Source organism: Leuresthes tenuis, unplaced genomic scaffold (genome assembly GCF_036924035.1).
Source record: "Leuresthes tenuis unplaced genomic scaffold, fLeuTen1.0.hap1 SCAF_18, whole genome shotgun sequence".
NCBI classification, from domain to species: Eukaryota; Metazoa; Chordata; class Actinopteri; order Atheriniformes; family Atherinopsidae; genus Leuresthes; species Leuresthes tenuis.
Window position 1 is genome coordinate 17332551 of NW_027325372.1, and position 72089 is coordinate 17404639.

Genomic DNA, 72089 nt, shown 5'->3' on the forward strand with positions numbered 1-72089 from the left:
ACATTTTGCGAATATTTTCAACTGGTAAGCCTCTGACTACCATACTGCAGTGAGTATGATTATTTAGGAGATACAAACACCAAATGAAAGCATATGCAGCACCAATGCCTGATAAAATAGTTGCTTGGTTTAGTTAGTTGGTGTGCTAGTTGGTTTAGCTAGTTGGTCAGAGTTAAACGACAGACAACACCATCCCGGGAGTATAATCCTTAGGTAAATTTGATTAAAAATGATTGCAATCACCACCTCCAAAAAGGCACTCTAGTTGTTATACTTGAATACAGGCGATGTGTTCCGTCCATAAATAGGCTTTATTTATCAATTAAAGCGTACCCGTAGGGAGGCAGGTTCATCAAGGTAGGAGACAACTTAGATCACACCCACAAGCACACAGTTATGCAACCCAAAACTCGGAGGTGCAAGACAACACACTGGAAGGAGACGCTGCCAACAGAAGGGCCCCAAACCACCACCTCTGGAAGCTCTCGACTTCTGAAAAGAAAAGACACTCAGTGCTAATATGAGGAGTGCCTTAACACTAAGCACTGGGGATAAACACCTGAGAAAAGACCTCCCGCAGCAGTGAAACAGAAATAGATAGATACATGTAAACAAAAACAATATAGTCACTAAATTAGGATAAATCACATAAACCCAAACCAATCTGTTCAATATAAACTGTTTGAGGGCCAGGAAAGAATACATTTCTGTCTCTCAGAGGGTTTGAATCAGACGTGACGCTTATCCAACTATCTGCGTTATAAACCTGGGAACGATCCAGATGAGATCGACAGGAGGAAACCACAAAAGAACCTCCAAGCATGACAGAGACTACCATCCAGCTTTTATATGTTACAAGCCGGGACCCAGTTGGCTATCAGGCTCAACAATCAACAGGAAACCCAAAATGCCTTTCCTGCCACACTAACATTAGTTTTAGGGCTGATAAAACAGTGTATGTTCCTACTACCTGGATTTGTTGGTGGACCACCCCTTTCCACTTTGTAGGCCAGAGGGTAACCACTGAGGTTGAGATGTGAGCAATTCTGCCAACATGGTACGGAAATGATCAACATCTGGTTCTAAAAATCACCTTACATGTTGGTGGTAGATTTTTTTTCTTAAAAAAGGGAGAAAATGTCTCAGACCTTTGGCTCCATATGCATTCCACTGCTCTTATTCAGATAATGTCCCTGAGGACTTCTCAGGGAGTCTTCTCAACAGTCCAGGAAGATTCTGATCAGTATGTTTTCCAAAAGTCCACCCTTGCTTTAAGTACAGATGAAGATAATATTAACAAGCAAAAAAAAAGAATAATGTGAATAGTAATCCTTTTGAATGTTTTATCAAGAAACTTGAGTTTTTCAAGACAACAATTATGTGTTTTAAGCACCAGAAAGCATAATGTTTTAAGAATTATTCCGTAAGTACTGAATGTGTTGACCTTCCATATGTAAGTGAGGACCTTCGACAGTGATGAATGTCCAGAGGAAATAATTTTGAATTCACCCTGCAGTCCTTTAGCCAATGAGGGATAATCAGCTTTTCCCACTGAAACTGCCTCAAGGCCAAAAGAAGAACCTAATTTGAATTGTGTTTTGAATAATGTTAATGTCATCGTGAACTTAATGCTAGAAAGAAAGATGTGAAAGTTAGGATTGTGGACACACCTGTTATCTTTAAAGCATTTATATTGCGTCCAAGATGGTTTGTGGGATTTTTGCTCGAATGAAAGGTGCCCTAACAACTCTGATGGACTTTTTTGCCACTTTTTGTTTGTTCCTAAACATACATAGTAGTTAGCAGTTTGCCTAATCATCCACAAACAATCCTTACCCTATAGCCTAAACTTTAAACTATTTCTCACACCCCAAGTACACACCATCTACCTCCGCTTGTCCTGCTAGTCCCATGTCCACACATCGTATTCAGTGTCGCATTACACTTGAAAACTCATAATTGGCAAAGAAATCCTCTGATAAACAGACCATCTGTGCATGGTGAATTGGTGAAAAAACAGTGTGTTTTTATTTTAATGAAGATCTGTCATTGCCGTCAGTATTGATAAGTGTGCATGCCTCTTTTTACAAACTGCCATTTATTTGGCACAACTGTGCCACTGGGGCCAGCTAAAGAATAATTGAATGAGATAGAAATAATGAATTAATATAAATGCATTGAAATGTTCTTCTGTGGGGGAAAAAAAGGACTAACAGCTTGATTGTCCGTACAAAATTGACTGAAGAGACTCTGCGGGTTATGGCAATTAATACCAACAGTTAAACTGCTTTCACAAAATTATTTCTATTTTAGATTTAGATTATTGCAGCTGTAAGCTAAGCCAGTGATGCCCCTGATTTATCTCCCCTCGCACATCCGTGATGCTAATGAGAAACAAGCTGGATAAATCTAATTTGGACTTCAGTCATGGTCGAAAGTTTGGCCAGTGACAGTTGAGAAACAACATGTAATAGCTGAAATGGTGGGCTTAGAGGCATAAATGAGTCCTGACAACTAATTAGCCTCTAATTATATGCTGAGATAGATTAGACTGATAAACAGTCATGTCGACATGTCTTTCAAGTGTAATACATGTAGGAAAATGGCATTTGGTCACGAGTTTAATTTATACCGCAACAAAATGATAATCCTGAAGTATAATTGACAAAAAAAATCTCAATTCTGTTAAGACAAAAGAAAAGAAGCTAGATCATGAGCATCAGCACTATTTACTTGTCCCAATTTTCAATGTTGTTTATCTTCATTTCACCTGTAGCATACATGACGATGCAATATCTTTTTTATTTTCTTTCAGATTTTGAGATCCAGGCTACTTTATCCAGGTGCCATATGTTTCTAAAAATGTCAGATGCTTCAAGATTTCTAAGCACTACTGTGGGCGCCATCAGGAGCTCAATCAGAGTTCACAGAAGTGAAACAGTCCTGACAGACACACGTTATTACCCATGTAAGCAGCTGACAAGACCATGCTGCATAAATGGCATATTGTGATTAATGATATGCTATTATTTCTTTTAAAAATTACTTAGAACTTCCTGGTTAACATTTGCTGACATGCTGATACTGACATGTTTTTGTCAGCTGTGGCCAAATGTGCAGCTGTTTACTGTTGTATCCTAAACGCTAAGGAAACAAACCAAACTTAATTCTTCTCACCCGTTTATTTGTTCTCATTCTTGGGATGCAAAATAAGTTCCATCTACCACGTTGAATGTGCCTGACAATAGAAGTTCCTGCCTGCACGAACATGCTTATGTTACAATGGACGGGATGCTTAACTCTCCAACTACTTAAAACGCTGCATTCACTTGCACTTCGGCATCTGACTTTTGGCTCGGTAATCATCAGTTTACTCTTGATATTTGTCTGATTTCTAAATAAAGTAAAGTTAACAAGAAATGCAGCAACACCATTTTAGATCAAGGGTTAGGTTTGTGTCGGAGCAATGAAACAAACTGATGGACAGAATCTAAAAAAAAAAAAATCAAAATCTGAATGTGATTTTTCCGACCGTGCATGCATGCAATTTTAAAGCAATTGTGGCCTAATTTGGTGAAACAAGTCACAGAGGTTTACATCAAATAAAACTGACAGCTTTACAAAATCTTCACAAATTATTATTTTTTTCTTTACATTCATTTGGGAGCTTTATATAAAAAAACTGTAGACACATGTAAGATTCAAGTCTAAGGATGGCTGCTTTGACAGTGTTGGAAGACCTTGCTAATGCAGTAGAGAATGAGGATTTAGAGATCTCTCTGATGTTTTTGGCAACAGATCATAGTCGGTTCATCTGCTACTTAAGGATTCCAAGGCTGTTTAAAAAAACAGCCGACATTTCATGCCCCTTCTGTTTGCCTGTGTCTGTCCTGATCATCAACTGCTGTATAACCCAGTACACGGTTTTTGTGTTCATCTGTTACAGATGAAGCAGCAGTTTCTGATGTTTTTATTGGCTTTTTATTTGTGATGCAGTCTTTTTATAATTTGGCTGAATTTAATTGTTAAAAGACAAAGAAGTAGAAGGAAAGCTGACAGACAGACAGTGACGTTCTGAGTAATTTTCTGCTTGTAAATCACATAATTTGGAATTCACATGCATTTTCATACAAACCACCTACCTAATCATTGTTTTAGACCTTGCACCGTACATCCCTTCATGTTAATGGTATGTTCTGATGGTCATTTCCTCTTTTTGCGGGATAATGCACCCTGCCACACTGCAGAATATGCTCGGGAATGTTTTGAGGAACATCAGAAAGAGTTCAAAATGTTAACTTGGCTTCCATATACTTCAGAATTCTGTCCAGTTGAGCATTTACAACTCTGCATAACGGTGGTGCACTTTGGAGCTTAAAAGACCAAGACCAGTGGATTTAATGCTGTTGCTGATGGGTGTGTACTGCTTATGCGAACGTGACTGACATGGCAGTGTGGACATGCAGATGGAAGGAGGAGGGCAGGGAGCAGAGATGAGGGGAGCGTGGAGTGAGTGTTTGTATCTCAGGAGCACTACAGGAAATGAAAAATGAAAATGAAACGTGGGGAGGGGGGATTGAGTATGAGTAGCACTTGTCAAAGGAGGCAGCTGCCATTTCTGACAAGAAATTAATAATGTATTTTTGCAAATTTGCCATGTTTCCCTGGGTGGGAGGCTTGGACAAATGCTGGAAGGGAAGAAGAATACTGAACAACTGCAGGAGAGAAGATGGACATACACACATATCGTGCTAGTTCTTGTATTTGTGTATATGTATAGAGAGGTCCTCATCCTAATTAATTCATTTACAGAAATTCCATATTTCATCCCTGTTAAGGACACACTCTGCATCACTCAGCTATAAGAGCTGATGCACTTTTTGTGAGCAATTAAAACTTGGCAAAATTCAACTTGGTTTCCGAGAATGATGGGTTTTAGGAAACAAAGAGAAATTGGTTAAGGGAAGATGAGTGAACGTTTTCCTTCGCTGAATGGCAACATCTTGCAAATGATACCTCTAGAGAAGATGCGTCTCCTACATTTGCATTATAATTCATTCATCAGAAAAGGAAAGAATATAGGAATGTTGAAAACCAAGGAAGCAGGTTCAACACAAGATCGCAGTTGGGTTTACTGTGCCTTCATTAACTTTAAAATGCATCTCGCAGCCATCACCTACATGCAGACAGCAGTAAAATACAGCAAATCAGTTGAATAATAGATGCTTGAATAAATGGGACTGTGCATGTGAGCCGTGCAGCACACAGCTGCTGCCTAGTTATTACTGAGGCTTCACACTCCTCTCTATGTCAGTTGGATATTGCTTTTTCGAGTGTGGAAGGTCAGCTCGTTTGCTTTACTAATATCCTCAGGTCCTCTTTTCATCTTCTAAGGTGTTCTCTTGCTCCTCTGACTGCATTCTGGGCATGTATGTGCTGTGTGTAAGGGCTCATAAGGCCTCTGTGTTTGTAGCAGTTTTATGGGTTGCTTCGTCGCAGCTCCACATCTCTTGTGCTCACCAGCTTCACCGCAGTGTTGTATTAAAGCACAGTGTGGGCGCCACTGACAACAGTGCACCCGCAACCATTGAGGGCTCTTACATGGTTATTTTTTTAGTCTGTTTCTTTTTCTGATTCCTCTCACTCTGTCTCTCACTTTTAGTTCGATATGATCCATCCCACAGCCGATGGGCTGCATCTAAAATATGAAATCTTACTGGTGTGCTTTTGGGTGTAGCTCTCTTTCCCTTTCAGCTAATTCTTCTAATAAGTCTGGTCTCTGTGACTGAATGAAAAAGCAGTATGAGAGGAGATGGAAAGCGCAAACAAGATGGACGAGAGAGGTAACAGCATCTTATCACTCCTCCACTAAATAGACTCATCTATTAATTATTGACACAGCTGCCTTGTTCCAACATTTTATAGTCTGTTGTGTGTCATAAGGGATGACTTAATCTGCAAGGCAAAAGAGATCAAGGACAGGACGGAGTGTGACTTCCACTTTGATATCACCATCAACAGAGTCATGCAAAGAAAAAGTGCAGAGCTCATCCATCACATGAGAAACCTTTTATGTCTCACAGTGTATAACCTTCCCGCATAATTATCTGGTTTGGGTGAATAAGCCTTGAGTGATATCTTTTTTTTTTTTGTTTTGTTTATACCAAAGCAATGAGACTGAATTATATCTGAAATATAGATTTTGAAGCGAGTGTTTGAAAAACAGATTAGGGAAAACGGCATCACTTGCAAGGTTTGCATATTTGAATAAAGGAGATAATCTCATCACTAAATATTTCAGTAGAGAAGAACAAAGATGGGTGCAGACACAGTATGGGCACAAACACGCAAAAGAGTTTAATCTTCGTCATTTTGGTTATTTTTTCTACTTTTCATAATATTGATATTTACAGCTCCTTAAGCAGATATTCATAACAAGTATTAATAGTAAAAGGTAGCGAAAAGTTAGAAAATAAATCAATGATGAGTAATAAATGGGTAATACTGCACCAAGAAATAATGCCGTAATATTTACCCAACAGCTCAAAGCAGTTTTAATATACAAACGTGTTAATTGCTGCCATAAAGATGTGTTTTCACCCTGAAACATCACAGTACAGATGGTACGTGCAGTCGTATGTAGAATGAATGGTATAACAATGAAAGAATTGAATGTGAAACCAAACTTCAGAGGTGCAGATTTCAACCCAACACATTCTGTTCAAGCGTTCCATGAGAAATACATATGTGGGCATATTTCCACGATGCTGAGTTATGAAAAACCCAAATGAACTGATCAGTGTGTGAGATCACTCTGGATGTAGAATAAACGCAGTCATAGAAATGAACAAAATGAAGCGCAAGCATAGCGTCACAATCCTGAAGCAATGTGGCCTTGCTCTTGTCTGTATCTGACAGAGTGAGTGTGAGGATAGGAGGACAGCTGAGTAAGAAGGGTGACTGGGAGTTTGAGCAGATGTTGTACATCTGGACTCATCAGACCTTCTTCTATTGCTTCAGAGTTCAATCTTAAAGCAAATTGAAGCATTTTTTTCCCGATTAGCCTCACTGATAAGTGGTTTTCTTAAGGTTTGTCTGAAGGTTTTACACAGCTGTTTAGCCCTAATCCCTTGAGTTCCCTTGGCATTGTGCGTGTGGAAATGCTCTTAGTTTGACTATTAAACAAAACCATGAGTTTTTTTCACGATTTGATTTCACCAAACATTTAGGTGCTGATCACGATCATTCAAGATTTATTTCCGATCGCATTTCTTCCTCGAAGACGATTGTCCCCCACTATCCTTTCCTTCCAGTTTTAAATAATGCGTTAACCCAAATTTTGTAGTTTCAGCAATCTCCTTAGATGTTTTCTTTGCTTGGTGCGTGCCAATAATTTTTTCTCTTCTGAAACAGATTAACATCTTTTCCACAACCACAGGATGTGTCTTCTGAAATGGTTGTTTAAGATATGAGAAGTTACTCACTGCATCAGTTAGAGTTAAATAATTTGTTGCAATCTGAAACATAATCATCCATGCAGTAATTATCCAATGGGAGGCTCTTACCTATTTGCTTGGTTAAATCCAGGTGGTGACTTTTTTTTTGATGGGCAGTGTATGTACAGTACTTATATATATATATATATAACTACAAATATACACCAAAAGAAAGTAATCACTCTGGCCTAAGTGGAATATATCTCTGCTGAGACACCTCCACTATTGTTTTTTTTTTCTTCGAAAACCCACTTTAAAATCCAATTCCCTTCGATCAACCCAGAAAAATATGCGGTCAAAGGTGAGATTTAAATTCTACAAAACGTTGTTCTTTAGTAGAAGAGCTCTTTTTGTGTGTATGAACATAAACACACATTTTCAGCTTTTACATGAGCAGTCTAGATTTATGCAGGCAGGTTTTTCTACACCACAAACAGAGACATTTCCATACATGGCCTTGATTCAGGTCTATGTATAACTGCTCCATGCACATATGGAGCCTATTAGTAAAAAAATATATAAATCTGTCACAGGTTCAAGCACAGAGCCAGCTGAACTGAAATTGTGCTCTCTGGATGTGTTTGTTGATGGAATTGTGTGGGACTGCTTCAGCCAGCGCGAAGAAGCGAGGGTATTTGTTACTTTGATCCTTCCTATTAAAACCCGTCAGAAGTACAGCAATTCTGAAGGTAATTTTGTACATTTTCCAGCTCAGTTGCATCTGCTGTATATTATAAACTGTTGAAGTGCGAAGAGATGTGAATTAGATGTATGTTTGCATTTCTTAATGTGCCAGTCATATAGATCAATTAAAAGCCAGGGCAGCTGGTTTGTGCCTGACCCTGTAATTCGGAAGGAGTATTGTGCTACAGTCAATATAACTTTAAAGCCCTTTTTACAGTAATCAAGAAACCTGTAGCACCTGCTAACATCTGGCCTTTGAATACAGTGGGAAAGAGGAATCAACATCCGGTTTAATTAAGTTTGCAGTAGTCACGGGTATTTATCAGCTCCTGCTCCCATTGACATTCATGAGAGAAGAACATCTGGGTGCACACGTTACTTTTTAACGAGAGTATGGCAGTTAGCGGTAGCAAGAGTGGTAGAACTTGTGTTTTCTTTACAGAAAATAATTTTTTCTTTTCTTACCGTGTTGCCTGACACGGAGGCTCTGAAACTGACAGAAACCACTCATAAACAAAAAAAAAAGAATGACAACTTTACCAGTTTTACCTGTCTGAAAGACATAAGGTATGCAGTAGCTCACTCTATGCACAGCTGTGTGGTGCTGACGTCTGTGAATCGGTCAAAAAATGGATTTTCCACGAAATGCACATGCACAGAAGCTCTCTAGTTAATCTAGCTAAGATAGTATTGTCCAGTTTTATTTGAAAATTCAAAATATATGACTTCAAATTTGATAGGTTAAAGATGTTTGATTAATACTTTGGCAACCAAATCAAGCTCTCAGTAACATAAGCTTTTCAGCACGGAAACTTGTGAAGAGAACGGACTCAGAAGTTCGCTGACTTAATGTGTGTGGAAATGAGAATTCTCGTTCTCAATTTCACATAATTAAATGTTACTCTCCTTTTGAAAAATGTCATTCAGTACACATGCATGCACAGTTAAGTTGATCTATGGACTTCCACAATTACACTACTGTAAATTTCCTCAACATCAAAAAGAAGTGGGCTGGTCATGTGAATAAAATGATTGGGCTGAAAATTGCACTCACTTCCACCCTGAAGGAATGAATCCCAGCTTACATTAAACACGTTAAAATAACTTATTCCAACTTTTAGAATAAATGCTCACAAGTTTGTCCGACAAAAATCTTGCAAAATCGATCTTGTCCGAAACACACCCAGATGAGGTTGTAGCTTGATTTAACCGTTTGTATACACTCAACTAGACTCAAATAGGTCTCTAGACACTGTAGAGACCTATTTATTCTCTACTTATTTTAGAGGAAGCAGTAGCATGCAGAGACAGTGCACACAGACACAGGTAGAACATAATTAAACTACACATAGAAAACCCCAGCTAATGTTTGAACCCCTACAGTTCTTGCTATGAGGCAACAATGCTAACTACTAATCCACTGTAGTGTGATGTAAGACAATATTTAGAAAAAAAATCTCCTATTGATTAGAATCTGATGTGAGAAATGACAGGCAAGCAAATCCATCCTCTTAAATGAATGCAGCTCCTATATGGGACTGCATGAATAACGTGCGTGGGAATTTGTATTGATACAGTATAATACTATTCTTTAAGTAGATAAAACAAATGCCTGGGGATTGAAGATAGTTTTGGTGAATAATTTGTATCTAATCTGTAAGAATATTGGTTTTAAATAAAAGGTGGGTGTTACCCAAAATAACCTGAGAACCGTACTACTGGAGATAAAAGGTGTCAACTAAAAGGTCAGCTGTATTAATGCCTCTTCTCTTGAATCTTTACCCTGGCTCCATTAGCAGATTTAGCAGATTTAATTCCACCTCTCGAGCATCGAGTGTATCCCGAGGTCATGTGTGGTTTTTCCCGTGGAAATATATGACCGATTGCTTGCACGTGTTTTCCAGAGGGGGAGGAGAAGTAGTCATGGGTGATTGGTTTGGTAATTTAAAACGAGGATTGCTCTGACGAACAGAGTAAGTTTGAAATGTCATCTGTCACATTCTCTGATTGCAAGCTACTCTAGCTTTTCAACACACATTCCTAACCTCTTTTTCTCTGTTTCACACTAGCAGAAGTTCAGTAAAGACAACTTTCAGTTCTGAAGCACATTTATGGAGAAATTACTTCAAAAGTACTACTCGAAAGATTCATTCCCATACCAGAGAAGAACTATTCTTTTCTGACAAAGGAGACGGCACAAGCATCTTTTAGGATTTACTTTTAAGATGTATGGATTTTAGTGCTCCTGAGTGTTCTTTGACATTCCTTTTTTTAGGACAATGCAAAGTGGACCATGCATCTTTGTTAAATGTGGAGCAAATTGAAAAATCGGAGACCATTCCCTTTTGAACACCCATCCCATATAAAAGAAATTGTAGATACTGTCTTAGCAGCTGCTGTAGCAGATGAGGTAATGTATAGAGACCTTGTGCACTATAGTGGTCATTTGAGCGTAACTTGTTTACATTCTGAGACATTTAATGAAATTTGGTTTGCGATAAAAATGAAGAAGTGACCATATTTGTTTCTTACTGGACTAATCCCAGTAACAGGGGTGCCTCTGATCTATACTCAGGCTACTTCATGTGTACATTTTTGCACCTCCATTTAAAAACTGGAGAAGTTATATCTGTTTTTGCTGGGGAGAAAAACGACTTTACATCCATAAAAGCATTCATCTCATTACATTTGCGGATATACATGACTATTTTTTATTACCTTGACTTCCTCTGTCACAGGTGCTCAGCTGTATCGCTCCAGTAATACCTGAAAATATACCTTTATCGTCAGGGCCTTCTCTGGTATTAAGTTACTATCTTATTGAGTGAGTAGTTCTTTGTTATTTCATCATTCATCATCATTTATTTATTTCTACTATTCTTTCTGTAGAAATTTGAACTTTATCATTTGAGTCAATTGAAAGTAAAGTCTAAGTTGAAGTTAATCTATTATTACTGGATAAAGAAGATGATGCATAGAAAATATGTTCAAAAATGTATAACAGGTCTTTCATCGTTTTGAGCTTTCAGCGAGCATCAGTTTTTCCAGTTCTTTTGGTCGAGCCATGACGCCAACAATCCCCACTTCTTTGAAAATGAACTTCAAAGCTTTCCTGAACTCTCTGACAAGACCTCAGATCAGTGTCACTCTAGTCATCATTCAGAACACTGCATCTTTTCACCTCAAACTTGGATTGCAAATGCACCGTGTGCATGATAAAAATGTGCTTTGCTTTCTGTGCCGCATGACATTTCCACCCATGCGATGTCAAACTTGGCTCACTTGAATTTCACCCACAAGATGTTTTCTTTTTCGCCTTTAACATTTGTTTGTTTATTTTTGGTGGTGCTAACTTGTCTGCCTTTTACAAACAACTTTCTTGAATGACCTCATTTTTGGCTTTTTGGATATAAAACCAGTAAAAATGCATTCAAATTACATGCTGTTTTGACACCGCTCGCTGCATAATTTGTTTTGTTTCCAGAAATACTTTTCTCAGTGTTGGAAAAATGCTGTTCATGACAGGACATCACCTGTGTTCATGTTTTTGTTGGGTCTCTGCTGATTCTCAGATGCTTAACACGGTCTTTGCATCCACTGAGAGACCCACATTTGTTGGTCGAAACCTTGCAAGGAACAGTTTCCTGGTATTGATAGTGTCTTATCTTCGGGTGGTTCTTTTCATGTCTCAATAAGATTGTTTTGTGCTGTCATAAGAGATTTTCATCACTGGTATGCAGGACCTACTGCAGAAACATAATCCTTCACCAGCTTTCCATCTATCAAAAAAGAATAGTTTTCATATTACCACATCAGAGGCATATGAGTTATGACTTACGCCTGATTCTCTGTGTTAAAGTGGGTCTACATTTTGTCCGTTTGCCCAATCATAGCATTCAAGATACATATGTTTGTAATCCTCTGTCCTTTCGGTAAATGACTATTTACTGTTATGTGTTTGTCCCCAGTCATCATTGTAGCTGCTTTCAAACATGAAACACTGTTACTGATTGTTAACCTATGAACAAGTGACAATGTCTCGAATGGGGGTTTAGTGACAATCACACTGTATTAATAGTTAGGCTTAGGAACCAAAACAACTTTGTTCGGTTTAGGCAACACACCTTTCTGGTGAGGCACCGAACCTAATTGGTTGGATAGAGAAAAAGATCCCGAGGGAGTGATTTGCACTCCACTGGACCTCCACAGTCATATCGGTACCTCTGCAACTAATGTGAAGAGTGCTCAGTGGTGGCATTCGGTTAATGGCGAATATGTGTTGGTGTCCTCTGTCTGCTACATAGGCCATTTAGTTCCAGGTTCTAAACCTGAATGAATATGCATTTATTCTGAAAGCAGATTATTATTATTACTATTAATTTATGTATTTTTGTTGGTGGTCATAGTAGCTGCTTGTAGTATGGGTCGTGATCCAGTTATGATACAGATGTCTTATAATTGGTGCCAAGTTTCAAACTAAGGGTTGAATTGTTTGTAAGAAGGGAGCTGATACTGATAGAACAGAACAGTAATTAGGACAACACTAGCTCTGTTAGCCAGATCTCAGGATTGTGCTGTGTGATTGTTTAAAGAGGGTAATGCCACTGTGAGCTCTAGCGAATAAGGCCACACTAAAGGTCAAGGGGCGGTGTACATAAAGAAAGCTATCATGCAGTCTGAGTCAAGCTAACCTTTGCTTCTCTTTATTGATTCAGCTCACTGAAGAATCTGCATTGATTGGGACTGTGGACCTCCTGGAATCAGTGACTTTTTTGTTAATCCAGCTGGGAAACATCATGCATACCATGGCAGAATACAATTTCATTGTTTTAGTGACTATGTGAGCCAACATTTGTAATTTCAATATTCTTTTTCGCTTGTAAAATATGCTATTAAGTGCCCTCACCATGACATAAATGGCCTGTAGACACCAGTCAGTTAAAACATGCTTTGACACCAAAAACTGTGGTAATTACTTAACTGTGCAGTTTGTTTCCCAGTGCATTCCTTCTTATGAGCTATTTAAAGGGGACAGAAGATAGCAGATGAGGACATGCTTCTCCTGTGGGAGAATGTGGCGCAATCATGTGTTTTGGGACAGATAGAAGACTGACAAAGCAAATAGTTACCTGCACTGATGGGCACCAGCCTATACATGTCTTGGTTTAATGCAGCTTGTGTCCCAATGGATTTAAGAAAAACTTGGTATCTCATGTTAGCAGCTCTTTCTTTTTTATGTTGCCTCTCACCAGAAACAAAACAAAACATCCCTTGTGTTGGTTTTTCTTCTTTAACCCATTTGCACTATAGTGTAATGTTAAATATTTAGGATGATATCCTCATTTGATCAACACCACTATAAAAGGGTTTTGTGTTGTGACTATATGCATTTGTATTACTTTTTAAGTCTTTCTAGCTGTTTTGGTCACATTTTATCTTTTTTTCTGTTGTACTATATTTTTTTGTCGAAAGGTTTTTCCTTTATTCTCTTTTTTCCTTCTGAACCACTAAAATTACAACCAACCACCATTGTATGCAATTTGATACGTGGACACACCAGGTTTTCTGCCCCTCTTTCAAAGCACTAGTGAAGTATGTGGCAATTTATTAGATTAATGCCATTAGTTCTACTTAATATAAAGTGTTAGGAGGACATTCGAGAGTAATCTGTTATCCAATTTCACAGGCAGTCTAAAACCAGGTCTTGGGATCTCTTGTGTCTCAATCTGCTCCTCCCTCTCACTCTAATCTCTTCTCTTCCAGCTAGAGTGCAGGGAACAGGGGAGCTCCACTGCCACTACAAGGGGGAGCTAATCTGGGCATGGGCCGCCCAGGATTGCTGGACCTCTGGTCCTGGGCCAGCGGTCTTGGCTAGCTCCCTTCTTTAGTTGGTCGGCCAGCTTCGCTGGAAGCTTGCTTCGGTAGAAAGCATGGTGATGTAGTGGTGGATGGAAGGGTCAAGAGGGGAGATGAATGGTAACAGAGAAACAGTAAATGAGCAGTGAGGGAACGCAGCTTGATGATTGAGATTAATGAATGTATTGGTGCTAAATAAAAAGTAAAGGATGCTTTTATAAGGGATTCAGGAGAGAGTTCTGGGTTTGCCCGTACATAGGAGAGGGGAGAAGGAAGGGCTTACAGAAAAGATAAGTTGAATATCAAAATTACATTGCAATTAATAGAAATCATTTGACCAGAAGGAGAGATCTGTACAGACTCAAAACTAACATGATTTATAGTATGTGTTAGAAGTATAAATTTGGACATAAAATAGTTCCATTGAGCAAAGTCTTTTGGGACACAGGTCAGATCAGCATATAGTCTTCAGAGTGAGACGTACAAACACAAATAAACCCAGTCACCAGAGTGAAACATCCCCATTTTTAACCGTTCTTCACCAAAAAAAATCCATGAAGATGAATAAATGACACTTCCGCAAAAATGGAAACAAGTCCAGTCTCCTTTGATATAACTGTCAGGAACAATGCAGGAAGCCAGGACCCAGATGCAGACTTCAAAGGTAACAAGGTTTATTAACAAAAAGAGGGGAGCAAGAACAAAAGGCGCAGCAGAGCCGGTTATCAAAAGTACTTAACTGTGAAACAAAACAAGACTATGAATGAATAACTATGAAACTATGGGGCTATAACAAGACTATGAACAAACTGTGGCAATGGAACTATAGTGGCAAAAACCTGACTTCTCAAAACGTGAAAGGGAAAGTGAGGATTCAGAAATGAGGGGAACCAGGAAGCTATATGTTGTGGGGAGGTGATTGGTGATGATGTGCAGCTGTGGAACAGAAAACAGGTGACATGAGTGAAGCTAAGTGACAGGGGGAGAAAACGTGACCAGAAACATAACAAAGGACCTGAAAACATGAAGATCATACATAAAACGTGACAGAACCTGAAACATAACAATAATCAAAACATAAACCGTGGCAATAACATAATATTTTAAAAACGTTACAAGACCAAAAAGGGAAAAAAGACAGCTGTCCGAATAAGTACACACATTTTCCATCAGTTTTGAGGCATAAAGTCACAGGTGAGCTGAGCTTGTACAAACGTGAACAATTACTTTTTATAGATTACATTCTGCATGTTATTTATTCCTTGAACATAGTATTTGTGCATGTTTGTCATTTGATAACAGAAGCTTCATTTCACAAAATCTTTAGACAAACGTGTGTAATAACTTGGTTTTTAAAGTTCCTGAACGTCTTATGAAAAATGTATGGAGTGGCCTTTGCTCAGTTGGCAGAGTGGTTGTCTCAGTCGAGTACATTCTTATGATAAGAAGAGCTGCATGAGTGTTTGAATGAGTGAATTTGTTCAACCTATATCAGATTTGAAAAGGTGCTTCGTAAGTATGGACCATTTACAATTACCATTTGACAGACTCGTCTCCTTCATTTGTTGTCATACAAATCTTCAAACATCAAGATGGCATGTTTGAAGAAATGGATTCCAGAGTCTGACATCTGATGGGTTGTAGCTAAACAATCCCCAAGATAATGAAAGAATGTCGTGCTTTACGAGCTAACTCTCACTCAGACTGAGAGCTCCACCCTCTGTCATGCTTGTTGTGCTTTTGAAAACGCACAGGATTATACATTTCGAAATATACATTATCACACAGCCCTTTTACCAGTGCCAATTCAAAGTGCAAATATCCCTGTGTAAGCATGCTTTGCTTGCCAGTGTCGGTAACAGTGAGAATCAACAGAAGATATTTGCTCTTGGAATGATGCATAACAAGAAAGAGAGTGGACTGTCAGTGCTATTCACAAAGTTCAAGAGTGGTGTTTACCCCTGCAGTGCAAAGCTCTAGTTGTCAGTTGAAATTGGGAGATGCACTGATTTCAGGCCCGGAAATAGTAAAATATCCATTGACAGCACCCCCAGCTAATAGCCTTAAAAAACAACAACAACACAAGTATATCATAGTGTATTCTTAGACTAATTAAATCAAAGGCTGTCATTTGTAAGTACCAGCATTTTGAGCTATGAATTAGCTTTTCTTATCAGTTTGAAGGCTCAACTTCTTAGACGTTAGTGGTATGAAATTAAGAGAACGTCTTGATCTGTATCTGTGAAGTGTGTCATTACACTCTCGCATTATGAAATGTACTCATTTTCCCATTTTTTGAATGGGCTCCTACTTTGCTTTCAACTTGCCGCTGAACTGATTCTGAACCAGCTTAATGGAGCACACATGTGGAGTCAAGTGTCCTTTGAAGTCTATAGTCTTATCTTTTTCTGTAGTTTGCATGAAATCTGGCAATATGTGATGTATTATCATTCAGCTCTAAGATGAACCCATGATCAGATGGTATGTTGTATGCTGCTGCAGAATTCAGCGCTGCCTTCGTGCAAATCGCAAACTTGGTATCCATGACGTTATAAAGTTTGATAAGACCATCCTCCAATCTTTAGTAGTCCACTGCCGGAGCTTCATGTTTCATGCAAGTTCGTTTTAATTTTTCTGGCTTTTTAATGATGGTTTTCTGCTTTTTTAGATGTGTCAACCTGCAGCTTGATGCCTTCCTTTCACAACTGAAATTTACTTACATTTGCAACTTCTAGGCTGACTTCAAAACTTTTATATGATGTAGGAAACTGCACTCACTAACACACGGGCTTTTTTGCATCTTTTCTATAAGAAGTCCCAAAACTTTGAAGAGTTATAATGGTCTTTCACAGCTGAGTGCATATTTCTTGAAGTATAAAACCACTGTGATAAGTTCAAATGTCTTTCAGCTTCAGCCTACCATGACATCTACAGTTGTGCATGTTCCTGCTGCTCCATTGGCTGAACGGGGTCTTTCACATTGTGCTAATCACCTTCCCATAGGGCTATGTGAAGTTATGTAGCATGTTCATTTCTGTTTTAGAACCTAACTGCTGCAGATTTATTGATAAATTCCATTCCATTCCTTTGATTTACAGCTTTGTTTTAGGACTTGCTGCTTTCTCTCTAAGTTTCCTCTTTATGAGCACTGCTTTTACCCTTGTTTGCAGCATAGGGAGGACAATGCTAAATTTTAAAGTCTTCCTCCTTCTGAATACATATTCCTACCAGCCTGGTTTCACAGAAATATCATATCTTCTTAGGACTGCATTATATAGTGGAGGCAAGATGGGTGTTACCCTGGAAATAGACAAGTTTCTCTTCCACTGACTGCAGTGAGGAAAAAATTGCGCAGGTAACCCACCTGCCTTGAAGAGCTCCTTTGCAAATGTAAATCTGTCCAGTTTTCCCTGTGGCAATTAAGCTCAATCTCAACACATTTCCTGTGTTTCCAACTTGAATTTGGTGGTAGGAAAACATCTACGATAGTACCTTAGACAGTTACCAACTTTTGAGGGCTTATTATAGATTTTCTCAAAAGGTTAGTGGAGATATAAAGAGTCATGGCATGAAAAATAACCCAGGAGAAATGGGAATTCTAGAGATCTAAACAGAAAGTGAAACATTGGCTGGATAGAGCACCAAACAGAGAGACAAAGAAAAGAAGAGGCACATAGAGAGGTGACAGGTGGAAGAATAGTCGGAAGGACTCAGACAGATAAGGGAAGTTTCTGCACTGGAATGAGAGGACAGAACAAGATACAAGAGAGAAGTGAAGATAGTGAGGTGTAGGGTGGGGGTAGACATAACGGAAAGAGAATACAAACAGGGTCCCCCGCTGGCTGCGTATCTTTGTGATAGCAGAGCAAGAGCAAAGGCGTTCAAGCACACAAGAGAAAGCAAAAGGATAGACTCCCTTTTCAAGGATGAGTTATGGGAATAACTCTTTAATTTTTAATGCAAACCAAAGCCTCAAAGATTAAATGTTTACTCTCAGCTTCAATAGGGGAAGCAAGATTCTATCCCTGCTTTCTAAAGAACAACTAATTATATCCACCTCAAAGGAGAGGTGCAAAATGAACAAGCTTTTCAACAGCACAAGTATGTGTCTGTTTTTATGAAACCAGTCTTATACACACACACCCACACTCACACACACTCGCGCGCGCCTTAGACCAGCTTTAAGCATGTCTCTGTGAGGAGGCATTGTAGATTATGGCAGAAGCTGGAACTGAGAGCCTGGACTGACTGGGCAGCTGGCAAAGCTTTAAAATCCCTACAGGTGCTTGGGCAGATGCCTTTGTGTAGGTATGTGTGTATGCATGCGAGACAGAACGGGCAGAGTGTGAGGCAGCATGCATTTCCTGTATTATAATGAGATTGCAGCAGGCGGTCTGTAGCGAGTCAGGCTCTAACATTCTGCTGTGTGCACACACGCTCTTTCATCATAATGTAGACTAATACGGTAATAAGGACAAGCACATCTCAAGGAAAAATGTTAGTCAAGCAGAGCAAGGAGGACATGTCCCTTGAGCGTTTGAATGTAAGTGCCATATTAAAAAAAAAAATCAACTTATTTTTTCGTATGCATATTTTCTATTTAACTATAGGGGATTTCACCGCTTGAATAGTGTTTATTCTTCTTTCAGTCAAGAGTAAGAAGCACATCATAGTGCCCCAAGATCAGGCAACCTTATTAATATCAGTGTTCTCCATTACAGCTGTCAGTAAAGATGCTGTTACTCCTCTGCATCAGACTACATGTAGAACACCAACCTACACATGCACAACCAGCATGGAAATACAGTTTCATGGATTTGCCTTGTGTGAGCCTGTAAATATAATTTAATCAAAAAAATAGCACACAGTAAATGTTTTAGTGTAATAAACTCACCTGTTTTACTTAATATACTGTATGATATCACATTGTGCACCTATAGTAATCATGTGATATAAAATCATTGGTTCACCAAAATTCATGAAACTGTATCTTTGTCAGATTAATGAATGTTGCAGGTACATTGTCCATATGGGTTACCGTAGTTTGGGCTGTTGTTTGCACTTTATAAATCTGAAATTGAAGTAGATTTTAGAGCAGTTCTACATCTACATCAAACTTTTAGAGCAGTTCTACTGTCTGCAATTTTTAAAATGGGCCTAATCACAGCTTGACTATGGAAGGGCCTTAGTTGAATAAGACAGACCTCCAGAGATCATACAAAGCCCACAGCTTGGATGAATATTTAACACAAAAGACAACACGTGCGTGAATGCATGGCCAAACATGTAACAATATTTTCACGTGTGCATTTGCAGTGAAAACTATTCTGGTCCTTACCAGGCCTTCAATAAAACCTCAAAGGAACAACAACACATGACAATGTTCCACAGCATTGTAATGGGATTTTATAAAGAGTTTATAAAGTTTATAAAGCGCCAATTTTTAACATACTGTATGTCATCATAAGTAACCTTAAAGAGATTGTAAGCAAGATTGATAAAGGTCTAATTAAATGCAATTATAACCCTATTAAGGGAATCCAATTTAATCCAAAACTGCTTTAATCCAACCCGACAGATCGTATTTCAAAATGGTTGAGGTCTGGACTTTGACTAGACCCTTGCAATATCTTGATCTTATTTCATTTTCAGCCATTGTTTGTAGATTTACTGCTGTGCTGGGGATCTTTTGGCCCTTTTCCATTACATGGTATGAAGTAGCATGGCTTTTTAAAAAAAATGAATGCAGTACTGTGTACATACTACTTGTTGCACTCACTTGCTATCATTACTCTTCCCGGTGCAAAAATGACTCAATAATCAAGTGTCCGCTAAAACAAACAATCCACCTTGAGGTGGATTTGCTGGGATGTCCACTCTAGGCAAGACTGGCCTAAATGTTTTCCTGTGAATATTCTTTGTTGCTTCTTTGAAATGTCCTGAACCCCTCTCAGAATGATCGGCAGCAGATTGCTTCACTTACATCTCTGCTGATGTCATTTCTCTTTAACACTGTTAGTTCAATGTGTAGAAAAATCTAATCTTACCGTACCACTTATAAACACTGTCGTGTAAGAGGTTATGCAAGTTATATTTGTTTGTGTAAATAGCTAAGCTATCTACGGCAGCCATTTTAATGTACATTTTCTTATACCTACAAAGTAATTGACTTCGATGTCAAGTACAGTACATGCCTTTGAATAAAGTCTAACAACAGTTTATATTGCCTTCAGTCACAGTTAAACATATTAAGAAGAAAGCCAAGGACAGCTCTGATAGAAAAACAGACTCACATGCTAGATATTTTCTATTTGACATTTTTCATGGGAGCCATGCATTTCTCACCTCTGATTTAATGAAAATAATTTGAGCTGGACTCTTAAGGTAACTGATTGAGTCCTTCATAACGTGTCTGTCTTTAAGTTGAAATGTTTTGGTGTTATTGTGCATGTAAGGCTGTCATTTTTGCTCTAACACTAATTTTTCCGACCCTTCATCCCGAGAGCCGACTTCTGTGCTTTCATGAGGCCCCATGAGGTGACGGCTGACCAGTTGTGAAAACCGTCTTAATTCAGAATACATTTTGGAGCAGTTCTCTTGCTTTTAAACAAATCTCTATTTCATTGAAACTGGTCTATAAAATTCATCTGCTGTGTACTGTCTGTCAAACTAATTCAGCTCCAAAAAAGAAGCTCTCTCACTTTGATCATTTTAGTGGCTAAATCTTACCCAGCTGTACATGAACAACAGCAGGTTTGGACTATTAGTAGAAGTGACCTCAAGGCAATGCTTCCATTTGCCCAGCTTTATATGTTGTAACATTAAAATAGTGTCTTACAAGTTATTATCGCTGATGTAAACACTTGATGGGTATGAAGAAGAGTTTCATACAACCGATGTTTGAAACCAAAGGCAGGTTCCTAAACTGCAGATAAAAAAAGGATGCACAAGTACGATTATCTTTCAACACCTCAGATTTCGTTCTTCAGTGAGAGCTGTCATTTGAATGGGAATCTGTGCTGAAATGAAATGAGTATGTACACATTCAATTAGCTCCAGCCAAGTCAGACTTTGTTTTACAATTATTTATTGGAATTCTAAAGCTATGTTGCTGCCATCTTATTTATTTATTTTTACTATAACCAATGCTGACATAATTTTAGAGTATGTAATAGATGCAGCTACAAACCTGCCTCAAACTCTAATCCACATATTCCTCGTCTAACATTTTAGCTCCCACCTGAACAGTATTCATTCTTAATATTCATAATTGTTTTGACATTTTCTCAGGCTGTACGGCAGAGGCATCATTTACACTACTGTCCCTATTCTTTTCACTGGAAGGTGCACATCGGGCTGCAACTGTGTCCACTAATAAAGGGCAATGTCAGTGAAAAGGCTGTCTGTGAAATCATGAATAATGTAACACTAGTCTTATTATCTGTTCATGTTTCATTTCAGCTGTTGATAAAAGCATTTTCTTGTCAGATATGTGTATCATTAATATGATGATGAATATAATATTAAATATAATGATGAATTGGTACGTCTTGAACTTTTTGGTTGCATTACCTGCTTGTTGCTGGGCAAAGGAAAGAAATGCGTCTATACAGTCCTTGCTGCCCACTATGGAAGACATTTACCTGCTTTCTTATCGTACTGTTGTCATATTGGCTATCACTGAGGTCAGTGTACTGTAATTTTCTTTTCACAGATTTCACAGAAAGAGGCACAGAGACAGGCCAGTGTGTCAGCATTATTCCTTATATGCCCAAGTCAACAAAGACTAAAGAATTCAAATGGACATGAATATGCCTCACTTTGCTCCAAATAAATCTAATTATCATACAGTCAAACATGCGGTATTGGTCTTCGTTAGTGTGAAGGTGAACTTCAGAAAGAAAAAGGAAATAAAAAAAACCCCAAAACTGTGATGATGACCTTTAGCTACAGTAAGAGGTCAGAGGCCCATTCTGATTTTCCTCAAAAAGTGTCATATGTTGCCTTAAACAGCCTAATTACCATTCAAAAACAACTTTAATAGTCAATGACCTTTTATAGTTCACCGCCACAAAGCATAAATGTAAAAACAACCTTTTTCAGGTGACTATTTTGATCGAAGCCAGCACCTGAATCCAACGATTTTGCTTTAAAGCGATGATAGCAATCTAAGCTTACATGTGACAAATGTTGATAGAACTGTCACTTCCTCTAACAACATTGGTGACAACCATAACATCTGGGTCATTCATGTCAGTCTGACGAAAAAGCAGGGCTGAGCAAATGTTTGCTGCAAAAAAATGATATTTTTTGTGGGCAGGTGTGGCTGCAAGGTGCCATCGGTGTCGGGAATTTCATGAACAGACTGCAGATGGTGTGGAATTTCACAAGATCACAAGCTAAGATATGTAGGAGTAAGGAAGTGGCCGTGTGCTTTTGCTTATATAAATTTGAATAAACTTCTGTCCTGGATATATAATTTGCCTTTCAGCTGCTGGAAAAGATGTGTGGTAATCACAGCGTATTGAGTAATCACCAACTGACAATTGAGCATGCGACACGCCTGCATGGTCTTCATTTGTGTACTTCAATCACATACCATCCTCTCGGGGAAAAAAAACCCCAAGAACCTTTCTAAATACTAAATGCAGCTGTGAGAAAATTGCTTTGGAAAATATATTGTAATAAACAAAACATCATGAAATAAGTAATGAAGTCCTAAATATTTCCTCTGGGACTTGAGACTTTGAACTACAGGAACCGCAGGCCAAAGAAAGTACCAAGAAGTGACTTTACCCCCCAAATCAGCCCCATCTGGAGACGGTAGGAACCTGTTATTTTTAAGATAAGACTTGCTGTGCTCAGCATTTCGGATTAATCAAGCACTCCTGTTGTCTTAAAAATCACAAGCTCCCCTTTTGTCTCAATCATCCCAGTATCAGTGACTCAAGAAAACCTGTGTCATTAAGGCTGTACTTCAGGAATAGTTTTTAGTTTTTAAAAAGCAAATTCAGCTGTTCATGCCCCGTTCAGTTGGCTCAGCAGAGATCAGCCAACAGAAGCAGTGATTGTGAGAGCTTGAGACATGATCACAAGCGGAAGCAACACTAGAAGCAAAACAGTGATTTAGAGGAATAAAAAAAAAACAAAAATCTGGGTCATTTCTTTTCTTGACTGCTCATTTTTAAGCGCCATCTAGAGGTGGCCAAGACACATAATGAAAAGGACACATCTTCCGTAGGTCTCAAGCCACAGATGTACGTTGTTCAGATGCAACAACTAAGAAATGTATTTGCAAGAGAAATCCTGAGGTCTTAAATGAGTTAGAGTTAACTTTTGGGTTGACACAGACTAAAATAACAAACATAATAAGAAAAAGTAATCATGGTGGTGATGAGACATCCAAAAGAAATAAAAAGAAAATACAATAACTTACCATCCGGAATAACATAAACAGGAGAAAAAGAGAATTAAAAGAAAATGCCAGCTCGTCCCTGGACAATCCTTAATTATCAGTGCATCAAGCAGGACTTAACATTACAAACTGCACGGCTGGTTTGGAGGAGAGGGAGATGATAAAGTCCTCTGGAGTGTCTCAGATCTTTATGTTTGAGCTGCCAACTATGACTCAAGCTGCTGATCTTTGACCCAGTCACAGTCTGGCGCATGCACACTACAAATTGCATACACAGACATAGACAGGTAACAGCTCAGCACAGTAGCTGTGACCTAAAGCATATGTCACCAAGACAACACAGGAATAGCTTCAGCAGGTCTATACAGTATGTGGAACTAAACCCAGTAGAGCATCTCTGGAGAGACCTGAAAATGTCTGTGCATCTATATCATTGTCAACCAGAATGGATGGGGAATCTATCCTGGTTTATATTGCTGCTAAGATGAATTGGAAGAACTTCCAAGGATGGGTGCTGGATCATTACCCCTCAGTACCGAAGAAATTAGAGATTTCATTATTACGAAATGCAGATGTATAGTTGGATCTTCCAGTCTTTTATTTTTGATGAATTAATGAAGCAATCTGCAAACTTGTTTTGTCTTTGCAGAGTTCATACTCTGGATGCACTGGGCTTCTTCAGCAATAATTTCAGCATGTGTCTGGAGGAGCTGCTCCGTGGAACTGGAGCCCTTCAAAAGTCGTGGTGGAGGAAACAGTTCAGAGGAGGAAGCTCATCTTGTCAGTAGTTGTGGACCCTCCTGACTGACACACCTGCTCAGTGAGCTCAGCCGGAGAAATGAAGTGCACAGTTGCATCATCAGCTTCCTGGAAAGCAATGCAGCCCATTAAAGACCTGACATTTTCATCATAAGGGCTGAACAAGTAGCTCCCAATACAGTATGTGACAATCAATATGTTGTGATACAACTGTAATTCTTACAATTTTTCATGTGCTACACTACACTGTGCTTAACAGTATAATCATTAGCCTTTTGCCTATGATTGCAATCATTGTGATACCAAAGCAAGCCTTATAAACGACACCAAACTAATCCATTTACATGATTATGTTAGTCGCTTTATATCTTTATAATAATGCCACCCTTGACAACTCAATCAAAGTCCTCGATCTTCACTCTTGTTTCCTCTCCCTTTCCCTGTCTACTTAGCCATGTTTGAGGATGTGTGTTTGATTTCACGCTGGCACAAATGGAAAACCAGCTTCACCTATCTATGGAGGAGTTTGCATCTAAACAGTTGAGTAAATACTCTTAAACTAGTGTCTCTTTTTATAATGCTCAGTGAAACTGTACAAGTATCTAACTAGGGGCACATTCCACAGTTAAGAAAAGCCCCCATCAGCTCAGTCAACATCACTTGGGTGTGTCTTTGATCTTTTAGAAGTATGTACATAGTTAGACTTTCTTTCATCTTCTGTGGTGGGGTCAGCACTTTGATTGGTCCATTACACATCATTATAACACTTTACTTTTGTGCTGTGCTAATAAAACAGCTTAGAAAACATTAAAGACAATTATATCTGAAGGGCACACATACTGCACATGTAATTCTAGACCATTAAATCATGCAGAAAACAGATGTGGCGTTTCTTATTTTCTTCATCTGCTCCATTCAACGGTGACTATGGTACCTCATGATATCCGTGCTGTTGCAGTGGGTTCTGCCTTAATTTATGCAATCATATCTTTCTAAGCAATTATCTATGTATGCTTCCTCTGTCACAGGACCGACATTCACCCTGCAAAGTAAAAACTGTAGAATGTAGATTAGATATATTAAATAGAAAAACTGAGCAAAGGTATGACATTTTCACCCAGGAGGCCTAATTAATTAGAAATTGAACATCACCAGTGTATGGTCAAATGGTAGCCTTTAGTTGGAAATAAAGACTCCCAGAAAGGTGCGCAGAGCTTTGGTTCTGTCCGATAAGGCAAACTAATACCTAAAGGGACTGAATTGACAGTTCTGAACCCGTGAAGCCCAGCTTGCTTTGTCTCTAATCCTTTTTACTTTCTCAACTGTCTCGGACTCTGATGGGAAGGAAAGCATTGTTGGATCAGAGAAGTCAGCAAAAACTTGCACCAAGCTTGAAGAGGCATTTTTAGCTTTAAATCTGATATTTTAATTTTTTTATGCTGTCTTTGCCAGGGTCAGGAGGAGGTCAGCAGATGTGTGTCATGCACCATGAGATTGTGTATCTTCTCACAGAGCAGCAGAGATGCTTGTCTGCTCACTCATAGGATGATCGCTTACTTATAATAGCACTCGCAAATAGTCAATTGCCAGTTTTTTTTATTTCCCAGTGGGAGAAAGTGGAGGCCAAGCGTACTGTGTGCAGGAGTAACACTGATATAATGATGCATGGCAAGACTATGGATTTAGCATTGAAACAATTGCACTAATTGTATTTTGTCCGTGCTGGTGTATTCAAACACTGTGCTTAAGGCTAAATTACAATTAAACTTGCGAGTGGAGAGGTCAAAAGAGAGCAGAGATGTTTGTACAGCACTGGTTACAAAAACATCTCCATCCACAGGAAAATGCAAAGACATGATCAAATAGTAAATAGTGCAGACAACTTATTTGAAAGAACTGGCAGGTAATCTAATACTAGTTTCCCGTCCCTTAATGTCCAAGTAAAGCAGCTCATTCCAATTCAGCAACAAAGTCCTGGACATAAAAAATCTCTCTTGCCATTCTTCAGCGTCAAAAAACCCCAAAACTTGTTCTCAAAGCTGTTTCACTAACTTAACATTCCAACCAGGCCAGGTCCAAAAAACAGTGATTTTGGCAACAGTTTCTGTGTCATTATAGTGTTATTTTATAAACCAAGGAGAACTGGGTGCAGTCTGACGTTGCAAGCCGTTCTACAAAGAAACAACAACCTTCAGGATATAGTGTCACACAATAGGAGAGCCTTGCATTGTGATACTGCTGCATTTTGGACTAAATTGCAATGGTAATTACAAACAAACTCGGTTTCTGTTATGAACGGATACAGGAAAGAAAGAAAACTAACCAGGATTTTTACAAAAACAGAAATGTCATTAAAAGAAAATTAAATAAATAGAAATTAGCTACAAAGATGAATTAATTGACAGGTTTGGTTGCAGGCAACTTGTTAACTGCAGCCTTAAAGAAATTAATAACCTAATCCAGTAGTGCAATGGTATGCCCCCCCCCAGCATTTTCTCATTGTACAACTTCATGATTTTTCTAACAGAAGCTTTTTCATACATTTAGAGAAAAGTAAGCTTAAGATCACCAATGTCCTACAGAGCTTCAAATTGGCATATTGTCTGTTAGAAAATATTAAAACAAAATAGCACAAATGAAGGAAATCAAATGAGAAACACTTTATCCATCCGAGAAGGAAATCCTGGCCACTGCTGCTGGCAGAAATGACCTCCTGTGCCCTTTTGTGTTGTCGCAGAGGACACAAAGCGCCTGTCTGGACACACTTTGAAATGTAATGCCACCAGTGCCCCAGTAATGCCGGCTTATATTCTATTAATATACTTTCAAGTTGTGCTCTAGCCTTGAAGACCAGCCATCAGCAAACCAGACGGGTTAAATGCATACATGATAACATACTGCAGTGAGCACTGCCGTTAGGTGGTTGTTTGATGCAGTACTCATGCTTCACAAAACACAGATACACCAACAGCAGAAGTAGCATGAGCTAATACATTATGTCACTAATGCTGCCGTTGACTCATGGGCACTGCAACATGCTCTGGAAAGAACCTCTGCTTGTCACCTTTGGTCCAGCAATACATCCATCAATCTTTGCAGCACATCTTCTTCATGTCATTGCACACACTAAATGCCCATACTGTCGTGGCTCACGTTGAGTGCACTCACATGCAAACTCTTGCCTCAGATTTATATCAGTTTGGAATTGTTAAACTGAAAATGGTTAGTCATGTGGTGGTGACAATGTTGGAATTTGTTTATGTCTACGGTGACTATTGTCATTCAATTCTAATGGGGAGCTGAATAATGAGTATTGTGAAGACTTAGGGCAGAAATGAACAATCTTCTTTCCTTCCCAACACAGACAGCTCTTTTGTTCTTTGCTGAAGTTTTACAACAGCAGAGGGAAAGTGCAATGCCAACTGAAAAAGGGGTTTAAAAAGAGGGAAACTGCTCCCTCATTACATTTATCATGGAATATGGCCATCAGTTTAGGGGAAGATTGCACACTCTGCTGATGCTCAAAATTGCTTAGCTTTAAGCAACCATCACACAGCATCAATGTGGACAATGGCTTCACGAAACAGGGGGTATATGTACCTCTTGAAATCGAAGTAAACCAGATCTATCGCTCTTAAATTCTGTTTTAATCTCTTAAAGAGAAAACATTCAGCATGAATATTTTGTAGAGTATGTTTTATGTAAACTACTGTGATACATTTGTGGTTAGAAATAAAGGAAGCAAAAATATTTGTGTTATTCTTGGTGTTGGTCCCTGGAGAGGGTTTGAGCAAATGGAAGTCAAGTACAGTAAAACAAACGCAGAGGCAATCCAAACAGCAGTTTAGGTAAATGGAGAGGAATATGGTGCTAATGACACTAACTATCTGTGTTTCTTTAGGGGGCTTGCTGTCTCTTAGCAACAGTGGTGTTGTCAGCATGTAGACCTTGGCAGATGGTTAGCATTATTCACCAGAGTATAATTGCAGGGGTAAAGATCAGTCCATGGGTTGTCTTTAACTGAGTGGTGTGTGTGTGTGTGTTTGTGTGTGTGTGTGTAAACTTGTTTTTCTGCACTAAGAAGGTCCAAATGTGAGGAGCCGGTTATATTTGTGAGATCCAACATGTTTTGTGGGAGCAAATGGTGGGTGTGACATGTTAAAAGGGATTTTTTTTTTTTGAGGGTTGAAACTTTCTTTGTTTTATGTTTTAAGTTTCGTGTGAGGCACAAGGGGTAGGCATTAAGCTGGGAATGCATTATTCCAATGGTGAATCTCCACAAACATAGAGAAACGGTTTTGTGTTTGCGTTAGTCAACATGTGTGACCGCAGAGAAAATCTTTTTTTTTTTTTGGGTGTTTGCATAAACTATACAATTTAGGAAAATACATTGTATGTGAGATCTTGCTTTGGCATTTATTTATATATCAATAACAGAACATTATAGTCGTTTGTCCTCAAGTAAATTCAGGATACAACGGAGCCTTTAGGTTCAGTTCAAGTTTTTAATTACGGGGATGGAAAAGCTGCTTGTGAAATCCTGAGTCTTTTGAAAGTCTTCAAATAGATTTAGTGCCAATCTATGATGCTCAAAATCATCCATTTGGGTCAATATTTGGGTTATGACTGTTGGTGATTCGCTTAATGACAGATTCTCATTGAAAATTGAAATGTCAACTTTAAGATATCGTTTAGCCTTGAGACAAACAGTTGATGGTGCTAATTCTCCACTCAAGCACCATTATACCAAACTCTGGGAACCCATCGACGACGATAAAAAGACTGTCCCTTAAGGGGAAACAGAAAATATTTCTGGGCTTCAAATGTAGCCATCTGATATGTGGGCTAAGGCGTCCTGTTCCACTGTGCCTGTCACTGTTTAAGCTCAAAATTTGTCCTCAGAGAAAAGCGTATGGTCGTACTCTTTTCTTCTTTCTTTTTTTTTTTTGGGAAAATCTGGCATCTTTCTCTTCACGCCATTTTTGAATAGACACAGCTTAAATGAAGTGAAATGTGGCTGATCCTCAGTCTTATTATAAGGTGATCACAAAAGGAGATCAGAATTGAAAGACTCTGGGACATCGAGTCCCTGTCGGTCCCTGTCACACTTCTGTTCGTACAAACTGGCCTATACAGTTTTAGATACTGTATGGCTATTATGTAACGGTTGTGGCAGAATCACTTGTCATTGTCCTAAAAAACTGATGCTAAAACTAACAGATCCTGAACAAAACGTCAGTACTTCTCAGTTATGCAAGATAACTTTCAGCAGCATACATACACCTTAATATCAGAAGCTCAAACATAAACATTTTTGGAACATATCTGAACAAGCAAGACAGAGCTTGCCTTTATGGTTTAATTAACAAATGGTAGGTTTGACTTGAAAAAAGAGAACAAATGCTTTGAGGATCAAAGCTAACTGAGATGTTTTGAAAATGTGAATCTGACAATGAGTTTGTCTGGAGCTTCGTAACTTTCCTGAGATCCATTAAAATAAAGGCATCTTGGCTCTCTTACAGGCAACGTTACAGATGTCTTTTTTTTAGCTCACATTTCCTCTGCTGTTGCTGCTGTTGGAAACTCCTTAATGTGACAAAACAAAATGGAACCAGCTGGATGCATGTGTTCAACACAATATTTAGCAACGCGACATACAATCAGAACCTGCCATGAATGTGGAAATAACCCTTGTTGATTATACACCAAAAAAAAGCCAACGCTGTTGATTTGAAGACATGTTTGCATTTCAGGGAAAGGGTGAGAGTGTGAAGAAAGTAGCACTCCTTGGCATTTCAGCCATGCGGGTTCGATATGCCTCTCCTTGACCTTTCCCCGTTATACAAAGAGAAAAAAAGAAAATAACTGAGCCATATTTATGACCTACCAAACTCTGAATTTGTGTCTTATTCACCCACAGAGAGGATGTAATAATGCTCCCTCCACACCATAATTATAGAAAATGCCAGACTTTGGGTATGGAGTTGACCTACATAACAAGTCCCGATAAAAGAAAAAACGTGCCCCAGAACATATAATAAACTGATTTTCCTCCTTGATACACACATAAAACTCATAATAGCAAAACTCAAGATAGCAAAGATAATTTATAAGATGGGAGGATTGTCTTCGTGTCACTCTCCTGTAAATGTCCCTGATGTCTGATTCCAGCTTCCAAAAGAATTTAATTCACTCTGACTGCCTGAGTTGCTGTAACTTCTCAAAGAAAGCACCTTTTTTCTTTTCTTTTTCTTCCATCTGAACACGTATTCTTAGTTGACTGGCAGGTTTGATTGTCCCAGATCAAACAAGGTCAGAAGAAAATACAGACATGATGTTAATAGTAGAAAAATACAGTTATTTGCCATCATGTGCTATAAAAGCTGAAGATTAAGCTTCAGGCCTTGACGTACCCTCACCTTGTGAGACTCACCCAGATTGGAAAGCCCTCGAGCGCCGCCTGCTTCAAATGAATTTAGGTAGCAGAGAGATGGAGATGTGTCTCTCACTGACATATGAAATAGTGGGAGATGGAGAAAGTAAAATCACCTCTCAGAGATCATTCCTTCGTTATTCAAATCCCTAACAGGCAAAAGAGAAAAAATATAGGAAGTGTCAAATTCCGATCATGCATGATCAAAGTGCCTCACACACTACAGCCGCTAAACGCAGCCTCATTCCTTGGCACTTCTGGGTCAGCTAGCATTTTACTGTAGATTTTTGTGTGTGAGAAAGAGAAGATGGGAGGGAAAAGGCAGGGAATGTACCATTAATAGAGGTTTGGCAGTATTTCTGTGAGTTAACAACAGGTGCGCTCGCACTTGTGTGCTGTCTCCCATGCTTGTATTCCTCTCAGTGTACCAAGTGCCAGTTTTATTTCTTTATTATGAAAGCCTTTCAGACACCTGAGCTTCCTCTGCTTCAGTTCAGCTTCTTGATTGGCCCCAGATGTCCATATGGAAATGCTGTCACGCAGTCTGTGCGCTAGAAGGCCAATTCTTGCAATTTCTCTGCCTTCAGTGACTCAGCTGCCCTCTGGCAGGAAACCGGCGCAAGGACGGAGAACAGCAAACAAGGCAGCAGGAAAAAAAATAACCAGAGAAATTGACTCACCGAGCATCCCCAAGTTACGTTTGCAGACTCTGAAAAAATATGTATGACAAATTCAACTGGAAATGGAACAGAAGGTTGGGGTACATGCTCAACAAAGTGGTGCACAAATCAACAATTGGCCTGGGTTTCTTTTGAGCAGGTGCACTTTCATCAGAGTGGATATGAACCTAAATTCCAGCTTTATGAGATGAAAACCAGTTAGCACTAGTTTGATAAACAGTGCATGTGTTAGATAAGGACATCTCAAATACAAACATGCTTTACGTTTTATTTCAGTAATTATTTTATTGGTAGAAAACAAAGACAGGTTTGTCTGTTGTAATTTTCTTGTGGACTACATGAGACGAAGGTATAAACTTTGTACAGGCTAGTTGATGGTGACATATCAGTAAGAACTGGCACAGCAAGGATATCGGCAGCATTTATGACTTACAGTTTAATAACCATACTAACTGCTGTTCCATCATAGATGGATAATGACGCACAGAAACCGACTAAATGGATAATATTGCATCATTTACATACAGCATAGGATCCGTGTATGTAAATGTAATGAAGTAAACACTCATGCACATTCTGACTCCACCCACCCACACACACACACACACACACACACACACACAGAGTTTCCACAATCTCTCCGTCAGGATAAATGGATTTTGAAAGAGCGAATGGTTAGTTAAAAGCCTCATACTTACCTCCAAGGGTATTTGGGTTAAAAATCTAAATTTCCCTATGGGCTGGTTGGGTTGCAGCAGAGTGCAGCTCGGCCCTTTCTTTATCTCCAGCACTTGAAAGTTTAATGTTGACGTGCCATTTACTCTCTCCTTTTTGAAAGTGTATCAGCCACAATGTCTTCGAAAAACATCAAATCTGGACCCGCAGGAGGAGTCACAGACTGGTCTGTTACAGTTATCCTGCTGCTCAGTCAATGCTCAAATACTCTACTGATGTAGACATATTTCTCAGTGTTGGGGTAGACTTTATATTAGATTTTAACAATCAGCTATTCCTGACACTGAAAGGGGTACTCAAAGCTTGAATTTCCAACTGAAGAAAAAACTCATTACCAAAGTGCAGGTTGTCATCTTGACAGTTATTAATGTTAGAATTGGCTCTGTTATGTAAAAACACTTTTATCCTGTTTTATGGTTTTGATACTTTTTAGATCAGTGGGAATGAGTCTCTTGAAAATAAAATGTATCTAAACATAGGCTTCTTTTTAAATATTTCTATCAGGATCTTGTTTCAGGATCTACCAACAACAACTGCGAAAATACAACCTGAGAACATGGACAGAAATAAGTCATTTCTGATAGATACATTTAGTATACTCCACCAACAAGAAGGTGACACCATTCCTCCTCACTGTCCACACTTGTCCCAGTGCTCCAGTCCCTAGGCTGGTCACTGTTGTGGTCTTTCAAGTTTCTGTCAACATCAGTCAGTCCAGAGTCCAAGCCTAATCCGAGGAGGATTGCTGCTTTTGCCCTTACATCTAAGCCTGTTCAATGCTCTGCCATTTGTAAGACTGTTCAAGAGGCTATTTTCACACCAGGGCCAGCATCACAGGGCCACCAGAGCCTGGACTTGTCTCGCCTGATGCTTTGCCATTCTAAGAAGGGGTTCCAGGACCCACCTCCTCCTTTTTCTAAGGGGTCTAAATCAGTCACTGTTACCAGTGGTATGGGGTGTCCACAGAAATATAGTTCTTATCTATCTATCTATCTATCTATCTATCTATCTATCTATCTATCTATCTATCTATCTATCTATCTATCTATCTATCTATCTATCTATCTATCTATCTATCTATCTATCTATCTATCTATCTATCTATCTATCTATCTATCTATCTATCTATCTATCTATCTATCTATCTATCTATCTATCTATCTATCTATCTATCTATCTATCTATCTATCTCTGTCTATCTGTCTATCTGTCTGTCTGTCTGTCTGTCTGTCTGTCTGTCATGTAATGTGTGAACAAAGTTGCAATTAAACAACATCAACCAGGTAAGTGGTGTTTGTCTAAATGCCAAGTCGAACTTGTGAGTCTGCCAGAACGGTAACCGCGACAATTTCCTCTTGAAAATCTAAATGATCCTGTTTTTCAAATGATTCTGTGTTGCAAAACATTTGACAGAAAATTGACACCCACAGCAGTGAGTACTGCATTGCCAAGACTTAATGGTTTTTGTGACTCAGTGCAGACTGACAGAAGGATGAGTGTGTAATTTGGGATGGCTTGATCGACATTTTTTCAAACATTTCCATCAGATAAGCCAGTTACAAATCAATCTGCTTGTTTCTTTGAGCCAAAACATTGACTTTTATGTCCCTGGAAAAAATGTGGAGTCTAATGCAATATGAGTCAGTGGCCATGTGTAAATAACTGTGAACTTCCTTCTCACCTCTCTCATCAAATTACAACCAAAAACATGTCTTTTTAGTGCAAATTGTGAGTAGTGATCTTAATAGACAAAGAAAAAAGGAAAAACCAGAGTGCAGCCAGAGGTGCACAACAACACCACTTCCAAGGCACAGCACTGTCCCCTTCTGTGGGCATGTTCTAAAGGCTGAAAGTGATGAAAAGCAAAGCAACACCCCGCAGGCCAGCTTATAAAGAGCGCCTTGAGGGGAGCAGAGTGCTGCACTCTCAGCAAGTTAACTGGAAAACAGAAAAATGTGTCTAGTGAAGACATTCACTGTGATATAGACTGCAGTGAAAATAATGGCACAGCTATTGTTAAAAAACAAAACGGTATGAACTATGAAACATGGATATGTAGGAAAACAGAAGCATTTCAAAGACGTTCCAACGCGTTAACTGTTCTGAGTGTTTTTTGTCATAAGTGTGGCTCTGACTCAGAGACTCCAATTATGCCTGTTCAAGTAAATTAGCAGAGATGGTTTGAGTAGCTATGCTGTTAAGCTGCAGATAAAATTACCTGTGCCACCACTATAAATGTTTTTTTTTCCGTACTGAGATGTTAGAACTTTATTAATCCTCAAAGGGAAGTGGTTTTCAAAACTTAAATAAGTCATTGATGTTGCTCAGATTGTAGATATAAAGAAACATTCTTGATTGTATATATTTTTTTAAAGTCTCATCTGATGATTTAGATTTTTGATGACATTTGATGATATTTCTAAGGCCAGCTGTGGCACAGTGCCCAAAGCTGGCACAATCCCATATCTTTTCCTCTTTGTAAGCCTCGTCCTATGCATCTCTGCGTGTCCTCCTGTGATCTCTGCGAAGAAGGCCATTGTTATTATTGTGATCACTATGCGACCACATTGCACAGTGATTGAAAGTTGGGATTTTAGCAGTTTGATATCTATCTAATGTAAAAAACAAAAATTCAAAAGGGGAACTTTGCACCACTGCGACATTCTGCAATTTAAAACCAATTCTATTTGGTTTACACAGCTGGCAGTGCACAGAGCAAGCATGAGAATAAAAGTTTGCTATCTGGCATCAAAATGTGCAGTCGAATCACCCCAGCAATGACAAAGAACTGCAAATATAGCTTTGTAACATGCTGTGAAAGGATCTATTTGGTCCCAGACCAAGGGCTAACCAAATTTTGAAAAAAATTAAAATGAGAGTAAGACGGAGAGATAATGTTCTCACACAGCAAACAAAGAGGAAACTGAGTCAGAAAATGTAATGGGATGAGATGTCATCCAGCATAGATATAATATATAAAGGACACCCCCCGCCCCCAGTCAGATTGGAGTCTTCTTTATTCTGCAAATGTCAGTTTTCTAACTTTGTATTGCAGCTGTGGTTCTGTATCATTCTATCCTGTAAATATTCACGTGGTCTTCACACAATGAATGCTCAAGCAGGGTGATTTATACGGAGCAGCCACAACGTCACAAACCACTAACAGGTTAGAGAGTAACACTGATAAAGTCATTGAAATGAATGTTCCTGTTAGAAACCTTGGATCCCAGCATTTCGTGTGGATGTTAGTTTGACACGTAAAACCCCCCACCTACTTAATTTCACTGTGCTGGCTCGAGAAACACAACAAGGATCCCCGAGCCTTGACCTGACCCCCACAAATTCACATGATCCTTGTCCAATGAAGCATTCAGAGGATGTGCTGGAACAAGGCTGACCCACTTTGCAACCCACGGGATGTGCTGACCCCATCATGGTGCCAGACAACAGAAGGGAGGTCTGGTGTGTATGCCTGTATAGGTCCTTGCTGGTTCAACGACACGCGGGGGACCTACGCAGCAGATAGGCTGGTGGTGTGGCTAATATAGTACACACTAGTGTTCATGTATTGATTTTTCAGAAAATACATAGCTTGTGTGTCCATTTAAGAATCCAGTAAAGTGTTTTGTTAGTTTTTATAAGTTTATTCCTCTTTAGGAGGTAGTGCACTGCTTATGTTTGCACAAAGTCTTGCATGATGACGTGATGATGAAAAGACTCTTCAAGAATGCCCCTCTGATGTGATGATCAATGATGAGAGCCTGGGAATCTTGTGACATTTTGCATGCTAATACATTCAACTTATCGACATGGATGAAAGAGTGCACACGTTTGCATATTCACTGAAATACTACACATATCCCACGTTTCATACTGACAGGTATGGAAATCCAGCCTGCAAACTTGTCCATCCATTTCTCTCTTATAGCCCAGTCCCCCCTCCGCACCTCTTTTGCAAATATCTTCCCAGGATTACAATTATTTCACACTCTGATGAAGACTTTGGTTGCAGCAATGACAGAGTAATTAAAGGGATTGATTAGAGCAAAGGGTGAGGCATTGCAATATGTGTACAGTACAGTGCAGACTTTCTTGTTCACATGCTGTTTTTCACCATTTATCACTTCTACTTTATTTAGCAGACAGCGTTGAACAGGCAGCGTTGTAATGTACCAAGTTAGTCCAACAGAAATCCCACATATCTTGAAAAACATGAATGAATCCCATGTAATGAAATAACACAAACTGGTACATTTAAATAAATGCAGACTGCGGTTTGCTGCGCAATGAACACAGTGCTGCAGCATTAAAATACTGCCAACCCCACATTGCTTATGGTGTGCTCATTGATATGTACAGAACAGGTAAAAAGCACTTGTATAAGACAAGAGGCACAATATGAGCTTTGTGAAGCTCTTTGAAGAACTTATTCCAGGGGTAAAAGATACAATATAATTACAAACCACTTTTCATTAATAATAATATATTTAGGAATTGTGCTGTCATTGATCTGCTGTTATCAGTAGCTTAAATTGGCTAAAGTTAGCAAACCTATAACGTTACCTTATAAGGGGAGGATAAAAGCAGGTTTTCATAGGAGAAACATCAACATAGATGAGTCTATCAGAAGGCTGACCAAAATTAGGGGCTTTAAGGTCTGCTGCTTTTCTCCAAGCTCCGTTGTTTCTTCTCTCTCTTTCACCTGTGTTCCTGTTTGTCTGCTACCACTTCTGTGAAGGGACAGTGGTTGGCTGACTCTTTTGACCCGTGGCTCACCATCTCCTCTGGCTTAAAAGATCTGGTCTGCTCTTTACCCATCACCAGTTTGTCACATGTTAATAAGAAACTAAGGACCAGCCTTTTGTTCCACTACTCACTTGGATTACTGCTAGACTTATGGTGAAAATTTGTAAATAAACCTCTTCGACTTTCCTTTGATGGTAAGTCTATTCAAGGGTCCTGCCTAAATCATAACATTGGGACTTTATTACCATTTTTCTAGTAGTCATAAGCATTCCTAAATCATTTACTGCTTGTTTAATAATTGCCGTTACCTGTATATGATTCAGTAAACTTACCAAACGTGCAGATCCTTTGCCAGTGTGTCAGTAATTATGCACATTCTAATCATTTGGTGTCCAGCTCCTTTAGCAGGTTGTTAGATCATTCAAACAAGAGGGCTGCGGTGGGATTGGGGTCACACAGATCTGACGGAAATATTGTGGGAGCGAACAGTAATGGTCAGAATTCCAGCAGGAGGGGGCAAAAGAAAAGAATCCTGCCTGGGCTCTACAAGGAATTTTGCCTTGCAATGTGTGCTTTGAAACATTCGGAGGTATGGCTTTTGTTTTGATCCAGTAAAAGAAAAAGAAATCTTGATGTTTTACATTCCTGCTGCGCCTCTTAATTGTTGCTCCTTTCTTGAAAAATCTACAGTAAATGGTTAAAAATGGGGGACTGCAAGATGGCTGCATTAAACTAACTACTGTGAAGAAATGACAGAAATTAATTTTTTTTAAAGTTCCTGACCAGTGCAGACTTTTCAGATGCAGAGTTGTGCACTAAAAAAAAGGGAAAACCTCTGTTACATATTATGAACGAATAAAATCACAGGCTACATGCAGTGCAGTTTCAGCAGTTCTTGTGTGACAGACACAGACAGACACAAACAAATTGCAGTTATTATCTATGTTAAACTAAACTTAGAAAACAAAAACTCAACAATATTCTTTGCTTAGCTGTGGATAGTCTCTCCAGGACACTGGTTGAGTCTCTACGACCTAAGGCTCTGCTCACACCTGACATTAGCACACGTCTTGGCTGATCTGTTCACACGCTAAGAGTAAGTGAGTTCACACCCCGCGTGTGTCTGAAGTGATAGCTTGCAATCGGATGTCTCTCCACCTCTGTCGTAATAAACATGCATTAACTTTTGTCTGCAAAAACCAAAAGGCCTTTCCATTGCCTTTAACTTTCCTGTGCTTTGACTTTTGGAAATAGACATCATGCACAGAGAAAGTCAGGGACGGGGTCACATTTGCCATAAACACTGTTAAAATAATGTGGCCATAAGCTGCCCAGACACCTCCAAATGTGGTCTAAACGATTAGATCCTAATGCATCCTCAAGGCATCCTGGGTGCATTCACACCTGAACTTAGAGCTGTCTATTTCTGATGGGATCACCCAAGACACATGTTAATGCTAGGTGTGAACAGTGTATAAGAGAAAGTGGCAGCTCCATCTGCAGTCTAATAAGTGTGACATTCTTATTTCTCCTCTTGATCTGTTCACCCCAAGCCTGCCTTTCCTTCTTCGGTGTGTTATCATTATGGCTTTTTTCGATGGTCTGGGACGTGACCCTCCTTGCTTTTCTCTTCCCAAATTGTAGCTTTCACCACCCTTGTCTTCATTCCTTCTATTTTGGCAGTTAAAGCCATTCTCATTCCAACCCACCTGACATAGCTTGATTGTCATAACAAAGTTTGTATTTCATGCTCATTTCCCACCCATCATACCTCTTGTCATCTCGTCTCTCTTGATGCCTCCACAATACACGGGCAGGAAAAGAAAATGATGAAGCCCACACAGAGATGCTTCACAAATAGTTTTTGTTGAAAGCTGACAGGCTCTGCGGACACAAGAGGGTAAACTGGCTGTATCCAGGGATGAGTGGGAATCCACAGTCTCAGTCTCCTACTGAGAAAGTGATTCATCCAAAAGAATGTGCAAAACGTGCATATTCATCCGGTAACTGAGGAAATTAAACACATTAATTACACATACTTGCACTTTTGAAGCTGGATACGTGGAAAGAGAATATTTATTGGAGTTGCTCAGCTGATGTTTGAAGAAGAGAGAGTGTCAGACATTTTTAAGAGATTATGACACAAAAAGAAAAGACAGAAAATGTTGCCAACTGACGGCATAACTGGAAGTCAAAACCCTTCTGAGAAACCACACATTTAGGACAGGTTGATATACTTAATGATGCAGCAGGGAACAAAACTGCAAATGTGGCCATAAATGAAGAAGTTGTTTCTCAAATCAATACCAGGTCACATTCACGTGCCAGGTTAAGCCACAGCAACGGTGGCTTTCTTCATCACACGTGCAAGAAAACAATATTTGAGTCGTGTATATACAGCCATCACGATCATATAGTTAAAAAAACACAACATGTATGTTTGAATGAACATTACATTAAATGGACGGACAAAGTCATTTATTCCATTTCAGTCTGTAAATAATTTAGTTTTTCTCTGTGGCACATTCATCTAGTCAGCAGTTAGCGACACAAACTTTGATCGCTTCTTTAGCTTGGTTGTTTCAGGGTGATGCCTCCTAACGCAAACTAACACATTTTTCCCAAAATTTGAGAGATAAACTCTTCCTTTTCTTCATGTAATGTCCTTTCTAACCGGCTTGCACTTCAACAAAGCTGGACCCAGTGAAATAAGCGCGTGTTTAGAGATCTAAATGTCATGTATAGTCTTCTTTTCCTCCTTCTTTGGGTTCATCAGTTTAGAGGAGGCAGGTGGACTGAGCAGGGAGCAGGTGTGGTGGGTCTGGCAAGCAGCGGTCAGGATATTAAGATACACAGGGATTCTGGCTGGAGGATAAATGTTCAACAGTGAGAACTAAACAGAATTATTGAATGAGAGACAGCCATACTTAATTTAAGATAGAATTAGTGAGATAAAGACAAGTGGAACCAATAATGGCACAGGGAAGAAGAAGTAGCAGTGGTTTGATAAGGAAACACCCAACAGGATTATGTGAATAGTCTAACTGGAATATGCACTCCTAATATGTACAACTGGAAGAGCTGTTAGGGTTTTGGGATGACTGAAGCAAAAGCAAGGATCATTCTGAAGAGGGAAAGCAATAAACTGGGGAAGAAATGTCTGATTTCTTCTTTGAGGAATACAGGACTACTGAATGGAGTTCGAGATAACAACAGACTGTGGAATGAAAAACTGAAATGGGTAAAAAGGGCAGAGATGCAACTTAAAGGATATCAGCTGCTGTTAAATCCCAAAACAGGAACAACTATCTGACATAACAGTAAAAACGCAGGTAAGATGACAATCTTCTTAATGGATCTCAAAGAAATTATCTTTAAAAGCATGTTCTAGTTTCTTTGATCCAATTTCCATGATCATAGCCACCTACACTGCCCTTTGAAAAACAAAATAGCTTTTTGAAAGTAATTTATTATATCTGAAAGGCTTGGAATGTGTGAGAGAAGACAATTATTCAGTAACTGAAAAAGAAGTATATTTGATTTTTGATGTTTGTATTTCATTTCAATACATCTATGGTTGGAAAGATAGTCCGCTGACCTTTTTAAGCCCCTCGCAGTATCTGAACCAGAGGATAATCTGGTAGTTTCTCTTTGTCTGTCTTATTTTTTGTCTGTCTGTACATCGATTCCTTCCTGCTCTTTTTTTTTCCTTACATCTTAAACTGCTTCTAAGGTACATTGGTTGCCCAAGGGAAGCTGACCTTTTATAAATACTATGATGAATAAACAGCCTGGGCAAAGTGTGTATATATAATGGGCCAAAACACGCTTGTTCATTTTGAATGAGCGGGTGTAGTCTGACCTTTGACTGATACTGTGTTTGGCTTGTGTTCATTGTCAGCTTAAGTGTCTATATTTGTTTAATATCTCAATATAGTTCTCAGATTCTCTTTGGGACCGTGTGTCTGGTTTGAAAGGCGTGACGGTCTGCTTGCATTTCTAATCCACAGAAGAGCTTTTTTTTCTCCGGCTCAGCTGTGCTTGCTTTATGGCAGGGATGTCCACATCTGGTCCTGGAGGGGCCGCTGTCCTGCAGGTTTTAGATGTTTCCCTGCTTCTACACACCTCACTCAGATCAATGCGTCATTCGCAGGCTGCTGCAGAACTTAACAATCTTTTGAAGAGATCCATTTCACCTGAATCAGGTGTGTTGAAACATCCAGAAACCTGCTGGACAGCAGCCCTCGAGGACCGACTTTGGACATCCCTGCTTTATGCTATTCATCACATCGCTGCATTACTCGGCTCATCTTGACTGATGATTATGCTGACTGTCATATCCCATTAGTCTATGTTTTGTTTGTCAAACTTAATAACTCAAGCATTGGCCTTCATCTCGAGTCAACCGTACATGGAACATTTTTAGTAAGGTGCAACAGGAGTCCTTGTGCTCTTTTCTTGAGTACGGGGATCAAAAGTAGCAGTTACAGCTTTTTCATCATTTGTCAGGTAATGTCATGTCTGAAACTCTCCTGATACGTGTAAGCCCTTGAGCTCAATTTTTTGCAAAGACACAAAAGACTGAACATGAAATGGTTACCAAAACCTTTTTTAAAAAAAGAAAAAAAACATTTCACTTGATCCCATCCCCAGTGGATCCAGAAACTTCTTTGAATTCAATATGCTTGACTTCCGAAGTCTGTCCGAAGATAGCCAGTCTGAATGTAGACTGGAGCACGATGCTGTCAGTAGATTAAGAATGATCCAGCAAAGATCAAATTTGTTTTGAATTTGGTCATTTGATGTGCCTACACAATCCAGAAATCATTTGTATTAACCATTTTTGAGAGTTCCACAGAGGTCATGAGGACATAAGGCCTGTTTACTTCTGCTCTGTGCGAAGTCACTATGTTTCCATGTCAGAGGGACTGTCATGGCTCGCAAAGGCCATTTATTTGGACATCTCTCCTTTTCCCAGTGTACAGAAAGGGTTTGTCCATCTCTGCTACGGCATGTAGGGGGTCTTTTTCCTGTTAACCTAATTACAATAGTACTAATTCAGACGAACACAATGACATCATGTTCCACTCTTAGAGTGGAACAGCTTTGTTCATGTGAACATACTCATTTCTCTCACAGGAAAATACCAAAAGGCTTGTTACCACTACTCTGTAATAAACTGATTCTTGATCTACGAGTTTAATAATTAACTGTCCCTTTTTAAAAAAAATCTTGAGATACAAATTAATGCCCCTAAAAGTTATGTGGTCCAAGTTCTGATAACAAAACTCTGAATTGCATTAAAAGAAAAAGGCAAATCAATTAATCACATTTAAACTGTACGTGTGCCCTTGAGTCCTTACTATGTCTTCTCTGATGGTACAATTAGACCACCGTCAGGATGAGGCAAATCTAAGACTCTGCTCTTTCCTCTACGTGTTCTTCAGATTTTTTTTTTGTGTAATTGCATATTTTCTGCTAAACCAAAACTCCCTTGAAAATAAGTGTTGGAGGAGCTATTTGGGTACTCCTTGCAGTGGAGATAGTCTGAGAAAGTTAAGGAAAAGCATCAATGTGACTCTGGTGAAAGAAATAATGTACTCAACAAGCTTACAAAGACAAAAAAAAGAAAATAAATGATGTCTGAATGATGTTTCAATCTTTTCACTAAGCTTTATGGATACTTGATGAAAAAGGCACAGTGGCTCTAGCTTTGCAGAGAGAGTGAAGTAAAGTCAAGGCTATTTCAACACGAAAAGGGTATAAGTTTGAACCTAAAGCCATGAGTGAAGCTGTTTCAAATGCCTGCATTGAGTTGGCATTTGGTGTATGAATTCATTTTAGCTGATAATGGGTACAATGAGTGAAGCCAGCTAACTGCTGTTAGCGTTAATAAGTAATTGATAACTTGTTCACAGGGCAACCAAAGGTATCCATTTTGTTGCTTCTATAGCTGCTGAGAAAACAAAGTTACTGTCACAAGCAACCATAGTCCCCCCCCCCCACACCGCCCCCGTTTCCATGTTTGAAAATGTAGAGTCTTTTCCAAGAAGAAAATGTTCAAAAGTCACCAGCATCCTCTTCCTCTGCCCCTCGGCAAACCTACAGGACTACGACCAATTAAAAGCATGCCGCCTTAATCCTCACATTCTCAGTGAGGGGCTTCCCTCGAGAGAGAGCTCTCTCTCATTCCGAAATTATTAATATTATTACAAATCATTTCAAATGATTTAAAATATGATCTAGAGGTACCCAAGATTAAGACTTTACTTGAAATGATCATGCCATGTCCACCATAAAAAAGATGGCTTTTAATCTGGTTTTGGGTGATGCGATTTTCCCAGCTTGATTTGTGAAACGCTGTGAGGTTACATAAAGGGTAAAAACCCAGGTTATTTATACCTGCAATGTAACGCTCAGTGTAGCTTCCTGTGAACGGTGACCCGGGCTCCTTCTTCATTTCTCATTTTAATCCGTATTAAACTGTCCCTTTTACAACGTGAGTAACATGACACAAAATGAGCCTGTAACTGCATATTGTGACGAATCCAGATAATACAATTTTGGTACAATGACTGCACAGCAACACTGGATATAACGGGTAGTTTTTCATCTTGGCTTTAATCCTTAACTGAACTCCTTTTGACTGGAGCTGACAAGTGAGTTAACTGCACTTAAAAGAAAGTTTATGTTCCAGCATCAAAAAGTGCTTCATTATTTAAAAAAAATAAAAAAAAGAAGTGATGGCTAATACCAGTGCATCTGAGGTACTTCAACTCGATGTAAATGTGGGTCTGGGGAATTGCACGCTGAAATCAATAAGGAATCAATAAAAACTTAATTTAATGGAAAATAATTCCTTGAAGGGAAAGGGTAGTTTGAGTCTGGTTCCATTTAGCTTATCTGTGCAGAAAATCAAACTCTGAATTCTCAAAGGGGAGAAAGCACCTTGAAATAAAAAGCTAGAGACGAACGGGCGTGGGGCTCTGCTGATGTTTCACAGTTGTCAGCAAAAGTTATTGGAAGCAGAATGTCCAATAAAAGACGAGAAGTGAATTATCTGTCACTAACAAAGGAATATCAGGAACTCTGCAGTTTGGAGGCTCTCCAGTTATTCTTTTGAGACTGAGTTAAAGCACTTCCAACCAAAGCTTTTTAAACATCCACCTCGTAGCTTCAATGTGATTTCATACTCAAAAGGTTGATGGCAAAGAATTAAACCATAAAAAATAGGTGCCACTCTTCAAGTACCATTACAGGTCAGTGAAAATTGTAGTGCTTGAGGCAGTACCACTTTCAGCAATACCAAGGAAAGGCCATATCTTTTAACTGAGCAGGACGATCAATGAGAGTTCATTTTAAACATGAATTGCTCATTGCTTTGGAAAATTAGGCAGCACAAGCCATCATTAATTTCAAGGACTGTTCTAATATCAGTTGTTTGATTTGTCACTATGTTTTGTCAACCTTCAAAATGTTCATGTAACTACACGGTCTGGGTTGCAACATGAATCGTGTTCTGAATAATGAACTGTCTGCACAGGTGTTTTAAAATCTTCTTGATCTACTTGAACTGGTATAGTTCAAGTAGATCTATTCTAGACATCAATATCTGTGTCATATTTGGTAGTGTAGCCTATCTTAGTGTATACTGCACAGTGGTAAACTCTCTTTGCTCTGTGTGTGCATTCATTTGTACATTCATTTGCTTCCAGTAATCACGGCTATTCCTGAAAAGGAAAAAAAATGAAACCATTTTCATGCTGAATTAGGATGCTGATCAAGAGCCAACAGTAGATTTTTAAATGGTGTCTCCAGCTGAATTTGACCATGAAAGCGATGGCCTGTAAAGCAGATTTAAGAGGCAACATGCAAATAGTTTTCTTTTGGTTTTTGCATGGGATATGGACCGTATATATCGTTAAACGATCTATTACAAAGTGGAAACATTTGTCTTACATTTTGATGTAAAACGTGCACACACTGACGGCACACCAACATATGGGGACAGCCGGTAAGTCCTTTTGACTTCTCTGAGAATTGCTGCCCTGTAACATTTTTCATGGTGTTCTCAGTACAGAAACGTGCTTCTGACAACTGACAACTAAACTAGCACGAAGCCACCAGAGAGACACAGGCAGAGTTGGTGTTACAGTGACAACTGTCTAGCTTGTGTGAACTTGGTGCCACTGGAACATAGTTTAGATTCCCACCGGGATGAAGTTGGCATCGTCTGCAGGCAGGCTTATTTTGTATCTTTGTGAAGCTGTGGAATTTAATTTTTTTTTTTTTTTTTTTTTTGTCTGTACTGCTCGGTGCTGTCCACACTGCTTATTATTCTGAGAAAGACCCATATTCCGGGTTGATGCATATTTCATGCTGCTTGTGTGCGCTTGTGAAGCTCTCATCTGTGAATGCAAGAGCCCATTCAATAATGTGCCTCCATTCTAATCACAAACAGTTAAAGTGGCTCTCTATACTCACATATCCACCCACCCACCTTTATGCCCTCTGCACTGTTACTCAGCCTGTTTTCTCTTCCTTTCTCTCCTTTTCCTGGTTATGCACTGATGAAAATGTATGTGGTTTTGAAAGAGCGGTTAATGCAGGGTTGATTTCTCTGGGGCCTGGGTAAAGGAGCATTCTGAAATAAACATGCTTAGAGTCGAACTCCCCATCAGTCATGTGAAGAAGGCTTTAAAGGCAGCAGGATGGGCGATCGAAAAGTAGAGCTGTGTTTACGGCCGAGTTTTAGCAGCCAACAAAATCAAATTAATGTCCTGTTTTGTTGCTTCATTGATGCACGAACACTAAGTACGATGAGGTCTGTCTGGTTTTTATATCTAAATGCATCTATCAGTGGTGGCTGGTGGTTGAAGGAGAGTGCAAAGAGCAAAATTGTAAATTGTAAGCAGACTGGGGCCATTATCCCTGAGAAAATGATCCAAAATGAGATTTCTGGTAAACTTGGTGGGACGGACTAACACACTGCAATCATAACTTAATGAGACAAAAACTATAAAAACAGAAATACCCGTGCTTTTGACTTAAATAATGTATGAAGCTAACGAAAGGCTGTTAAATTTGGTAAAGATTACTTCAAAGAGAAGTAGAGCTGAAATGCTTGGTTTCATCCTACCTTGTAGGAAACCTTTTGCTACAAATATTGAAGTCATTTCAATCAAATTGACAGAACCCTTTTTTGAAATGTGAGAACTTTCTGTCACGTCTTCAATCCCTTTTGTTCAGTTGGGGGTTTAGAACAGTGAGGCGCTGCAAGGTGGTTATCCCTGGTCTTATTGTTTTCTGAGATTCTGAATCAGTCAGCTGGGATTAGAGATTAATGATCAGGGTAAGATCTAAAAAATGGTAAGGAGTTTCACCTCCATCTATTACAACAGTGAAATTTCTTCATTACCTTTTACAGTACATCATTGCATCTTTAATGTGATAAATGTAATGGTTTAGGTCAGATTGGGAAGTTTTGCTTCTGCAGAGCTTCTCAATGCTTCTGCTGGCCGATGCTTAGAGTCCACATACAGTGTGTAGTGTCTGTCCTCAGATTTTGCTGACTTACAAGCATTTTCAAAACTATTCAGTGGTGTTGATATTATTTGATTTTAAATTTTACATTCAGTAAGTCCAGCCTCTACTTTAATGACAACATTCTGAATGGAGCACCGTGCATTTTTAATTGGATATTTAGCAATAAACAAAGTAACAAGTCCAATGTGGTTTCATGAACTACTGTAGTTGTGTAGAGGCAAATTATGTTATCGGGGTGTGTAATGTGTTCCAAGAGCTGTTTTCACACTGTACCCTAAAAGAATGACCTGTCTGGTACTTTTCCCCTAACTTATTCATAATGATTATGAACCACTTAAATGGTGTTTAAGAAATGTGTTTAAAAGCTTAAAATGTCCACGAGTGACAAGTGAAATAAGCCCAAAGTGGCATCCTGTTTGTGTTGCAAGTCTATAACCATATTATGCTGCTTTCTGCTCAGTGTACTTTGGCTTGTGCAATGAGCTAAAAGCAACTGACAGCATGAAAACACTTGTGAGATTTCATGAGAATAATTCTAATTTTTATTTTTTATTTCTTCTTCTTTTTTTTTTTCTTCACCAAATTCGTTTCCCCGCAAATTTTCTGTAAAACAAATGTCCTTGTTGTTCTGCTCATTGTCTTGCTGTGCATCTGAAAAGACTGATCCAGGCCCACACGCATGATTTAAAAATATTTGGGGTGCACATAGTCAGCTGATGGACCCCTGCAGACTGGTGAGGATGATGAAATTTAAGTCAATGACAGGTTTAATGTAAACAGCTCATAAACCTAAAGATTATCTCCCTTTTTTTTCTGGTTTCTTTTCCCAAATCTAGAGCTAACATCACTTTTCCTGCTGGGTTGAGCATTGATTCAAAACTCTAAACTTCAACATCAAGCTTATCATTTTTTTTTTTTTACCAAACTTTTGTTCTGCCTGCATATATTTGACATCATTGGCCTATTGATGATGATCGTCAATATCTAGTCCAGGCAAATTATAATTAAACTGACCCAGCAACCTAACTCTTTTTTTCAGGTTTAAAGTAGAGAAAACCCAACTTTATATTAGCAAAAGTTGGTGAATTCCAGAGTTTAACCTATTGTCCAGCTTCATTGGAACTTCAAAGGTGCTGAACATGCACAGCATTGCAATCCAAATGTATTGCACTAAATTATAATGACTTGGACATCATTTCAAATTAGGCTTCTTACTCTTACAGAAGCTTGTTTTTATTTGTTCTTTTTACTCCAAACATAATACATAATTCTTACATTTGCGAGATGCCACAGAACATGCAGAGATACATTTAGTATATCCATCCATTTGACATCCTTTTCTCCACATTTCTGGCGCCTTGTGTGAGCTTTATCTGGTTGGAGTGTTTCTTGAGATAAACAACAACTTTGTGCCGCCACCCACAGTTATCCATCCTTATCAGTGGCCAGCAGGGCACTCTGGCTGCTCTAACCACCTGCCTTTGCCGCCATTCTCCTCAACCCGCTGACCTCCCTCCACTCCCACTCCTTAACATCCCATCTCACCCCTGTCGAGCTCCATGCTGATTTCATCTCTTCTCGTAAGTAAAACCAGCTCACAGTTGTTCTCCCATTCTGCTATCACTGCATCTCTCCTTTAGCCTGTCCATCCCAGAGATGGAACACACCCACTGGTCATAAAAAGCCTCCCAAAGCCATTTCCAACCTTAAATGGGACAAAGTTTGGAGAGATTCAAGGTTAAGGCCTTCCATCTGAATAGTACTATTTTCTCATCAAATACTTTTTTCAATCTATGTTTTTGTTTGACTACACTGCCTTAGAAAGTTTTGCCTGCGGCTACAAAGGAAAAGACTTGGATTGACAGGACGTGGCTTGGTGAAGGCCTACAAACACAATGCACTAATTGTTGTTTCACAGTATTTACAAGTACAAGTGATGAAATATACAAGTAATTAAAAACACAACAAATGTTTCTCAATGAGGGATGTTGGGATGAACTACAATTTTCTTTATTTTTTTATGTTATTTTTTATTTTTACAAGGTAGAACCAACACTTAGGGAGGAAACTCGATACTTGCTGCAGAGCTTTAAGAACTGAAAGATATTTCCTCATTAAAAAGAAAAGCAAAGAACTGCACTCAATGCTTTTCTCTGTGGAAAATCATTTACTTTTTTAGTAACTGGTCTTTACAAAAACAATTTCATTGCTTGTCATGGGTAAAAGCACATGTTTATATTATCACAATACCAACTGAAACTTTAGTCATGGTGCTATTAGTGATGAGTCTGTAGCAATACAATAGTATTTACCATATAGTGAAAAGGCAAATGCATAAAGAGAAATGGCCATGATATTGCCCATTAATATCATGTAAAGTAATGTATTTACCATTTCATTAAAATTTCACCATTATCGTTGTAGTTGTCATAAAATGGTTAGTTTAAGCTAGCCCGTGATGGATGGGAATAGAAGGCTTTCTTTGTGAAATCATATCATGTTTGTATGCATATTAAGTGTGTTCCTTTCAAGCAGTTTCCTTCCCAGTCGTCTGGTAGCACATGACGTGCAACAAAAAGAAAGTAAGTAAAATAATAATAGATAATTGTGTGCGTTCAACTGAAACTGGACTTTTAAAAATACATACAACCATCAGCCTAACCAAAACTGTGCAAAGTCAAAGGTCTCGAAGCCAGACTAAGTCATCCAAATGTAATGCCATTGAATTGGGTTATTCCTCCGTTTATACAATCAACTAGACTGCAGTAAAGCATACGTTTATAATCACATTGCCAAATTTGTCATAAAGCTGCTTGGATTAACGTTTTTTCTGCTTTTTTTCAGATCACTACATGTGTCAGAAATTTGGATTGAAAAGCAGTCCTGTCAGAGAACATGTCGACATGTGGTGGCTTAAAAGCATTTCCAGACTGTCACTCTGCTTTCATAGAATCCTGATTTTATACTACTACTTAAGCGTCATCTGCCAGATATCACCATTTAGAGTAACTTAAAGACAAGGTCCGTGCTGTGAATTTGGCTTTTACTTTACATGTATGATGATCTCCCACAGATAATTTCAGACCAAACACCGCAATATTTGGGCGTTGGACATGCTTGATCATACATCACTCCTATAAGTTACTTTCTCTCCTGTCGTTACACAGCTGAGCAGTGATAATTTGATGGAGCCCGACAGAAAATGTTTCACGTGTTCACTGTGATGTGGTTTTCTGTCATGATGTCATTGTTTAAACGGAAGCATCAGCTGTGACTGCACACGTTCCAGCATGTTGCATCTGTTTGAAAACAACTGTTGGCTGATTAGCTTATGCTGATGGTTATCTTTTCTCCATATTTATAGGCCTTCTAAAACTGATCATCTGTGGCAGATCCTTTTTCCTCATAATGAATTAAAACATGAATTGAAAGTTTAGTCAATTGTACATAACTCTTACTGCTATAATACAATTCCCCTTTGGGGATGAATGGAGTGCACCACCAATCTATCTGTAAACAGGGCAGATTCTCAGCTGGGACAAACATTTCTGTACATTTCTCTCTGGGTTTTCAACCAAGTGTGAAGCGGGCAGGATTCACTAACGTATTATAATAGGTGCAAAATAAATACAATCGACTTACTTTACATGAGAGGCAGAAATTTTGTTTACGTTTGGTTACATGCATGCTCGGAAATCTTAGTTTTTGGTTGTAAAGTATATTTAAAGTTCTCAGCACATAAAAGGCTAACTGAAATCAAATGTAACTAGAATGGGGTGTGGCATCTATGCTTGTGAGAAATGTGATGTCTTTTTTTTTTTTTTTCCTGCACTACCAGGACAGTTTTGGAGCAGTGCCCTGTTTGAAATGAATTCTATATTTAAAAACAAAAGTTTCATCACTTTTTATTCAATACCCCAAATGACTCCCCCATATGGCTCTTTTTATTAACACAAGAGCAGTTTCACTGTGTTCCAGAACAATTGTCTATAGGGTGACATGGAGCAATCTCTTTAGCTCCTCTGCGTCCTGATTGTGACCTCGCTCCTTCCCCCCAGCTCTTAACTTATCACCTTTTTATTAGTCCTTTCCAGTGTTTTCAACAAGGGAATATCCTGTGCTGAAGACACTTTGCTTGAACTCTCAGTGCCCAAACTGGGAAGAAAAAAAAGACACACTTTCAAACTAATACAGATGAGTAGAAGCATTGCTAAAATTACCCTATAACTCCCATCCATTTTGAAATTATGCCTCTTTTTACCTTACTACTCCAACTGACAGTAGATGCAGCCATGGTAAGGAATATGCAGGCCTGATGAATACTTGCAGGCACAAGGATTCACACATGATGACAAGCAACTGAGCTGTGGAACGTACAGATGCACATGTTGGTCGACACGTGGTTATAATATGACCTAAGCTACATGGACGTTGCCCTGTCTTTCTGTGCACATTCCTGTCTGCTGCTCCAAGCTCAAACCGAGCACAGATTTATTTATCTGCTGACACTGTCAGGAGTGCAGTTCTTCCATCTTCATTACAAAGAAAAGGCCCCAAATGCTGTTTTAATGGTAGCTTTTATCGGCTGTCTCCCAGTGCAACGTGTCCTTGGCGCTGCACAGCAAATTTACACATGGGCTTATGCCTAGGATCTCCATCTGAAGGGTATTTAGTAGATAAGGTCTCTTGGGATGGATGGGATATGTATTATAGATGGAGGGAGAGCGATTTGTTGTCTGCAGACATGGGACAATGGTGTGTGTGACAGCACTTTCAATAGGAATTTTTACTCCCTATGGAGTCTCTACACTCATAGTATGGCTATATGTATGCATGAAGGAATGCAAGCAGATGCCTTCTCATGGGGCCCAGCTGAAGACAGTCCTTAAAAAAAGGTTGGCATTAAAGAGGAGCATGGGAGCACAAACCACGATGGAGCATTTGGAGTGGGGCGAACAGAGAGGTTTTACTTACTCACTACTTTTAATCTTGACTAAAGCAGCAGAAAGGGGAGCACTTAGGGAAAGAGCACACAAAGAGTTGAAATTAATGCCTATATGCTTGAGAAGTTTCAGAAGTGAGACTGAGATGCAGTTAAGAGGGAAATGGATGAGGTGCAGTGTAATTAGCTCCTCATAAGTTTACTGGGGTTGTCTGGTCTCTGCATTTTCAGCTCTATTTGGAAATGGGCCTTAACAGTTTGGTTAAAACTCTGGAGGATTAAATTTGGATTTGTATGCTTTTTTCCTGGCATGAACAAACTGTGATAATGAATTATCAGCAAATGGCCAATTTCCATCTTGCCAAGATAGCACGATGTTCATCAGACCACCCTCATCTTGAATGATGAATGCGCTGCATTATTTAATCTGTACCCATGGGGGTTTGAAAAGTTTCAAGCAGAGTTTAAACAAAGGCCAACAGATACATTTAATGTTGACCTCTCTTGTTGTATACCAACAAATAGAAATACTGAAGTGTACAACTGTGTGTGGTAATAAATAACAAAATGCTATCATGCTAATGAAAGCCTTGTAATATAAATGAGTCTTAAGTATAGCCCATACTTTCGTAATGAACAAAAAAAATTAATAACAATCACTGGAACACTGTGCCTCTAATGAAGATATAGCACCTACACATAGAGCCAGAAATAACAAATGTGGATTGCAGTGGAGGGAACTTCTGACTTAAAGTAAAAAGTCATAGCTGACCAGTGATCTAGTGTTCAGCCTGTGGATACAGAAAATTTTCCAAATTGAGATACCAAAGTGCGTCTCTTATCATTACAAATATCCCTAAAAAAGAACCAGAAAAGCACTAAAGTTTGTGCTTAAATTGTTAGAACATTTAAATGTTTCGTTGATTTTTACCAAGATGCCTCATATCCTCCACAGTGCAGCTGTGTCACTGGGCAGCTCGTACTAACCAATTGGTCAGCGCAGCTTGAATAAATAATTGCTCTTTGAATAATCAGTGTCTTGTCTTGGTAAGCCTATTAATTGTATGGCCCGCCTTATTTTTTTTTTTTTTGTCAAAGCATATGGGGTCTTTGAAAGAAAATCTGGAATGGTGCCCCTTGAGGACAAAAATGCGTACATGGCCTGGGTGAGTCCGGTAACACTTAGATTACAACACGCAGGGGCAGAGTGACTCTCTTAAGATGCATTTACTACAGTTGGTCCTTTTAAATCCTCACATGTTCAACTTTTAATTCATCAAATGTTATGTTACAAAGAGTGGTGAACGCTGATTGGTGCCCGCATGGTTTCTATAAATCTATCCAGCTGGTTCAGTGTTTCTGCTTGTAATATTTATCTAAAGGAAGCAGAATTTCACACAACCTTTTCTCATTTGTGACTAATTGTTTATCTAGAGCATGATATTCCTTAGTTTGTGAGTGCTTTGTGCATGCGTGTAGGTGGGGGACCGTGGCTTGGTTGATTAGTGTTCTTTCATGTTCCTTTTTTATTTGTTCCAATTTAATAGTTTACAGCGCTTTGTACTAAATTCTGTTAGTCAGACAAGTGTTATACAGATGGTCGAACTGAAAGTATGATGGCAAATGCAACGCTATTTTATCCTTCGCCATAGAGCAGCAATTAGACAAGATTTGCAGCAGACTGACATATTGTGGCAGCTTTGTAGAAATCTGTCTAATGTGTACTGCTAGCATCAATTGTACTGAGGTTGCTATTTTTAGGTTCCCTTAACTAGTATTTGACAAATATTCAGTCTGTACTGTAATGTATAGACAATTTAGCCCTTGAGAGAGTACTTTGTCTTTTCTCCCCCTTCACGTGCCTTGCCTCTCATTTAACTTTTTTTTTTCTTTTTTTTTTTAAATACATGGTCACAGCCTTCACTTGGTCTCTATCACATAGAATGGGTCAGGCTGTCGGGTGAAGCAGAAAGGCAGCACTTTGACAGATGTACTCTGATGTTTCTCCCTGTGCTGCTCTCCCTTTACTTCCCTCCCATACCTCTCTCAGCATGCTCTGCGTTCATAACAGCCCACATAATGCCATCCCTTTCTTTCTCACAGCTTTCTGTTCATGCTCTACATTTGTTAACCCCCTCACCCCGACCCCATACTGTTAAATAACATTTGTCTTCACGCCTCCGCAATCTCTTCTCGCAGTTTGGTATCCAAGAAGAAAAAAAAAATAGCTGAGACTGACCTGCTATGAACGAATCGTTTCCTCCAGGTGTGCGAACTGTAAGAGAGGTGCAACTTTCTTCGTTTCAGGCAATATCCCTCAATTCCTTATCCTGTAATATTTGTCATGCAAACAGTTATTTTTAGACACTATGCTCATGTAGAACGAAAACCCCTTTCTTGAAGAAAATTGCTGCTTTGCTTTATGAATGACTCACACTGCTAATATGCAGAATTGCAAATCAGCTGGGTGAAAGAGAACCCTGACATGGGTACATGCGTTTACTTGGCTCATTTATTATCGGTGCCTATATGCCCACAAGAAGGTTTTCATTGCCAAAAAGGGGCTCAGGGGGCAGAAGATCAGCCGCACCTCTGCTGTCAGTCTCAGCAGCCTGTAATTTTGTTTTCCCCCAAAGCATGGCTCACAGGAGCAGTCAACAGCTATTAACTGAGGTGTTGCAATTTATGTAAGGCTCGGATATATTACACCACGCGGGATAGTGGCAGCTCATTCAGGGAAGCGGAGGGGAGGTGAAGGAGAAAAGGAGGAGGAGTAAGGCATCTCCTTCCCCTGGTAAGACTTGATGTGTGTTTTTGGAGGTGGAGTGGGGTGTGACCAAACAAGAATAAGGGCCGATATTCATTTATGAGGCTAAGATGCTGTGACTTGCTTTTGGGGCATTGTTATTTTAGGAAACTTTGTGCTTAAGGGCTCAATTGATGCTGTTTTTGAAAGCTAGAAACTGATACATAGACCTATTGAGCTGGTTAAAACTGTTACTGAGGCAGGGCAATCTAGTCAAACAATCATGATATAATTTGTTTGAGGTGAAGCCCAATCCATGATTTTAATCACATTCTCCCCAAGGGTTTCATTTATGCTCAAATGATCATATGATTGGATGTGGAAATGACTTCCTGTCATTTCAACTCGAGGCTAAAGACACATCTAACAAATCTCTGCATCCTGTTTTTGCTCTGATCTTAAATTGCCTTCTCAAGCTGTAACATTTATGAATAAACACAAACTGTCAGATGGTAAATCAGTACTTTCAAGTGCGCAGCCCTAATTAACCCCCCAAAATTTCAGATGGCCTCCAGCATAAAATGCACTATTCATGAAGTTAAAGGTAGTTATAAAGGTTATCAACAGGAAGTTAAAATGTGAGAAAAAGAAATCTCCTTTATCCAGGGAAGTAGATGAAAATGGCAGTGAAAGCACTTCTGCACAGGCAACTGTCAGATCATGAATCGATTAGAAACAACTTCTTATTTTTTTTTAAGAAAATGTCAACTCTGCACCAGAGACAGAGCTCACTTTGTTAATGTATACAACTTGCATAAACGGTAATTGCGTTCATGAAACATTTACAAAGTTACTGCCCCCTTTACACTGACATTTACTGCAGTTGGTTGCAATATGAGGTACACCTTCAAGATGCACAGTGCATGCAATGCGCTTTACCCTAATAGGACCCCATGTGATGTCATAATACTGGGGTACACTAGGAACTGAGTGGCTGGCTCAATGGCCATGGACTGTATGACCGGCTTGCAAGCACAGGAAACCCATAAAAAAATGGGAGAGAAGTTAGAAGAAGTGTATCTGCCCTAATGCAAAAAAAAGGTTTTTCTCCAGCTTAGGAGTGATGTTTACTTTTGGATATAGGCGGGACTAATAAAAGCTGAGAACACACAATAAGGAATGAAAGTACTGACCTACACGCAAGTGATTTGTTTAATGCATGAATGAGTGTCTGAGTGAATGATAGCCTAACTTATTTCATACAGACCTCAAATGGAGGGATAAAGACATTAATGGCTTGCGGGGGAAACAGAAGTTTTGACTGATCTTGTGACAGGGACACAGAGACAGACACGGAAGCAGACGGCAAAACCGACAGGTAGGTACGAAAGCAGAGCTCTGGGAGGTCTTAAGTGACAGCTTGAGAGAGAAATGAGGGACTTTAGTGCATCGTGGCATTCGTGTGTGCCACTGTCAATGAACACCACCCCCCCAGGAGATCTACTTGACATGACAAATGACAGGAAAGACTAGCTTTTGTCAAGGAAATAACCAAGTGTTAGGCGGTTTCATTACCTGTTCTATTAAATGTTGGAGCTGAATCTTTCCAGATGATGTGAATGTCATATACATTTTATTCATCGAAACGAGACGTGTACGTTGGTGTCTTCCTGACACAACATATGTTGCGTGTTCAGTGTTGGATTTTCTCTGTTTACATGCTCAGAGGCACTAAATGTGTATTCTGGGACCAAATCATGAATTATTTACACAATCAAGGGAAAACGATAGTAGAAAACAATGGCTTGGCACAAATTAGGAAGCTAAAGTTAGTTTGGTCCCTCCAGAGAAATCATAAGACTGAAGGTGATACTGAAGCTTGAAAGCAAATCTGAAAAATAAAAGTGCAGTTGATTTAAAAAGAGTTTTAGGCACCATGAATGTTTGGGAGTGTTTTAATGAAAATTCTTTGAGATGGAAACAAAATTTGGATGTCAGCCAGTCAATACCCCTTTACCTGATATTATAGCACCGCTGGACTGTTTAATATAAACTGCGAAAGAAATGGCAAAGCAGTCGCAAACAGACAAGTCTGTACATAACATCCACCACTGCGCAGGGCCATGTACTGGGCTGAATGCATTAGTTATGCAAAGCAAATCTACATTTTCACCCTCCTGGAAAGGAACAAAAGGATCTGACCTTGAGTGCTTTTCACAGTTGTGTAGCGGCAGTGAAATCACTTTCAACTGTGACGTTAATGACATTCATGCCACATTCACACTGAAGATGTATTTGTACAAAAACTGTGATGCATGATGGAATAAAGCACCCGTGCTGGATGTCAGTGGATTTGTTAATGGATCCTCACCAGCAGCAGACACGAATATATAAGAATATAGTCAAAAGTGTGCATGTATGTTTGCTCCAAGTAAGATGAGCGCATACATCATTAATTGTGCATTCTGTTAACCTGAAAACCCCTTAGTTTTGGACTTAATGCGCTCACTGTTTTTGATTTTTTTTTTTTCCTCACACAGTCTGTGACAAAGTCTCATTTGGCTTTATAATGTGCTGTGACCACCTCCTGACGTGCCTGCTACTCAGTCATTAATTCAACATGAGCAGAATCAGACAGCTCAGATATGGTCAGCAGTTAAATGTGTTAAAACTCAGGGGGGCTCCATCAGCTGCACATTGATACGCACGTCACGCTTGTACACAATGGTGCGCACACAGTCCCTGAGCCGCATGCAAATTCACATCACTCACTGTTTCTCGTAGGAAATAAAGGAGGTAATGTGATAATTAAGTGTCTAGGTGTGCTTTGCTGAAGTCGGCATCACGACTACATGTTTATATTCACACCAACAACCTTTCGATTGTGGCACGATTGTTTTTAACGCAGACATTGCTTATAACACACACAGTTTTCTATAATCTATGGTTCATGTGATCACTTTTTTAATAAGAAGTTTTAAGCTTAAGAATGGTCTGTTGCAACATTCACAAATTCAGAGTTACTAAAGTCAGATGTACATTCCAGGCCAACAAGTGAGGTGTTTTGGCCACATAATTCAAGGTGCAAAAGGTTGATAAACTGCACGTGGAAGGCAATGTTGGACCGCATATACACACATAAATAACGTGTTCAACTTTTTTTTTTTTAAAGGACGGGTATAACTGCTAAAATGAGCTGATTAAATCTTTTCCCATTGCCTGAAGTATCAAATTTATCACCAGTTCTGAGGGGAACAATTTACTGGTTCAGCATACCACTACCTTCCAGGGGACTGACACATCACTACAACAGGGCATCACACTGTATCCTGCAGGCTGTTCTTCTGATAACAGTTCTACTGTCATAGATAATAAGGCAAGTTTCCTACTCTGAATGGATAGCAGATGTCTATCCCACGTAGCTTAATTTTTCCGGTGAAAGAAATGAAAACAACCCTTTTCGGTCTACAAGTTGTTGCTGTCACTTTCAGACTCCATTTGAGATGTTATGGTTGTTTAAATGTGAGGTTCTATATGGAAAATGTGAGCTGCCGCCACTCCTGCAGCACTGCGGTATCTTTGATGAAAATCGTTGCACACCCTGGTGTTGTTTCCAGCTCTGCTGTGCCAAACCAGAGCTGATTTTAAAAACTGTGACACATCATGCAGTTTGGGACTGAATGCTGATTAAAGCCTCGAATTGAACTACAAAGTTAGGTATTGGGTGTAAAAAGGACTTCAAATTGGTGATGTTTGAGGCCAAATGTTCTTTTTCTGTTTTTTTTTTAAAGTTTAACATGGTTGGCCTCTTTAATTTCTCTGAAACAATTCAAAGACTGTTTCTTATCCTTGAGAAGTAGGTGGTGTACTACTGAGTCCTGACCTGAGGGGCTGGCTCTCCTGTGTTGTAAAATGGTTGTTTATTTGCCACCATAACAAAGGTCTTCGCAATCCTGCTGTGAGTCGTGTTCACAAAGTCGCTCAGCTTGAGTTTGGGTGTTTTATCCTTGGGATGAACCAGCTTTTGTTTCAGGGTGTTGCTGGGTTTGAAGTGCACGGGAATGTGCGCAGAGAAAATCTTAAGTTACTCATACACACTTTCTACCTCTGGAATGACCATATTTTTGTTCTTCTTTTCCTCTCTGTTTGACGCTTATGGCGTTTCATTCAATTTTCGCTCGATTTCCTCACCGACTTGACATAGTTTGGGTATCTACAGGTGCTGTTAAAGTGCTGTTGCCCTGTCTTTTTCGTTTCCCTCTTTGTGGAAATGCTCTCAGCTCTGTGGTGTAGAGGTTTGATGACAGCTGGTTTGTGCTCCGGTGGGTGGTGTGAGTCACACAGAGCTGTACCTGCTGAGTACCTAAGTAAAAAATCTCCACCAGAAGATCGGAAATGAGGCTTTTTGGATGACAGGTGGAACATTTTCAAAAGCAATAAGAGGTCCTGTTGCCACTTTGGATTGCCATGACCTGGATGACGGAGAATCTACTCAAACACATTGCTTTACATTTGAAAAAAATAAAACTTTTATGAAAAGAATAAAAAGTTACAGCTTTATACTCTTTCCTTATCTGCTCATCTGCATGCTACTTTCATTTGCTACTGTATTGATATTAAGACTACATGTATCTGAATGTATCCACAAAGACGGTAATTGAGGAGCGTCTTCCTCTATTTTTAGTGCATTGTAAAGAAAAGTGTGATTTCCACAGCTTACTTTTCTTCATCTTGTCTTGCCTCAAGAAACAAATGTTTCTCTGGTTTCTTCCTTTATCACATTCTGCAAAGCAAGTGAATGGCAACTATGAAATCAAAATTGTTTTAATAGTAAACTTGTGATAATACTGTGATTCTTTTTCAAATAATAATTTTCATTTTCAGAATTTTTGTCAATGTAATACCTACACCTCATTGAGTGGATTGTTTCCTCTAAAGCTGGAAGCTGTTATTCTGTGTTGGACTACTTGAAACGATACAATTCACTGAGCCACCACAATGCAAGTGTTAGTAGGGAACAGAATGCAAATGTGGACTATATGGAGGAGAAAGTTTTTGAGTTGGTGAAAGACGAACAAGTTTAAGTCTGAGAAACAGACAGTCTGTCTTGGGGAATATTAGACTTTTTTTCTCAGACAATTCCAGTGAAAATTAAACACAGCTTACTTAATGTGGCAAAAAAGATGATATCTAACAGCATGAATTAAATACCGTCAAAATCTCCAACCAGCTTAATTTGGGCTTAGCTTTTTTTTTTTTTTTTTCCTGAGAACAACACGGTAATCCACTCATTGGGGAACCTGATCCTCGTTCAGATAATCTGGCCAAAATTAAACATTTCATGGGCACCTGGCAGCTTCATCTGAGTGCTGAGCCAGGTTTCCATTAACTAACACTTCATTACGTATTTCGGATATCAGCCCACATCTCCAGCGTTACTGGGGATTCAGCTGGCATTAAGTGGTCTGACTGGCTACATCGAAGTATCACACATCACATCTCTTTCATAAGTGTAAACGGTTTTCTGTGAATAACAACGTTTGGCACATTAATTTGATTCATTGCACTATGCATATTCCATGTGGACTAATAGTTCAAGTGAGGAGGAGTTCTGTTACATAGGAAGATATAGTGTGGCATCTTGAAACGTAAAAGGTTTCTTCTCTAATCACTTTTTCTTTTTTTTTTCCAGATGAATGCGTGGCTTTAGAATTCAGAACGGGTTTGCCAGAAATGGGGGAAGTTTAGCTCCCGCTCATCCATGCTGCATACTCTTAGTGATGTTACTTAAACCTCCATCGATGTTATATTGTTTTATTAGCTGTGATAAGTGATCCCATTGTCTTATTTGCACAACTACTGCAAGTTGGCAAGCTTCTAAGAGGTGATCTGGTTCTTAATCAGACGCACACGACTTTTGACACAAACATTCGCTCAGTTTAAGTACAGTTTCATGCAAAGTGAAGTTTCGAACATTACTCTGTTTATGCAGGGGAGGTGTCCCTATAAGTGATCCACATTAGCCTCCTGACAACAAATTGACTTACTACGAGTCAGCATTTAAAGGGATAGCATGTTTTTTTAGTTTTTTTTTAGGTGGGCTTTTGACATACTTATGAGTAGTTGGTATCTTACTTGGAGTTGGGTCATTTCACCAACTGGTTCCCATTTGCTTGTTGTAAGTCTCCCAAATCAAATTATTCTTGTTAAATATATTTTCTACTGAATCTAGTAACACGCATATGTAACTATTCAACAGGTGCATTGGTTAATCTCAATTTATTAACCAATTTTTTTTTTAAGTCCCATTACCAAAACTCATCTAAACAACTAATTTCTTTGTTTTCCCCTCAAGAAAGTGTTTGTGTGGATGTAAGTGTTTTCTCCCTCACTTAGTTCATTTATCCTTTTCTTCCTGCTTGATTCTTGGTCCTCCCTGTATTTTTCTTGTTGCTTCTCTACACATCTTTCCCTCCTCTCAGGTCGGCATCACATTGAGCATGATAGCGTTGCTGCTTTTCTGCAGCACTAAGTGGTGGCCTGGCTCCCTGTAATTTGGCTCCCTGTAAGTATTTATTCACATTATGAAACTTAAATCTCAACAACTTGAGTAATTTCAACTGTAAAACTTGAGAATCAGTCAAAGTGTAATATCGCCTAATAGTCATACTAATAATAAATAATTTGTTCAGTGGACTCTACTCACTCCTGTTGATGGGAAAGTAACAGCAGTTATTGTTGCATGGTACTATACCTTGGTCTCCTCCTTCAGCATAGCAATATCCGGAGAGGTGAGAAGCCAAGGCCTTAAACGCAGCACATCCAAGAGTTTGCCTGCCACTCTCTTTCTAAAGTTGCGGTGACCCCAGCCAAACAATCGTCAAACGCCTTGACCGCCACATGTACTGCTTCAAAGTCAGCTGGGTCCATGATGGCCAGGTCCTACTGTAATAAGTGGTGCAGGATGAGGAGGGCCCAAAAAGCAGACTTAGATGAGGAGATCTAAACAGATTTTTATTAAAAACTATAACAGAAACTACCCAGAACACCAAAAACCAACTGTGAAAAACAAATCCAAAGAACTAACAAACGCAGACAGAGAACATGATCACAAGCTCGGATAGCAGAGAAACACATGAGGAGATAACAGCGAGGATCTGGCAAAGACTTAAAGAAAAGCAAGGGGGAATATGTGCTGAGGGAACTGATGAGCAAATGACTGCCACTGTGATTGACTGAAAGGAAGACAGGTGTGTAAATGGAGCTGAGAACAAGACAGGGAAACTGAGGATACTAAGAGAAATGACCAGATCTGAAGACAGGACTGAAACCATGGATGAAGTGAGTAAACTAAGAACATGGATTCAAAAGATGAAATTATAAAACCACAAAAAAAAGCTAGAAGACTCGAAAAGCCTGAAAAGGCCCTTTTATAAGACTTTTTTTTAAAAGACTGATATGCCTTCAGTTTTGCACATGGCAGTTATAGCTTGGGTAATACACAATTAAATTGGATTTGAGTTGAATTGAATTGAAAACTGTAATGATTGACCACTGAACAGTAGACAAGGTCCCTCATGTCCCCTCCTGCCTCAGGGTCACCCTTCAATATATTACATTACATTACTTTGTGTTGTGTATTTTTTCGGTGCAAAGATCCTGCAAACATGAGTGTGTGTCCACTGCATCCACAGCCCAGTATCTTGTGCTGATGGACATAAATGGCAATGGTTTTCGGGAAGAGGACTCCTTTTGAAAATTCACGTCAGCTATAGCATTTGTCAAAATGCTTACAAAACATCAAGTCAGAACACTGACACAACTCTGTGCCTCAGAGCTGTTGTTTCTCTTGTCTATCTCTGAAACTAGAACTTTGTCTTAACCTTCACAGAGCTACCTGGTTTGGTTTGACAGGTATGTCAAAAGATGAAATGAATACGCATACATACTTCTTTACAGGACTCCCCAAAGACTGGCTGTCTTCTGTGGGATGATGTACATCAACAGTAAAAACCAAGTATGTGGCTGTGTCTGTAGATGTGCATGTCTGCGTTACTCTTTTTACTCTGGGATAGTGGTGATGTGGTTTTCCACTGTTGGAATTGAAATGTACTTATATACTTGCCATTTCACGGGGAGAGCTGTGGATTTCTTGTCGTGACACACACTCACCCCTCACTGGATGGTTGCATTAAGTTTCCACACACGTACAAGGTCCCAACGCGAACACAAGCACACATGCCATCCCTGTAACTTTTACTGGGTCAACCCCTTAAGGGTGGCCTAAACTTGTGCTCAGGTAAGAAGAGAATGCATATTTCTAGATAAATGCAGCCTAATTAGGCAAAGAACAAAAAGAGCACATTCTGTTGTACCTAGGGTTTCTAATTAAAGGAAATACCTCATTTTGCTCTCATACCTATTCATGTTGAAAATAGACAATTCAAGAGGAAGCAACGCCTTAAACTACAAAGTACTCTGCCTCGGGTGATCTGTCTCTGCCCCAGGGCCAGGGCCCACTCACTCTTAAGGAGTATCACAGATTTTCATTTCCAGAGTCATAACTATCCTTCCGTCTGTTCATGTTAGATAAACGAATGAATCAGAAAGCAAAAGAAATTTATGGAAACGAGCAAAAAAACAGAGTCCTGTGCTTTCTCAATACTGAACGTATCTTTGAGTCACTACTCTGAGCAGGACTGATTTACGGCCGTTTTTTTTTTTTCTAGGTTTTCTTCCCCATACACCTGTCATTTCTGGAGAACTGTAGAGTAAGTACCGCCTGTGGGGAAGATCACACATCTTGCTGGCCACCCACTGGAGCAAACAATAAGAGGGTGTTGGGAGGGCTGATGTTCAGGACCAGGCACAATGGAAAATTCTGCTGGCATGGAGTGTCGGATTGTTAGTACAGAATATATCCTAGGAAGGATAAATAAGCAAAGGCACCTGTATGATAGAAATCCTATGAGCTTATCTCACCAGAGCGCCGAGGCTGAGGTATGGGACAGATTTGAAAATGGTTTTCACATAAAAAGACAGCGGGACTGCTTCAGCGCTGGAAACATTACTCAATGAATAATGATCCAGAAGTTGAAAAGGTGGCCTCTAGTGATACTTTGCTCTGGAAATATGGCTCCAATATAACCGGTACACTATTATCCACTATTTACTTCTAATCATCTTCTGCTGTGGAATTGAAAGTGAAGGTATTTTCTTGTAAATCTGCCTCACCTTTCCCTCACCTTCATGCTGTCATTTGTTATGTTTTAGTTACACATGAGGTGAAGTCTAAAACAACTCAAGAAAAACATTCTCAAAATTTCCTTTCTGGAGATTAGACTTGGGCCTGATGACTCCATTTAATTTGTTACTTTTCTTTTTCCTGCCTCTTTCTTTCTTTTTCTCAGAGTACAAACGTTTATTGGTTGAAACACTATACCCTGTAACATACAATTTAATAAATCAGCCAGTGCATATGCTTCATTCAGATTATGCAAGAGGACAGACAACATGGCATTCTATTCAATTCAATTTGAAACTGGCAATCGGCTTTAAAACAATCGATATATCCCTTGCGTCAAAGACATGAAATGGCTTACTGCAATGTAAGTGCTCATGAGCATTTCAGTGGCATGTTTCATGTAATTAGTTCTGTCAAAGTATTTATGCATCAGTTTTCATTGTGTATTTCGGTTGCTATGGGGCCTGAGCAATAAGTGGCTACTTTATTTAAAAAAGAAAAAAAAAGTCTGTAACGTATAAATGATTCATGCAAAGAAAATGGAATAGGGAAATTTTGTTCCTTCTTAAGTCAAGAGTCAACTTTGATAATGTTGAGAGCTTCTTTACAGAGGAAAACACGTGGAGAACAGCGCTGATGGGTGGCATGGTAATAAGTGATGGATTTTTCTTGCAAATTTCAACCCGTAGTGTTGGGAGGGGAGAGATTGACTTGTCTGATCCCTTCTCACCTCTTCATCTGAGAGAAACACCTGACATCAAAACGAGCTGGGAGTGTGGCAGGGTGGCAGGTTTGATGTCATCGTAAGCGCTGTTTCTCTGAAGGCAGTATATCCTCTCCTTGAATGACTTTGTTAGGAAACATCTAATTCAGAATCATACTTAGAAATCATTGATAAAATTTGTTCTTGTTTTTTTTTTGGGAGGGGGGATCTTGAAGTCAATGAGATTTGGACTTCTGATGTACAGCACTACTTTTCCCCTTTAATCACTCCATTAGTAACCTGGATTACAGACATAAAAAAAAAAGTGATACAATCACAATACCTTTTCTTTCCTTGGCTCACAAAGAGCAGATATCCCCAAATAATGGATTATTAACCAAATGGGGACTAAGACCTCTCTTTGAAACCTATCAAGGACTTCTGTCACATTTAGATATGTCAAAGTATGCTTTGATTTCTGGGAAATCTGTACAAGAGCTGGCCCCACATCAGATCTACCTGCAGTCTGGCTTCAATAAAAGAAAAAAAAAAACTGTCCCCCTCAATTATTCAAAAGGTTGGATGCCTTTTTTTTTCTTTCACTGCCACCAGGATGCAGTTGAAACTATTTCTTCCTTTGTGGGATGCAACCATAAAAGACTGCTGGCTACACACAAAATCGGGCACAAAATGATTGAGAACCACTTTTTAGGGGCTTGCCATCTCTTGATTGGCAAATTTCAAATGCTCTATTTTTCACTCGCCAGCAAACAAGCACAAACGCACATCCAAGCTTTCTGTTGCTGCATGTTGTTAAATTCCAGCCCGTAGTAAGACAGTGAATCATTGATGCGCGGATGGGATAGCTGAGTCCTGTTGCTGCTCGGCTTGAGGAATATCAAGAGCAAAGCAATGAATTTTGAAATGAGAAGTTTGAAAAGAGGGAGAGGGGCTTTACTCTGATACAGCCAAGGATCAGACGCCTATATGAATCAGTAATGCTTCACACACACACACAAACACACATGCCATGCACTCATCTTGCCACTACAGCTTTATTCTTCAGTGTGTACTTCATATCTTGTCCATTTACAAGATGATAATTTGTTGAAATCTAATGTTTTTTTTGGAGGATGAAAAATAGTGATTTAATACAACATGGTCTGGCACTGCTTGATTAGTTTGAACAGCCTTTGCATCTTCTGATAAAAAATGGAAGGGTTTGCATCACCAGTTTTTAAACTAAAACTTAAAAACGATGCATGTTGTTCCCTTGTCTTTGATAGATGAATCAGTGCTGGATGTAGTAAAAAGAACTACAGAGGCATAAAGAGCTGCCAGTTTAAGCAGAGCAAGATGCAGAGAATTAAGTGTAACTGATCAAACAGCCTCTCTGTTTAGGGAAAGGAAATAAGAGAAAAATGAAAACAGGAAAGTGGATAAGATGAGGAACTCTGGGCGGTTGGGAGGTTTGTATATTGCACTTAATAAGAATACGGCTCTGTGCTCTTGGGAGCAGTTGCCGACACAGGAAGGAGTTCTGTGCCTCAAAAGCAGTTTACACTAAAGTTCCCCAACTCGTGGGGATAAATTAATCACAACCTTGTTCAACATTCTCATACTTTCCCTCGAATTCAGAAGGAGAGCATTTGCTTTAATTCAATCACCGTAGCTCATGCTTTGTCGTGAAACTAAATGGCAGAAGGAACGGTTTTCTCCTGCTTGCATGAGGGCTCCAAATTTCATCTTCTATCGTAATTTCCTGTTGTAGTGCAACATTTGTCATCATCGTAGCGTAACTTGAAGACGATTTATGTAGTCAACAACCCCCTGAAACAGAATGCAGTCATGGCTCAGTCTGTACAAGGAAAGGTGGAAGATTTCAGATGTGCTTATTTTACACTAAACAAAGATTTTTACAACTGTAAAGTGCATAGACGATCAAACATAACAGACAGGTGTTTATCCCTGGTAGCAACAGGGTTGTCAGAATGTCTTTTTTCCCCTGTTGTGCTCCGGGCTGAGCAGTGGATTCCCTTTCTTAGTAATATTCTGCAGAGAACAAACCCATTAAAGTTGATGATCCCTTGACTTTATATCTAATTAAGTCAGCAATTCAAATGCAGTACATTGACATTTACAACATGAATTTTCTCACAACATACAAAACATTTTAACATTCATAGTCCTTTGATGGATAGTAGGGGCTTTTGTAACCCTCTAACCACTGACACAACATTACAGTTTGTCCAATACTCTTTATAATTGTGAAATTCTCATCAACTTCAGTTTGGCTCCTTGCTTTATGTTAGCACATTAACTTGTGAAAGACAAGGATGTTGTAAACATGGCTGCCAAACATGAACTGATATCCTGTCAAAAAAAATCTAAATGATGTTTCATGACATTGTGTTTCAGACCAAATCGGAATATTTTCTTAAGATGGTTTTGATTGTTTATTCATTCAGCAGATGCTTTTAACCAAAGTGACTTACAAGTTAGTAACAACATTCAAGCTTCGGTCAGCAAGGAATCCTGGTCTATACATGAAGTAGTAAATCTGTTTAAATCTGTCTAAATGACAAAAATCCATGTAAAGCAAATAGAGAAATATAGGTTAGCCGTGTTAGGAGAGGAGCTGTTCCTGAAAGAGATGAGTCTTGAAGAGATTCATGAAGTTGTAGAGGGACACCCCTAGTTCGATTGCGTTTGGTAATTCCTTCCGTCATCGGTGAACCATGAATGAGAAATGTCTTGATTTGAACTACAGGAAGATGGCAGTATCAGCCAATGTTCTATGGGGAAAGGCAGTTGTTGAGGAACATAAGCCTGTATGGCTGACTTTTGGTCGGTGGGGACTGAACCTGCAGTGCCCTCCCCCATTCACACTGCCATGCGTAGTCATTGAAGTTCAAGTAGTAATGGACTTGCACATGTCCTTTTTTTTATTAGTCAAACACCGGATGCGCTGATGCATTTCTGACAATTTGTAGTGGTTTCATTGTGCACACAGGGGACACCTGCTAGAACGCATTACAGTAGCCGATGGGGGAGATTAGAATGGCCTGCACCAAGAATTTGAATGTCACACTTTGTCAGATAAGGCCAGATTTTTTTAACAAGACCAAGAGACAGATGCAACTTTGTCAAGAGGGATGAATGATTCCAAGTTAATCTGGTATAGTTTCTTGAAATGTTTCCGCCTAACCATCAAGCAGTGCTGCCTAACCCAATCAACTAGTAGTAATGACTTAATCTGAGAGAGGGACAAGTGAAACAGCTGGGAAAGCTTAAAGAAAACTAGAACCTGGAGGAAGAAAAAAAAAACGGTTGCAATATATGTAACAATAGTAGCAAATTACCAGGACCTTGTCACTTGCTTGTGAGAAAACAGTTCTAGATGTTTTGCTACAGTGTGAGTAGCATTGGAAATATCCATGAGTATTATTTCAGGGGACCATTTGATCTGAGATGTGATATCACTTCTGTTGCCTGTGTCAAGTTTGGTGACGCTCCAATGGGTTGTATTGGTTTTTCTTAAGTGCTAAATCACATTTAGTAAAATTTCCTCTTTTCTCAAAAAGGTAAATACAAAGTCCATAATTCCAGCTGCACTCTAAAAACCTTTGACCTCACTCAAAAAAATCAAACAATTGATTCTACTCAAACTCTGACTTTGGATATGACACAAAGCCAACCAAACCTTAAACACTGCACAGAAACCTAAATCAATGCACAACTCTGTCATTCTGAGCACATCACCATGCTTAAGTTATCAGTTGTGCTGAAGCAAAGATTTGGTTATATGATTTCAAGAAATGTGAATAAACCATGTAGCTCACATGTTTTTTACTTTCCTTCGCAATGAAATATCTGATGCTCAAAGTATTGACACAGACTTTGACTTTTCAGTTGACAACATAAGTACAACCAACCTACCATGGCATACAACCAGCTCCAGCATATATCCCAGTTAAAGATTACAGAGTGGTGTTAATAGAGCTGTTTCACTGCCATAAACAATTAGTTTGCTCATTTCCAAGTTTTGCCTCCGTTTTCTTTGTGTGCTGCAACACTGGTCCATTAGCGCTCATGTCCATTAGCGACTCCTCTTGCAAATGATCATGCTGTGACTGCTGGTTGGGTGGTGCAGAGGCACAGAAACTGAAAGCAGCAGGGATAAGGTAGCCAAAGATTAGAGATGAGTGGCCGTGCAGATGAAGGATAATGGGTAACCGTCCGTTTTCAGAAGGCAAGACATCGCTTGGGATTTCTGAAGAGGGCCAATTTAGGCTGGATGACAGAGGAAGCTGATTATCCACCCTCCTTTTGTGTGTGGGATCTGGATCAGCAAGCAAATCCTCCACCCAGAGAGGAGAGTGGAGCAATGGAAGAGGAGGAGTTGGTGAGGAAACACAATGAGTGGAAAGAAGAAGGGGTAAAAGGTGATGACGGAGAAATTAAAGACTCTCCTTAATTCCTCTGGCATCACCTTTTTAGAGGTAGAAAATGAAGGAGAGGGTGTAATTTTGTCCTTTGTGCCTTGATTTGGTATATACAATGCAATCAGTCAGTGATGGCTGCTTCAGAGTGACTGACGTGGATTCCTTATGCCATGCATGATTATGTGCATATATATGATTATATACGCTGCTATGTACTCTGAGTTTTTGCACTCATCAGCTACATTTTATTGAAAACTCTTTCTTCTGTTCCTGTATTTTTTTTTTTCACATCTCATAGTCTCTGATTATATGAAGTCAGAAATATCTTGCTCTAACAACCCACGCTGTTCCTGTTAATCATGGGAGCAAAAGAAGCCAAACTAATTGCACGCGCTTCTGGATTTGCTGAGTACTGAGTGAGGCTGAAATGTGGTAATTTTTGTGTGTGTGTAAGTTTCTGTGTACGTTATTTGACTTGGTCTTCAGTTGTACGTTCCTCTGCCAGAAATCCCTACCTCTCATTGGTACCTGCAGCAATACTTGAGCCATTAGATACTCGCTGAGTGATGAGATGAAGCGGATTTCATTAAAAAGACATTTGGTGAGGACTGGAGGCCTTGAATTGATGTGACGCAAAAGACAAAAACTGGCGTTTGTCTTTGGGGGGGGGGTGGATGAGTGAGTCATACGTCAGTGTCTCTGACTTCAGAGTCGAAAAAATCCCTGCCACTCAAAAAACAGCGAGTGAAAGCAAGCCAAGGTTTAATATCTATGAGAGGGAGGCAGGTGTACGAGCACGTATGCTAGTCAGTGTGTGTGTCAGTGTTTCTGTGCTGGGAGGGGTAATGGAGAGAGAGAGATTGAAGGATGGTGTGAAGTCATTTGGTGAATTTGTTGAATGCTGCAGAGTGAAACTGAGATGCTGTTGCCAACACCTGTCAATGAAGTAACAAGGACTAACAGTGGGCAAACTCCCCGCCTCCCTATCCTCCCAGCCCACGACCACCCACACACACCGATTCTGCATCTCCCCAGGGATAGGAAGCACACTCCACAGGGCGATTCTCTGGGCCACAAGACATCCCTGCCAGAGAGTATTACTGTCAACAAGACACATTTAAAGAGCAGTGCAGAGATGAGGCAAAGTGAATCATTTTTCTACAGGTTTCAAAACACTGACTTAAAGAAATTCTTCAGGTTATCAACGTGTATTTGTGTTTGAGGCTAGACGGGTCCTGGATATTTGTCAAACCACCTGTTGCTTTAGATTTTGAAGAAAACGGACCGTTGATATATTTTGAAACCATCTCAAATTACTGTGAAATGGATTTAGATTGAGTTTGACTCCTGAATAATTGTCTGCATAATCAACAATCTGCATATTGGATAAATGGGTGGTTTACTGGTACATTTTAAATGCTTGTGTGAAAAGACATGGGCTGATACATTTTCTGAACTCTGTCCAGGTGAAACTACTGTAAATGTATGTGTGCTGACTTATTTTACCGAGTTCACAGGGTCCGTATGAGATGTGGCGACTAAAATTGTAGACTTTTTCAACTTTAGATGGATTTCTGAGGATCAAAACTTGGTTTACAGCTTAGAAATAAAATTATTTTGTCTTTAAATTTGCAGCAAGAGGACGAGTCAGGACAGTTTTGATAATTAGGATTAGGGAATGTGAAATGCATTATTGACGTAATGCATTCCTTAGTACTAATTATATTTGAGATATATTCCCTAATGGAGTGCACAGGATTAATGAAATAAGGTATTGTCCTCCCAGCTTTATCCAGTTAGTTGTGGCTGATGCATTCTTTATTTTGAATTTAAAACCTTCCAAATGGGGAAATATTCACATTCTATAAATGGTATACTCCACATACACTGCATGTCGCAGTGTTTGCAACCAAAGAGAAAATCAATCCCTAACCTCACAGATCAGGTCAATGTGTCTATAGCTGTGAAGCAAGAGCTATTTAATGCCTCCATTTTAAATTTATGCCATTGCCTTATTCATTGCAACCTGGTAGAACATTTGCTTATGAGAATGCAATAGAAGATGAAAATAGAAATGAAAATGAGCTTCACATGACACTCCATAACACGGTTAAAGATTGCAACAGCGTGCCAGCTGGAAAAGGACATTTTTAATTTAGCCTGAAGGAGCTAGTACTGCGTGGTTGTACATCATTAATTTGCTAATTTTTAATTTTTTTGGTCAGTCTTTGGCATGTGGTGAAGTTGATGGGATGCAGTTAACAGACATGGAATCAAAGTGGTTTTAGTTTCACAAGATATACCAGACAGCTCTTTTTTTTGTTGTTTTTTTTTTTAAACATTAAAGACCCTGCCCATGTGGGCAATGGCTATGCTTGAAGATGATATGTGATATTTAATGAGCACAAACATATACTCGCGTGTACACAGACACACATGCGCTCAAAGTTGGCTCTTCCTGTGTCAGAGATACCACAGAGAAAGAAGGTTTGCCAGTTGTGAAACTACTAAGGAGATAGACCAACAGTTTGCCCAATGCACCATTGAAGTGAGTGCTGAGACATGCAGAAAAGCTGTGAGTATGTGTGAGTGATGGATATAAAAAGAAAATGATGCTCATGTATGATCAATGACAATAATGGTGTTGGTAGACATAATGTAATAACTGTTACTGTCTGAAGGTTAACCACCAATGCCACATCTTGAATATTGCTTTGAACTTTTAATAGAATTTTAGTTGATTGTCCTATAATTAGGGTTTATTCTAAATATTTATTTTATCTAATTTAATTTTTCAATCTTTAGATGTACATACCTGTGAGATAATATCATATACCCCACATTTGTTTGAACTTCTTTATACGTTAGCAACTTGCATGAAAACTAACAACCTGGCAATGGTTTTAGGGCATCCATGTTCCCATCCATGGACCAGAGTTTGAGCGCCATCAGACTCAACAATTCCTATTTTTTTTCCAATTTAACCTTTACTATATTGTGTAGTTGGTTATATTTCTGTGTAAGAAATACATGGTTAGGTTTAGGAATGATCTCAGAGCTTTGGGACATTACATTTTTGAGCTTTGGACGAACATGGCTATTAGGTGTTCTTGAGTCCGATTGGACTGTGCAGCCACACAAGCTGTTATATTGAATTTAGATCTTTGAAACATTTGTCTGTAAACTGTTATGTCATTGAAGGAACAAATGCTCCAACACATGTTGAGCAAAACTATCATAATCAATAGTAGAGAGATCCAGTATCCTAACCATGACTTTGATTGACACATCGATTTGCAGATGGATAGAACTTAAGTGAGAGTTGAGCTACCATGAGGAGTGGTCTGAGCTGTCTTTGAAACAAGGGGATAGCATCTATGTTTAACGTGGTTATAATTTAGCATACATGTATTTTTTTTTATTCTCTCAGCAGAAAAAGAGCAGAACAATTGACAGTCCCTTGGTTGTTATTTCAGGGAAGCTATTGCTGTTGGAACTACATTTTGTTAATAACTATGAAGCACACAGATTGTTGAATACACTGAGGGGTGTAAAGGGGCTGCTGGAAAAGGTCTCAACAACTTCACCTGCCAGATTCCTGAAGCAAACAGCATAAATCCTCTGTAAAACTACAATATGTATATAAGACCAGATTATGA